Genomic DNA, 72,089 nt, shown 5'->3' with positions numbered 1-72,089 from the left:
TTTACAAAAACTCAATGGGTGACATCAAAGTTTAAAAAAAATAAATTACAAGACTTTACATGAGTTGAAGAATAAGGGGGAAAAAGAAACAGAAGCTGCTCTCCCAAAGAGATTATCACTGTTATATGCTCTCTCCGGTGTTTGACAATGCACAGGGCGAGAGGTTGGACAGTTGGTAGTGCTTCAGCAGCAGGATACCCTCACAACAGCCGACAAGAATATCAAACAGGTTTGATTTTCATCCAACCATACAATTGCTGATCAGGAGGTGGTCGTGAGATGTTAAACGTATAGCTCATTACTCCCTGTATACTTCACGATGCAGGACGTGCAATTAACCTTTAACTCGGTGCAATCCAAAAAAATTCTGATCGTCTGGCACAAGTAGATCATTGTTAGGGTTTAGTACCACTCAAGACAAGAATTAGACCCCAAATGCAAAGTAGCCAAAACACAAGTAGTAAGTGCAAAAACAAGATATTTAATAAGTCCAAAAAAGGTAATTACACAGTAAATCAGAACGTCAAAATGGCAAAGGAGAAAAACTCTAGAAATGCTATAAGTGTCCATGAACAAAGTTAAACAAACAAAAAGACAAAAATCCAGAAATAGGCAGACGAGGTAATAAATGCAACAAAAGGCGACTGTCAAAAAGGTGACAGTGGAATAACTTACAAAATGAAGAATAACCAGTGTAGATTTAAAGGACGCGTGGCAGAGGACTCAGGTATTACATACAATCGACCAGCAACAAGCAGAAATCAAGACGTGGCTTATACAAGTATAACCAACAAATTACATATAGGTGTGAATAACGACCGGAACTAAAGAAGCACGTAAGAACAATCAATGTGTGTCATGATTCACAGGTAGTCAGGGCTCAGCAGGTGGTAGGGAGCAAAATGCAGACACAGGCAGGTGGTGGATTAAGAAAAAGGCTTTATCAATAAATCAGGCAGGGTCTGGTACACAGAATGGCAGTCAGCATTGCAGAGGTACAGGCAGGTGATAAGCAGAGGCGTCGTCAGAAAACAGGCAGGGTTCAATAACACAGCAAACGACGTAACAAGGGTAAAGACAAAATCCTGATCCAGAATACAAGTGGGGTCGAGAAAAACGTGAGAGCAAAAAACTGTGACAAGAGGCCAGGACGAAGATAACAAAATCAATGAGCAAGCAAAGGAAAAGAAAACATGCAGGGCTTAAATACACTGAGTTAATTAGGAGGTGATATGGAGCAGGTGTGGTGTGCAGGCAGGAGGAGGGCGTGGCCTAACAGAGGGGAGAGGCTGTGAGACAAGAGAAGGCTGTGACAGGTGGACAAGGAGGTGACATACAAAACTGGGCGTGGCCAACAGAGCTGAGAAGGTGATTGGCCAGAGAGTGGAATGATCTGAGGACGTGACTGATATCCAAAAGAAACTGGATGTGAAAATATGAGAACAGAGAAAGGAGTGCAGTGACAAGATGGACATGACAAATGATACTAAAATATCCAAGACGGCATAGAGACTAAACATGAACAGAATCAGGTTGGAGAACAAGAAAATCCAAAAGCTAAAACTAGAATAGAACTGACATGAATAATATAACTGAAAACAAATGTGGTAAACTTGACAAACAAACTTAGTGACACAAATAATCAAATGCAATCAAAAACTGTGGATCAAAACTAAATCAGAACTCAATAAGTGGCTGAAGTGTAATGAACAGAAAACAAGCTGTGACAAAAGCAGTAATAAACCAAAATCAAAGACAGTGGTTCAAAGACTAAACTAAACCAGAACGGAACTCAAGATGTGGCTATGGCGTGATGAACAGAAAATAAGCAGCTGTGACAAAAGTGAAATAATCAGACTGTCAAAAAAGCAGACAAAAGGAAAATCAATAAAAAGACTGACAACAAACATGGGTGAGGACCGAGCAGGGGTAAGACCTGACATCACCCTCCCCTCAACGGCCTACACCGAAGGCCGAACAAGGCACCCCCCCAGCCCCCAACAGACAGAGACGACCAAGGGAGGGAAGAGGGGGACCGGAGGAGGGACCGAGCACCCAGACACTCAGGTGAAACCCACCGGATCGGACAGGGACCAAAAGACCAGCTGGAAACAGGTTGAACTGGAATGACCCAAACCAGGGGACCCTGGGGAGAGAGGCATAATGGACGACAGGGGACAGAAAAACGAAAGCAAGGGTGACCAAAAACAGGGTCCGGAGGATGACCACAGGACCCCGCAAAATTCACAGGTGACTTCAATGGCAGATCAGGGGACCCATCAAGTCCCCTGGCACGAACAGGAAGCTGGCCACATGGCTGGCTAGGAACAGCAGGAGAAACAGGACCAGACAAAAACCAAAAAACATTCCCAAACCAAATCCTACCAAACAAAACGGAGAAAAGGTGCAAACTTAAGTGGACTGAAAAACACAACCATCCAACCGATGCCAGAATGGTGTGCAAAAGCGCAAAAAAGAAATGACTAAACCTAAGAGTCCAATAAACCAAAAAACAGAGTAACCAACCCAGCCACAGAGTAGGTAGTGGACTGGGGAGTGGCACCGAGAACAAAAATCCACCAAAACCAAATAGTAATGCGTGAAAAGGCCAAAAAAGAACCGTGCTCCAGAGAAACTGCAAGATTAACAGTCCAGCAACTGACCAGTAAGTGGGGACCGCCTTAAGTGACCAAACAGATCTAACCAAGGAACCACAAATAGAAATGCTATGTGAGCCAAGGAGGACAAAAGGATCAAAGATAAGATGAAACAATGAACAAAGTATTTCAACAAATGAAAACCAAGAATACTTAACCCAACAGAAGCAAAAAGAAGGCCATGATAAACAGAAATGTGAGCAGAAGAGAACCATGAAGAAAAAACTTGATTGATTAATGACACAAAGAATTGAAAAGTTCCTCTGAGTGCATGATAAAGAGAACTGTGAGAGAAGGAACATTTGATCAGAGGACGCAAACCGTGAGAAACACAATGAAAAACACTTGGGGCAGAACCAAAAATAGACAGCTTAACATTGGTTTCAAAGAAGAAATCAAACAAAATCTGAATGAAGGAACAGACATGAGTCAAACCAAAACGCTGTAGGGTAGGGGCTCTAAAAAATACTATGAACCAGGAGCACAAAATCAAAAAACTAATCATTAAATATTTGGTACAGACATAAGTGGACAAAAACTGATTATAAATGGAGACACAACCTTGCTTGTGTGGAGGACACAACAGGAGGTGGTAAAATAAAAGAAGCATTATCAAGAAACAAACCAGAGCATGACTGATAGTTATGCAGGTTGAGTCACCCAAGGTCACCTTCAGGGGCTTTGTTGATGTTTGTGTGCGAGGAAGCAACTCAAGAGGCGTGGCAGGAGGCGTTTCCCACTGCGTGCATACTGAGACGAGCCGAGGTGCGGTGACCTGTACTAGAGGTTTTACTGGTAGTGCTGAGGTTGTGAGGGGTGCTGATGGATCTTGAAAGGGACGCGCTGCTGTCGTCTCCAAAGAGTTTAGCACTGCTGTGCGCTGTGGCCACGCGGACTGTGTTTGAGTGGCAACTGACCTTGCGGTTGTGCTTACAGGTGCTGCTGCAACAGATGTTGCTGACGGTGCCACTCGTGTGTTGACCTCCAAAGTTTCAGATCAATCAATCAATCAATTTTTCTTTTATATAGCGCCAAATCACAACAAACAGTTGCCCCAAGGTGCTTTATATTGTAAGGCAAGGCCATACAATAATTATGTAAAACCCCAACGGTCAAAACGACCCCCTGTGAGCAAGCACTTGGCTACAGTGGGAAGGAAAAACTCCCTTTTAACAGGAAGAAACCTCCAGCAGAACCATGCTCAGGGAGGGGCAGTCTTCTGCTGGGACTGGTTGGGGCTGAGGGAGAGAACCAGGAAAAAGACATGCTGTGGAGGGGAGCAGAGATCGATCACTAATGATTAAATGCAGAGTGGTGCATACAGAGCAAAAAGAGAAAGAAACAGTGCATCATGGGAACCCCCAGCAGTCTACGTCTATAGCAGCATAACTAAGGGATGGTTCTGGGTCACCTGATCCAGCCCTAACTATAAGCTTTAGCAAAAAGGAAAGTTTTAAGCCTAATCTTAAAAGTAGAGAGGGTGTCTGTCTCCCTGATCTGAATTGGGAGCTGGTTCCACAGGAGAGGAGCCTGAAAGCTGAAGGCTCTGCCTCCCATTCTACTCTTACAAACCCTAGGAACTACAAGTAAGCCTGCAGTCTGAGAGCAAAGCGCTCTATTGGGGTGATATGGTACTACGAGGCCCCTAAGATAAGATGGGACCTGATTATTCAAAACCTTATAAGTAAGAAGAAGAATTTTAAATTCTATTCTAGAATTAACAGGAAGCCAATGAAGAGAGGCCAATATGGGTGAGATATGCTCTCTCCTTCTAGTCCCTGTTAGTACTCTAGCTGCAGCATTTTGAATTAACTGAAGGCTTTTTAGGGAACTTTTAGGACAACCTGATAATAATGAATTACTATAGTCCAGCCTAGAGGAAATAAATGCATGAATTAGTTTTTCAGCATCACTCTGAGACAAGACCTTTCTAATTTTAGAGATATTGCGTAAATGCAAAAAAGCAGTCCTACATATTTGTTTAATATGCGCTTTGAATGACATATCCTGATCAAAAATGACTCCAAGATTTCTCACAGTATTACTAGAGGTCAGGGTAATGCCATCCAGAGTAAGGATCTGGTTAGACACCATGTTTCTAAGATTTGTGGGGCCAAGTACAATAACTTCAGTTTTATCTGAGTTTAAAAGCAGGAAATTAGAGGTCATCCATGTCTTTATGTCTGTAAGACAATCCTGCAGTTTAGCTAATTGGTGTGTGTCCTCTGGCTTCATGGATAGATAAAGCTGGGTATCATCTGCGTAACAATGAAAATTTAAGCAATACCGTCTAATAATACTGCCTAAGGGAAGCATGTATAAAGTGAATAAAATTGGTCCTAGCACAGAACATTGTGGAACTCCATAATTAACTTTAGTCTGTGAAGAAGATTCCCCATTTACATGAACAAATTGTAATCTATTAGACAAATATGATTCAAACCACCGCAGCGCAGTGCCTTTAATACCTATGGCATGCTCTAATCTCTGTAATAAAATTTTATGGTCAACAGTATCAAAAGCAGCACTGAGGTCTAACAGAACAAGCACAGAGATGAGTCCACTGTCCGAGGCCATAAGAAGATCATTTGTAACCTTCACTAATGCTGTTTCTGTACTATGATGAATTCTAAAACCTGACTGAAACTCTTCAAATAGACCATTCCTCTGCAGATGATCAGTTAGCTGTTTTACAACTACCCTTTCAATAATTTATGAGAGAAAAGGAAGGTTGGAGATTGGCCTATAATTAGCTAAGATAGCTGGGTCAAGTGATGGCTTTTTAAGTAATGGTTTAATTACTGCCACCTTAAAAGCCTGTGGTACATAGCCAACTAACAAAGATAGATTGATCATATTTAAGATCAAAGCATTAAATAATGGTAGGGCTTCCTTGAGCAGCCTGGTAGGAATGGGGTCTAATAAACATGTTGATGATTTGGATGAAGTAACTAATGAAAATAACTCAGACAGGACAATCAGAGAGAAAGAGTCTAACCAAATACCGGCATCACTGAAAGCAGCCAAAGATAACGATACGTCTTTGGGATGGTTATGAGTAATTTTTTCTCTAATAGTTAAAATTTAGTTAGCAAAGAAAGTCATGAAGTCATTACTAGTTAAAGTTAATGGAATACTCAGCTCAATAGAGCTCTGACTCTTTGTCAGCCTGGCTACAGTGCTGAAAAGAAACCTGGGGTTGTCCTTATTTTCTTTAATTAATGATGAGTAGAAAGATGTCCTAGCTTTACGGAGGGCTTTTTTATAGAGCAACAGACTCTTTTTCCAGGCTAAGTGAAGATCTTCTAAATTAGTGAGACACCATTTCCTCTCCAACTTACGGGTTATCTGCTTTAAGCTACGAGTTTGTGAGTTATACCACGGAGTCAGGCACTTCTGATTTAAAGCTCTCTTTTTCAGAGGAGCTACAGCATCCAAAGTTGTCTTCAATGAGGATGTAAAACTATTGATGAGATACTCTATCTCACTTACAGAGTTTAGGTAGCTACTCTGCACTGTGTTGGTATATGGCATTAGAGAACATAAAGAAGGAATCATATCCTTAAACCTAGTTACAGCGCTTTCTGAAAGACTTCTAGTGTAATGAAACTTATTCCCCACTGCTGGGTAGTCCATCAGAGTAAATGTAAATGTTATTAAGAAATGATCAGACAGAAGGGAGTTTTCAGGGAATACTGTTAAGTCTTCTATTTCCATACCATAAGTCAAAACAAGATCTAAGATATGATTAAAGTGGTGGGTGGACTCATTTACATTTTGAGCAAAGCCAATAGAGTCTAATAATAGATTAAATGCAGTGTTGAGGCTGTCATTCTCAGCATCTGTGTGGATGTTAAAATCGCCCACTATAATTATCTTATCTGAGCTAAGCACTAAGTCAGACAAAAGGTCTGAAAATTCACAGAGAAACTCACAGTAACGACCAGGTGGACGATAGATAATAACAAATAAAACTGGTTTTTGGGACTTCCAATTTGGATGGACAAGACTAAGAGTCAAGCTTTCAAACGAATTAAAGCTCTGTCTGGGTTTTTGATTAATTAATAAGCTGGAATGGAAGACTGCTGCTAATCCTCCGCCTCGGCCCGTGCTACGAGCATTCTGACAGTTAGTGTGACTCGGGGGTGTTGACTCATTTAAACTAACATATTCATCCTGCTGTAACCAGGTTTCTGTAAGGCAGAATAAATCAATATGTTGATCAATTATTATATCATTTACCAACAGGGACTTAGAAGAGAGAGATCTAATGTTTAATAGACCACATTTAACTGTTTTAGTCTGTGGAGCAGTTGAAGGTGCTATATTATTTTTTCTTTTTGAATTTTTATGCTTAAATAGATTTTTGCTGGTTATTGGTGGTCTGGGAGCAGACACCGTCTCTACGGGGATGGGGTAATGAGGGGATGGCAGGGGGAGAGAAGCTGCAGAGAGGTGTGTAAGACTACAACTCTGCTTCCTGGTCCCAACCCTGGATAGTCACGATGCTGGAAGCGCTGCTGAGAGTTGAGGCTGCGGGGATTTCTCTGGTGGTTCCGTTGACGGGCTGGACGATGTGAGCAGCGCAGGCTCAGCTTCAACAGGTGCAGCCGTGGTCTGTGATGTTGAGCGCGCTGAGGCTGCTGCTGACTGCGGTGTACGCGTGGCAGGAGGCGGACATGGAGCCGCTGAAGCCTGTAAAGAGAAGTGCCGGGGGGTCGGGACCGGAGTCTCCTGGAGCTGATGCGACGATGTGTATGGAACAGGTGTCATCGGCTGCAGTGGGGGGGTGTACTTTCCTGATGGCCCTGCGGAGGATGTGACAGCCGCAGGGGATTCAGGCAACATAAAAGCCCCAGTTATGGCAGGCGGAGAGAATATAGTGGCTGCAGGCTTAGACAGGGGCATAGACAGCCTTCGTGGGGCCGGTGTCGGGGCGAATGGTTCTGGAGCCGTACTTGACGACGGAGCGGATTCTTGAGGCTGAAAGCTCTGCTCGGCCGGCTTCTGTGTTGACAAACTCCAAGGAACCACAGCTGGTGCCCGACAAGGCGGGGTCGAAATGACCTGCTGAGGGGACGTGACGGATGTGGCAGAAAGTGTGATCACTCATGGGCTATCAAGACAGGAATCATAAAGTTCGGATTCAAAAAGAAAGTCCATTGGATCCTCGATGTATGGAGGGATCTGACCGCGCTTGAACAGAGCTTTGATGTTCTCCAGGTCTGGATAAGCGGATACGATCTTTTGCTCGTCCCGCAGGATCTGATCTAATAAAGAAAAAATCCAACGCCTGTCCTGCCGATCTGGACTGTCCAAAAATTCATAGTATAAGTCCTGAATCTTAAAAAATACGGTGGCTATGTACTTTAGATCCGTACCTTCTAAATCTGATGAGTCGTCATTATCAAGGTCAACCCATTCATCCTCATCATCGGCGAGCCGGTGGCTGGGTGGCAGGTGTGATTCAGGCTCTCTCACCCAGGCTGGGAGGCTCCCTGCTGCAAATAAGCCATCCAGATCCTCTAGCTCAGGGAAGAACTGGTACAACCAGACACTGGCCTCCACCAAATTCCAGGCTTGATCCAGAAAATCAAATTTTCGCTTCGGAGTGTGGCAGGAGTGAAAGCAGTTAAAGAAAAAATTTATTTCAGAAAAAATGTCCTTAATGAGAGCAATGTCTGGATTCATGACTGGAGGTGAGTCCGCTGCTCCCTGGTACTGGCTTGCTCGTTCTGTCATGATTCACAGGTAGTCAGGGCTCAGCAGGTGGTAGGGAGCAAAATGCAGACACACAGGCAGGTGGTGGATTAAGAAAAAGGCTTTATCAATAAATCAGGCAGGGTCTGGTACACAGAATGGCAGTCAGCGTTGCAGAGGTACAGGCAGGTGATAAGCAGAGGCGTCGTCAGAAAACAGGCAGGGTTCAATAACACAGCAAACGACGTAACAAGGGTAAAGACAAAATCCTGATCCAGAATACAAGTGGGGTCGAGAAAAACGTGAGAGCAAAATACTGTGACAAGAGGCCAGGACGAAGATAACAAAATCAACGAGCAAGCAAAGGAAAAGATAAACATGCAGGGCTTAAATACACTGAGTTAATTAGGAGGTGATATGGAGCAGGTGTGGTGTGCAGGCAGGAGGAGGGCGTGGCCTAACAGAGGGGAGAGGCTGTGAGACAAGAGAAGGCTGTGACAGGTGGACAAGGAGTGTGCACACACAAGACAGTAAAAGCAGACAACCTGAGTGGAACAAAATAAAACCGGAACAAGAATGAAATGATAGAACAGAAATACAAAAACTGCAATGACTGAAAGTAAAATAAATGGAAAGCAGGAGGATCGGCATGAGGAGAGAACAGTCCTCCCTGCAGCTGTCACATAACCCTGCCTCGCTGTCAAGTGTTACCCTGACAATGGGCGTAAACGTGAACCCGGAAACAGAGAGTAAGAACCCAAACGACTAGACCACTCGCTGACACACACCGAGGAGAAGCACACCCACACAGCAGGAGCGCAAGCAATCCCTGCACACACAAGACTCGCACCTACAGAGCAGGAAGGCAGACACGATCACCAGTCATGCTGCTGACAACCGGGACACACATGCTCTCACACAGAGAGACTGGTTCACAACACATAACAGAACTTAAGAAAAACAAAATGCATACTGAAAATACATGACAACCAAAACAAGAGGCATGAACAGAAGAAGCAGAGCGGACAGCAGACGTGAAACAAGAGGCCAAGGTCTATGGCAACACATAAAGCCCTAAATCTCAAACATGGAAGTGAAATTGACAGCAGACACAGGCATGACACACACACACACACACACACACACACACACACACACACACACACACACACACACACACACACACACACACACACACACACACACACACACACACACACACACACACACACACACACACACACACACAGATGACAGGTGTGACAAAAATAAATAAAAATCCCAGAAACAGCAGACAACATGACAATCATGGCAGTGTTCTGTTTATTTTGAAACTGGTTATATCAGAATTACAACTTGGCTTTTTTTTTTAATGCCTTTTTTAACAAATAAAAAAATGGCATATTTTACAAAAGCACATTTATCTGTAAACACCAACACACGACACACCTCACATTAATGTGCTGGTTTACATAGAATGAATGAGTCAAACAATCAGTGTTAGCGGAGGCACATTTTACCCAGAATCCTTTGCCATCTGTCTGTGTTTGTTACAAAACTTCAGAATTAGTGCATTATTCAACATTAAAAGATATATGTTATATTTTATCTTCATACAAGTGACAGAATTGATATTATTGGAGTTATTCTATCAGTATCATTTTTATTCATACACCAAACCATAAGTCAGCACTGCTTTATTTTTCAAGACCTCCGCCTGACGGCAGCGCCGTTACTGAGTAAGAGTTGAGCTTCATTGCTCAGCTCCGCTGCTTCTGTCTGGAATTTATCAGTTAACGGTTATCTGTAGCTTCTGATAAATTTTTGGGTGGTTTATAAAGATTTATAAAAGCTTTATAAAAGATAACGTTTCAGTTATCTGATTTATCTGTTATCAAAGCTATTTTTTGGTTATCTGTGCCCACCACTGCCTGCACCTCATCTGTCTCCAGGCCCTCCTTGACCTCCTCTCCTTTCAGACCCTCCTGCACATTGTCTCCCTCCTTTAACTCCTCTCCCTCCTTCAACTCCTCTTTTCCAGTCCCTCTTTCACCTCCTCTCCCTCCTTCACCTCTTCTCCCTCCAGACCCTCCTGCACCTGCTCTCCCTCTTGTCCCTCCTTCACCTCCTCTCCATCCTGCTCATCATCCCCTTCCATTCCCTCCTTCACCTCCTCTGCCTCCAGATTCTCCTGCACCTGCTGTCCACCTCGCCCCTCCTTCACCTGCTCTCCCTCCATCTGTCCTTCACCTCCCTTCCTCCAGTCCCTCCTGCACTTCATCTGTCTCCAGGGCCTCCTTCACCTCATCTCTCTTCAAACCCTTCTGCATCTTAAACTTTGGTACAAGGACCCACAATTTTCCATATATCGTTCTGAAATTTTTACTGAAGACTTCTTCTGATAGGCAAGAACTGATTCAATATTCAAGGTCATGTATGGTCAAAGGACAAAGTCAGGAAAAATCCCCATCTTTAACACTGAACAAATTTTCAAAAATTCGTAATTGTCAAAAAAGATCAAATTTCTTTCATATTTGGAAGCGTTATGTAGGAGGGTATCCTTTATTGGCTGACACAGTTTGATCCAGATCCGATCCAGATTACAGATTTTGTGGCCATTTAAATTTAACATTGATAACAGGTTAGGAAAACACACTTTGCACCCAGGAACAAAACAAAACAAAGCAAAAAAAAAAAAATTGTTACATAATTAGCCATAACAATTTTGATTTTTTTTTTTAAATAAACAATGGTGCTTTGTGTGTGTGTGTGTGTGTGTGTGTGTGTGTGTGTGTGTGTGTGTGTGTGTGTGGCTCCACAGTGACATTTGTAGTCCACAGTGGAGACACGTTCAACTTAACTTAATGTGTTACAGTAGCAAAAATAACTACAACTACCATCAGGAATAAGCCTCAGACGAGAAAGGACACAAAACACTTACCTTTGTTATTCTTTTTCTTGGACCTAGGCATTTTCGTTCAGAATATAAACTTTAATCCAAAATCAGCGAACACACGACCAGTTTTTACTGTACTGTCTCGTAAAATAAGAATATTCCCGTGTCACCGTACAGAGAATGGAGGCGAAAGTGATCTTGGTGATAAACTGTCGGCGATATGATACATCTTCACTCAAACGTCATCAAGACTGAAGATCTGTTTGCATAGCAATGCCGGTATCCAGGATACACTGACCAATTATGGAAACGCAAAGGTGGAGTCATGGCAACGGCGACCAATGAAAGGAAAGGAACAGCCAGTACATTTTTTGGGACGCATTATTGGAGTTTATTAATTTCGCTATAAATAATTATTCATAGTACAGGTAAATAAATAAATACACGATAGTTAGCAATAAAATTAAATAAAATATCTGCACAGAACACAGATTGCTTTATTCAAGGGAGGAACACTATAAAGTTATGACAGAAATGTGATTTATTTTGATTTAATTCCACAGTGGACCTTAGAAACAAAGTTACAGGATTGCAGATATAAGCACAGCATGACATAAAACTAAAACAAATTCTATCACAAAATCACTTCTTTCTGCTAATTTCATCTTGTTCATTAAATAATGTTATGAGATATTTTTACTGTTGTTGTTTTTATTATTATCACTACTGATTTAATTTATTTGAGCAATAAAATGTGTCAGTTATGTATTTGTGTGAGGAAAATATTAGTCACGTTTTTAAGATAATTATTTCTACCACTAGTCGGCGCTGTTTCACTGCTCATTCTTGGAGACTCATGTTGAGTTATAATAATTCATTCATTTGTGGTTTACCTGTTGATATATTCCGCCCTTTGTGAACAATCTGTCATTATTTTATGGTAACATATTAGCAGCCATAAGCTTTAAGTTACAGTTTATATTTACTGTGAAGTTATATATTAATGAAAAGAAATGGCTAATTGCAGATTTTCTCTTTTTTTTCCAGTTTCACTCTGTGTTCCAAACGATGAGAAGACCGTAATAAAGTCACAAACTACAACAAGGACACGTCTTTCATCACTGAGTCAGAGTTTAGTTCACTGTGTAGTTGAAGCTCCGACGTCTCAGCGAGGACAGAACACAGGTACTTATTTACATCACAATTTTCACCAGTCTGATGGCTGTGGGATAAAAAAGTGTTCTTTAGCCTGGTTGTGCAGGCATACGGCATTCTTTAGCACTTGACAGATGGCAGAAGTCTGAAAAGTTTGAATCCAGGGTTGGTAGGGTTTTTTGTGATGTTTTAATCTCAGTGCAGCAGCAGAGATGGATTTCTTCAAGTGTTGGAAGCTGAGGACCAGAAATCCACTGAGCTGGTTTAACATCAGCAAAAGACAGCATGATGTAGGTTGGCGTGCCTCATAAAACAAAATGTAGAACAACAGGAATATATTGTGTTTTATAGTTAGAAAAAACATTCATGAAGGAACAACAAAAAATCATAATGAAGGTATAGAACAAACAACATTAAAACAAGATCACATTTGAAAAGATGATGCTTTTTGAAGTTCTTACAGTGGTACAGTGATGCTATAATGAGGATAAGGTCAAACAATAAAAGATCATTTTGAATATAGAGTTTAACCCAATTACAAATTCTTAACTGATGTTTCATTCTACAGATCTGTAGGGATTATTTTACAAAGTTTGAGTGCAAAAATGATGAAGGTGGGTTCTCAGTGGGTCTGATGAGTTGTTGTTGTAAGCAGTAAATCTGCTGATCTGAGGTCTATAGGAGAAACATAATATGTTAAGAGCAGTCTAACATTTTTCATAGTCTTTTTAGGGTGTGTTTAGATGAGTCTGGGCTTTTTGGGGTAGTTTTGTGATGAAAATGTGAACTTACAATGTCATCACAATGTTGGATTGTTGTTTATTCTGTTGGCTCTCAAGTGTTGAACAGCAGACAGACTTGTGTATTGCCTGGGTCCAAATGTAGGCCTGTGCAGTAAAATATCTCCTCCAATTTGAACCCATTTCAACCCATTGGTCACAATTGTGACTGAAGAAAAAAAAAAGAGACAATTTCAAGGCTTTAAAAAGTTTACTGAATCAATCATCAGTACATGTAGAGCAAAAATGGAGAAAATGAAGGGTTTGAATGAAGTATGTGCAATATCAAGTGTGCAGTGCAATTTGTCACATGACCAGAGCTGGTTACATTATAGTGTCACAGACAGAATCAAATTGTTACACCAAAGCTCTCAAACAAAACAAAATAAACATATCACCAAGATGAGCAAATTTTCCAGAATTGACACTTTTCTCTGTGCATTCATCAAAATATGAACATGTCTCACTCAAAAATGTTTCTGTGATTTTGTCCCGGCTCAATTCAACACACTCAAATCAAAATCATAAACATACCCCCCAACCTCCACCCCAGTGGACCCAACATGTCAGAATAGTCCAATATTTACACACTTTACAGCACCACCACTGTCTCACCTTCACCCCAATGGACCTTACAGCCTGCATTTTATATATATTGCACACACTCCCCACACACACCTCATCCACCATTCACCACCCAATTGTAACCCCCCCGACCCCAGTGGACCAAACATACTGTCATAGTACAATTTTAATATATTACAAGTAGGTCCACCCAGTTAGGGGTGGGGTGGGGGGTATGTTTAATATTTAGAAGTACTATGTAGAACTGATCAAGGACAAACTATTCAAAACATCTCTGGATGAAATATGTTTAAATACTGAGGACTATACAGAGAAATGTGTCACTTGCCGTGTTAAACAATGATAATACATTATCCCACCGCTCACTGTTGTGATTGACCATAAAAAAAAAACACCTTTTCAAAAAAACAATTGATCATTTTAAAGGGGTACTTGTGGCCCATGATTTACATATTTTCATGTTTGAAAAATTTGTGATTAAATGGGTTCATGATGTGAAGTAATAAGGAGGTGACTGGTGGTAAGATACACTGGGTCACCAGAAACTTTTTCAAAGCATCATTCAGGAAGAAACCAACGGTCTATAAGGGAAATAAGGGATGAGCATGTATAATGTAACCAGTTTGTAACAGTTTATTACTAGATTGTAGAATTCTAATATCAAAAAGAAAAGAAAAACAGACATTTGCATTTACGTGTTGACATGTAATGTAATAACTGCAATATAGAAATGTCTGTTTATACTGTTTATCTCTTTATTCTGATAAACTTGTATCTTATTTAATCTGGGATTGTGCACATATTCAATTTAAGGTGCAGGAACCAGCCAAAAACAAATACAAATACATAAAAAATATAGCTGCAAGCAGCCATGTGGGGGTTGAGCAGAAATGGCAGCGTAGATAAAGTTAATGTTAGTTTGCTCACTACTAGGACAGTAACTTTACTGAAGATGTGATGGTGGGCAGCCACTGATAAATGATTCACCTGTGATAACCAAGTACAGCCTTCTAGTTATTTTGCAGATATATTTACCACTTAGCTTAAAACATTTACCACTTTTAAAACATTTCTTTCTGCTCTGCTGTCAGTCAGTCAGTCCGTCCTGCTCGAGCATCAGATAACGTTTCAAAACAGACTTCTGCTGCTCACCTTAGAGCCAATCAGAGGTCAAAAGGGCAGAACCTTCCCCTACCATCCCGCATTTCGCAAATTGGTGCACGGGAGAATGATGACTCGGTATGCAGTCTTTTAATATTTTAATGTGTAATTAAAGTTGTAGTTTTGCTGATGGTAATGTTGTCTTTTGTTATTCCAGTTTTAACTTGTACCGCTGCCTGCTGTCTGTTTGGTGTTTTGGTTCGAGTTAGTTCGTTCACAGTATTACATCTGTTTCACCGTGACATAGTGTTTGTATGGACGGACTAACTCAGTTTTCTTAATTTTTATCTTTTTTTTTTTTTTTTTTTTGGTTTTTGTCACTTCCCCATTTGTCTGCTACACTATTCAGATTCTGTCCATTTTCGATCTTATTTTCTTGTGGTGTTCTGGTCTGCAGTGTTTTGGGTTAAAGTGAATCTTAATGCATGTTACTGTGGGTTTACGCACCTTTGCGGTGTTTTGCTGTGAATCCATGTTTTAAATGGATGGTTTCTGATTGGTCAGATCAAGACAGTGTTAACTTACCGTGGGCTTCCCTGTTTATGTGAAAAATAAATATTGTTAAACTTTATTCCATTTCTGGTCCATTCTATGAACTACCTGTGGTAACACATAGCATCATGTTCTCTACTTTTTCTACTACAGCAGGCAGAAGAGAGCATATAGTCATAGTTTAACAACTAGCAAACATATCAGTTAAATAGATCTAGTGAATATATATATATATTTTTATACAAACTTAGCAATAAAAATGTTGCTGGTGGTCATGTAATTGATGAGGATGTTTTTCATTAATGCAATATTTCTGTAACCATATGTTATGTAGTCATCATCATCATCATCATGACCTGCTATGAGAACCTTTAGCTTTCTGAGTCTTTTTATACTTAAAATAAGTAAGTCGTTAAAAATGTGTCTGATTTGTTTCTTTGGAAGAGTTTTCTATATGTGTAAATGTGTTGTTTTTTTTTTCTTTTCAAATTAAGGAGCACTTCTTAAATATTTGGCAACACCTTCTGCTGTCAGCCAGGATGAACCTTCGACCTCGATCCTCCATCCCACACGTGGACACCACAGAAAAGGACTTGGAGCCTCAGGATGTGCAACCACCTACCACTGATGCTAAAGAAGACACCTTTTTATTATCCCAAGACACATCAGTTAAGTGTGTGTTGTCTACACCATGAAGTACTCTACAAAATACTGACAAAGATTTTTCAATATTCAGTTTAAATGGTTTAAATATTCAGTTTTAATATTGTGTTTCTGAGTGATCTACCACGAGATGCTATGAATATTTAGAAAATGCAGTATTTGTTGCCTTTTTTATACATGAGAAATGACAGGAGCATCAGAATCCCAGACAGGTGCTCCACCAGAGGATGAACCACTTCACCAGAGGATGAACCACTTTCTACTGACCCAGCCGACTGACGGCTTTTAGTCCTCACAGACAGAATGAGAACACAACTGGTTTGCAGAGGACCAAGCAAGGTACCATCTGACTTTGTTTTTTCCAGGACTGAGGATGATGGAAGAAGTTGCCACCACCACAATTTTAAGAAGAAATTAGTTAGTGAAGAAAACATTTCAAGTTCACAGCTGACAGTGGCAGCAGGTGAAAAAAAAAATCTTGGTGGGGCTTGTGTGCCAGTAGGTTTTCCTGCTTAGTCCAGTACAGATATTGAACAGTTTCACAGATAAAGTTAACCATTTACAGCTATATTAGGCCTCATTTATACTTTGGAAAGGAACAGTATCAAATACAATACAACACTCAGGGTGCAACAGTTTGGGGTCACTCTTTTATCCCAGGTTCCCCTCATTTCCCAAAAACTGTGTCCCATAGTTCTTCAGTTTACTCCTGTGGGGTTTTCGTTTCCGCCAAAAACAGCAGCACTTTGATGAATCCAGGGGAGAAAATGCTGTTGTGGCTCGCCCCCGCCCAAGCCATTAAATTTGGCGATGCTGATTGGCCAAATTGGTCATTTCGCTGCACCCTAACCCAAACTTTGAACTGAACTTTGGATTTGTACACTATTTTCATCATCTTTTGAACTTTGTTACTGAACTGCAGCTAAACTTTGATCCTGAAGGAACTAAGTTTGTATTGGTGTATGTCCAGGTGTGCACCTGCACATTCTCACCAGCCCTCTCATCTCCCTTGCAGTCTTCCAGCCCCAGTAGCTCCACACGCTCACTTCACCTGGTCCCAGTCCTGTCAAGTTCTGGTCCTGTTGTCCTGTCGGTCCCTGTCCAGTCAGTCCCTGGTTCTGGTCCAGTTGCCCTGTCTGTCCTGTCTACTGCACATTTCCCCCTTATTCAATCATTATTGAATAATGATTGAATAAATTATTTTGTGTTTACCTCCTGTGTCTGCCTTACTGCTCCTGCACTTGGGTCTAACTCGCAACCCGGTCCCCAACCATGACAGAAGAATCATGACAGCTTCAGAACAAATGTTTACATTCAACCTGCTTAAATCAGTCACAACCTGGGAAAAACAAAATATACTGAAAAATACAAGAACGTTCTCAAGTTTATGAATATTTGTTGGTGTTCAATTAAATCAATTATGAACACAAATCTAAAGATGTGACAATGTGTCTGAAGGAGGTTGTGTTCAAAGCTGAGTGAGTATGAGGGAGAACATTGAGGGAAGCCACCAAGACACTCATGACAACTGAAAGATTGACAAGTGAGGGAAGCCACAAGACACCTCCAAGTTTCAGTGAGTGTGATTGGACAGTCTGCAACAGCTTTTGTCTGCTGCTGCAGCTTGACAGTCGAGTAGAACACAAAGAAATTCTTAAAATGAGGACACATGATCTAAACTTGTATCTTTCACAAGACACCTGAAGGAGGTGAGCTGAGATTTTATTTTATTTTTAAATGTCTCATTTTCTTTGACCAAATCATTTTTATACTTTTTTCTATATTTACAGTAAAAGCAGAAACATCCAAGAGAACCTGGATGCAGACAAAATAAGCAACATTTTTTTTATTACTTTGCCTGTTGTGTTTTTCATCAAATCTGTGTTCAGTCCATCATGTGCACTCTGATCACACCTTCATGCTGAGCACGTGCACAGACGGGCTTATCGAGTTAGCAGAGAAGTAGCATGGGTACTTAGTTGTCTTGGCAATGCTGCATTACTGTAACTGTAAGATTTGTGAGTCTTTCACAGGTGCATCAGTTACCCATGATGCCGTGGGCACGAGCACGCACCAGAACCATGAATGTGTGTTTAGTTTTTGCTGCAGAAAAGGGCTGTAAGTGCAGCAGGAGGACAGAGTGAGTCTTCACTGTCTGCTGTGGAGCAGCACGTTGGCAGCAGACGGGCACAGACCTCAGAGTCTGGCAGCATCCTGAGGATCCTCTCCCAGATCCTGCAGGAAAACCACACACACACCGTCAGGCTTTATTTCCACAAACACACTCACACATGGAAACAGACTGTTCAGACTGTGATGTTGTGGAACAAACTGCACACTTTGACATTGAAGCTGAAAAGGAATTTAAACATTGTGTTGTGATCACGTCCTGGCATCTGAATGTGTTTGGTTTGAGAGGAAGAACTTGTTGCAGCATGTCTGCTGTCCCACAAAAACACAGACAGCGTCCTTTCAGCAGGACTGTGCTGCTCCACTGCTCTTCTTGTGGGTGTGTCAGATTGTTGGTCTTTGTCTTTAACTGGTTTGACGGGTTTGTCCTCTTACTGGAAATCTGTCTCTCAGTCTTTCACTTTGGTTCCTGGGTTTGAGGTGGAGGTTTAGCTGAGAGGCTGTTTTGTTTTTAAATTGTCTTTTGGACTGTTGTCTGGGTTTTTGTCTCTTCTGTTGCTGATAATCAGGTAAATATTTTCTTTTACTTTTAGATGATGTCATAAAGTGTTTGTTTGTAGTTTGTTTCCTCTGTTTGACTGTGGTGGTATTTTGAATTGTTCTTGTGGATACGACATGTTTTCAGGCCGTGCGGCCGGCAGAAGTGGGGTACAGACAAAACCCCCCTACGACAAAACTAACAAAAGCCCCCTAGTAAAAGTCCTTTCTAGGACAAAACCCCCCTGGTTCATATGAAGTTTTACTCAGCAGAGTTTTGGCATGTGTGTTCCTCATAATAGAGGTGAAACATGTTCTTAATTGTCAAATGCCAAAAGCTACATAAAAATATTGCTTTTGTCTTTGTTTTTTCTATACTAAGAATATCTTGTCTTATGTATCTTTGAGGGGGTTTTGTCCTACACCCGGCACAAGTCCACGGTGGAATCACACATTTTTTCCTTCATTTTTGTGCAATTCAACTTCACAATATATTTCATGAGGTAAATGTGTCAAGAATTGGAAAACGACTTTAACTACAGTTAAAGTCACTTCATGTTGTTTTTTGATGGTTTTAAGCAGTAATTCTTTTTCAACAAATGCAGGTGTGTGACCAGCTGTTTTTATGACAAAATTATGACAAGACACACTTTAGGGCCCCTTCACACATAACACAATTGAGGCAGGATGGCACACGAAGGAGGAGTCAAATGGCACTCGTGAGAATTCGGAGCTGCACTCGAACCCATCGTACAGCAGTCGCCACATTCATTCGGGCACAACATATGAACTCTATATTCACGTGCCACCGGAAACTCATTCGAATGGCGGGCATGATGAGGTCACACTGCCATCTTATCATGTTCAGAGCATTTGAACAGCATGTCGTACGCATGTTGGACATATTGTGCCGCAGCAGAGCAGCTGCATGAAACAATCGTCCATGTTGAGCTGTGGCTGAATGACACCATCGAGGCAGCCATCACACCAGCGGCTGAAAGTCGTCGAATGCCGGATGAATGACCATTCGATCCAGTGTCGGCCGGAGTCAGCTGGAGTCCAGGTGCCAGCCACGAATATACAACCCTAACCCTAACCCAACACCACTCGTGGGGCACTTAGAAAAGGCGTGGCTATTCGCGCAGCCAGCACGAAAGTAGAGAGCAGGTAAACCACTTTCGAGTTTGCTGTGCAAATAGCCGCACATTTTCTAAGTGCCACGTGAGTGTGCTGTTACCAAGCAACACAGTGCCGTTCCCCCCCTTCACAACACAGATGACGTGTTGTGATCACTGTCAGCGTGCAGAACTGGATGGCTGTCACGTCCATGATAGTTCAGCTGACAGCTGTGGAACACCACAGTATGTCCCAATCCCACACAACAGAAATGGAAATAAAAACCCAGACCTCCCGTGTGTCACAGCGCCAGCCGACTGGACAGCACGTGACGTGATGTGTGATCGCTGATGATCACGCCCCAGATGTGCCCACCAGGGCAATCAGATGATGCCAGCAGATGCAGGCGCACAAAAGCCGTCAGATTATCACATGCTCATTCACCAAGGCGAGCCATGTTGCACTTGACCACTGTGTCACCGCTATTCAAAGCTGGAGAACAGACATTGTGCTGTGAAGAACAGGACTTCTTCACAACATGCCACCGCCATGCACATGTATCTGTGAGCTCTTTTGACATGGTGAAAAATAAAAATAGCTCACCGGCCCCCTGCGCCTGACGTGACACGTGACCATTCATGTCAGTGCTTTACTGCTCCACATCATAGCACAGGGGTGGCCAAGTTCGGGCCTCGAGATTTACCTTCCTGACACTCTTAGTTGTCTCCCTGCTCCAACACACCTGAATCCAATGAAAGGCTCATTAAAAGTCTGCTAACGAGTCTTTCATTGGATTCAGGAGTGTTGGAGCAGGGAAACGACTGAGTGTCAGGAAGGTGGATCTCGAGGACCGAACTTGGCCACCCCTCTCATAGCAGATTGCTGTGTACACGTGTGCCAGTGACAGTGAGCCCATTCATGTGAGGAGAGGTGGGCGTGTCGTGGGTTGATCATGTATTGATTGACATGGTCACATGCACACAGATGCACTACAACTATGTGTATGTCAGGGGATTGTGTTGACATGAAATCACGTCATGGGATGGATGATATTTGAAATCATACAGGGAGGTTTCTGACCACTGGATCGCCGCAACCACGTCTCAACTCGCACGGCGATGACCATGTAGTCAAAGCTGCACTTGGCCACTGTGTCATTGCTACTCAAAGCTGGAGAACACATATCATGTGATGTAGAATATCATGTCACAAGACACCACTGTGAGGCGCGTGCATCGGTGGGCTGTCCTCACAATGTAATCAATAAAAATGCATATCGGCTTTAGAACGTGGTCACCAGCACTTCAGTACACGCTGGACATGTGGAACCGGTTCATGTGTTCATAATATGAGCGCATGAGGTAATTCATGTAAAAAATAAAAGGAAGAAAAACTCATCATGTCAGTTCATCATTTCCTGATATATGTCTAGAAGGATCATTATTGTATTGTGCTCAGAGGAATTAAATATTATAGAAATTGCAGTGTTTTGTTTTTTCGGGTGTTTTTTTTTCTTTCTAAACAGTAAGAACAGATTCAAGACCAGTAACATGACTGTCTTACATTTAAACAGTACATTCATTGTTCATATAATGTTCTGAATCTGTGCTGACTCATTAATTTTTTGGTTACACACATTTGCTTACACATTCATTTATGTACATATGTCCAGCATCTAATTGCTCCACTACTGTGTTCATGCTCAGAACCATCGCTGCTTGATCGTTCATGCCTGTCTGACCATGTGTCCCTCCCGACAGCAGATGGAATTTTTTGTGGCTCCCCAAATCGTTTTTTTTTTTCCCGACTTTCAGCCAGTTCCTGCTTCTTTCGCCCAACTTCATGTTATGTGCGATGTCTGAGAGGAAAAAAGTAAAGAAGCGTTGACCTTATAAATGCTCAGACAGTCAACAGAGATTCAAGTTGGTCATGTGACACAGAGGAATGCTGGGAAATCCTGTGTGACAGCATGTTGTTGTGTTTGTGTGAAGGTGTGGACTCTACTATGGATCAGTGTGAGGACACAGAGAAGGGACCCCCAAAAACTGGTCTGTGTGGGGACCATGAGATACAGATCAAAGATCAGAGGTGAGACCAGGACCTGAAACTTTAACTGTTAACCAGATCAGAGGTCAGAGGTCACATCACATTACACCGTCATTATTCACACTCAGAGCTTAATGTGTGTGTTCCAGACTACAGGAGGACAGAGCGCAGTTTGATGGACCTGAACCTGAACCCAGCTGTGTGTCCATGAAGAGTGACCGGTCCATGATATGTCTTCCTTATTTCAAAGGACAACAACCCTCTGCTGGAAAGAAGTGAACTCTGACTAAAGTGTTTCTGTATTGATGTTGTTACTGTTTATCATCTGAATTTTTGTTAATTAATCAATGAGTAAACTGAATCTGGCCTGAAAATGCACAGCTTGATTAAAATTCCAGACTGTAACAGAAATGGAGGAAGGTGGCTGTGATGGACCTGGGGGGTCTTCCATCTAAGTACCCCCCCCCCCCCCCCCATCGCTGGGGAGAAGCTCCAGCATTTTGCCTTTTTTAAATACCAATGCTGAAACTTCAACTTTACATCTCATCTGAAAATTACAAAATAAGGCTTTGCCGACACGGAAATGGAGACGATCAGTTGTCATTTTTGCAAAGTGTTCTGTAACACTTGTACAGTACGTTTGTGTATTTTTCAAAACAAACTGTGCTGTGTCTTCGTCCATTGTCTGCTCTCCACCACACAGACAAAGTGACAGGACGTGCACTTTAACTGAAACAACTTTCAAATATTCAAAACAAATGTCTTCATTCGGAATTGATCAGTTTTGATCTGTTTGTCAACAGAGGACCCAGCAGATTTATCAGTGTGGCTTTTGGAGAAATGGTGCACTCCACAGACCAGTTTATCACAGGCTGTATGCATGTGCACGTGCAGCTCGCTCACTGACCGAGGATTTTGCTCTCTGTCGGTGCTTATAGTCTATGAAAGCTCCACAAAAATAATAATTATAAAAATAATTTCCTTCCTGAAAACAGAGCGGAAACACCTTTACTTACTTGTTTTTTATATATACATATATTTTACTTGTGGTTTGGTTGTACAAATGACTTCCTAACACTCAAACTTTTACTTATAAATGAGTATTATTTCAGCAATGTAACAGTACTTGTACTTAAGTTTTCAGAACTCTTTCTACCTCTGCTCAGAGCTTTGTGTGTGTTCCAGACCACAGCAGGACACAGCGCCCTCTGCTGGACCTGAACCTGAACCTGAACCCAGCTTGGTGTCTCTGAAGAGTGACAGGTCTATGGGACGTCTCATTGATTTCAAAGGACAACAAGCATCTGCTGGACAGAAGTGAGCTCTTACTGACACTAAAATCTGACTGTGTTCATGTTTTCTCAACATTATTCATCCTCTGAATTTTAGCATAAATAGTTTTCTTGAAGTAATTATGTAACACACACACACACACACACACACACACACACACACACACACACACACACACACACACACACACACACACACTCACTGGTCCATGAAGCTCGACTGTACAATAAACAAACACAGGAATCTGTGCACACAGTTTTATAAACTGTGTTAAGTTTACTTCCACCTGAGCCTCGGGGGCCTCCGTACAAATCTGAGACCAAAAGTACTTTGACCAGACACAAAGGAGAGATGGTTTCCACTGGAGGTTTAAAGGGTGGTTCAGAATGATCTGATCCTGACCAGCACATCACAGATATAGTTGGAGAGTCGGCGCTCTGTGCACAAATTTTGTATCACCTCTCTTCACTTCATAGTGGAGGAGAGCGGAGAAGGATTTTCTTTCACCAAAACAGATCAAATCTAGGCTTGTATCTCAGATGTACATTATTGCAATTTGTAACTAACCTTCCAAGTCTTCTTGTTAAGAAAATCCTCCTTTATTCATTTTCATCATGAAGCAGTATAACTGGTGATACAAAATGAAAAGTTTGCACTGTGCACACTTTCTCTAATCACAGCCACTTAAGCCGAGAGCTTCTTCTGGGTTGTCTGGGTGTCTTGGTGGCTTTCCTCACTCTTCTCCTTCTTACACAGTCACTCAGTTTTTGATGTGAGCTCTGTAATATCTGCTTTTTGGGGAAGCAATTATAGCTTTTGCTTCTCAGACTAGTATGATGAAAATTTTCTGAATGGGTCAGGGGTCTGCAACCTTTACTGTCAAAAGAGCCATTTTTGTCCTGTCTTAAAATAAAACGAATGAATAAAGACAACACAGCTTACAACCCCAATTCCAATGAAGTTGGGACGTTCTGTAAAATGTGTCAGAACTGGTGGTGGCTTGACTCATGAAACGGGAGGAGACGATTGCAGACCCACAGGCAGGGTTGGCTTAGATTGATAAAAAGCTTTATCTGAAGACCAGGCATAGGATTCGGTACACAGGTAGTCAAACTTACTGACAGAGGTATCAGACATGGTGCAGGCTGGGTCAGGGACCAGAAACAAGCAAAGTTCATACAAACGGTGTCGAGGAGTAGTACAGGCAAAACAGAGGCAGAGTCAAAAAAATAGGCTGAGTACAGGGCAACGGTGAGGTGGAGGTCGGAGTTCACAAGCAAGGGCAAAAACACTGAAGAGCAAACAGGATAAAAACAAAAGGCATAAAGTGAACAGAGTCAACTATCTGGCAGTGAGCTGTGGAACTTAGGGTTTTAAAGAGGAGCAAACTAATCAGGTTGATGTGAAGCAGGTGTGTAGAAGTTTCTGGAAAGAGGTGTGGTTAAGTGAACCAAGATGAGGGAAGAAAGGCAAGACAGTGCGGGAGGGCAAAACAAAGCAGTGCAAAGCAAGAGAAGTGAGTGACAGAAAAACTAACTGAGAACCATGACATGCTCAAAAAATGAATGTGAGCAAAACAAAAGGGACAAGTCAAAAAGGAGAAACAAGAAAACTAACGATTAAAACTAAAACTACAATGGAACTGTTGCAGACTGGTACAGAAAAGTGAATACAATAAAAATGGCAAAACAAACTATTGGCTGAACAGAAAACAAATTCAAATTTAAAATTTAGAAATTTATATAGCGCCAATTCACGATGAGATCGTCTCAAGGCACTTCACACAACATAATAAAAACAGAAAAAAAAACTGAATTAAAAATTTAAAAACACAATAAAAAGACAAAACCATAAAAGAATACAAGAATAAAAACGCATCATAACACTAATGATAAAACAAGGAAAACAAATGAGTCTTTAAATGTGATTTAAAAGTCTCCATTGTATCCAACTGCCATATGTGTGCTGGGAGATCATTCCACAGAGCTGGGGCATGGTAGGAGAAAGCTCTGTGACCGGCAGACTTTTTATTCACCCTGGGAACACATAAAAGTGCCGGCACCCTGAGAACGCAGGGCCCGAGCTGGTACATAGGGGCTTACCAGGTCAGCCAGATAGGAAGGTGCAAGTCCATGAACAATCTTATAAACCAATAACAGTACCTTAAAATCTGATCTTGCAGTGACTGGGAGCCAGTGTAGGGATGCCAAATTGGGAATAATATGGTCAAATTTTCTGCTAGGTGTCAAAAGTCTGGCAGCAGTATTTTGAACCAGTTGAAGACCCCTAATCCTGGACTGCGGTAAACCAGAAAATAGAGGATTAAAATAGTCCAGTCTGGAAGAGACAAATGCATGAATCAAAGTCTCAGCATCAGCTATAGACAGGATGGGACGAATCTTCGCTATATTTTGCAAATGGAAGAAAGCAGTCCTCATGTCTCTAAAGTAGAGGTCAAAAGACAACATAGGATCAAAAATTATCCCAAGATTCCTCACTTTATCCATATAATGTATAACACATGAATCTAAGATAAACAGTAGCTGATCAAATTGATGCCAATACCTCGCTTTATCAAGAACCATCACTTCAGTATTATCAGAATTTAAAAGTAGGAAGTTACTGGACATCCAACTTCTCACTGATGCAAGGCAATCTTCCAAAGATTTTATGTGAATGAGTAACAGTTTGTCTTCAACTGGAGACAAACTGTGCTTCCACTCTCAGTTGAGAAATTCCTAAGTCATCTGGAGACCTTCAGATAAGTTTAGAGTCATCCCCCAATGGTTCAACACTGTTTTGCAGAGAAAAACTAAACTGTAATTCAAAGTTCTTCAAAGGGGAGCCCTTGCCTTTCTATCAGTGAATTTTCGGTCACTATGAATTACATGACATTATAATGGCTTCACGTCAGAATCTGAAATTGCCCAGCCCCGAAGAACCCACTTTTATGGTCTCACACTAAGGCCAGAATATCTCAAGACTGTAAAACTTTCCCCACGACAAGACGTGGTCATAAACTTTGTCTTGACAATCAGCTTTTATCTTTAGGTTTAAAGCAAAAGGAAAGACCTTTGGTTTGAAATAAAAATTAGATCAGTATTTCTTTCATTTATATCTAAAGACTTATAATGTTTGTTTGTATTGATTATTCAAAATGCTTTGCATGTATTCATTCCATTTATTGACATGTGTTTGTGCCACTGATGTTGTTTAAGTGTGATTCTGCCCCATCATCAATATGTTGATGAAGTATTCTGCCTTAACCAAGTGGAGTGTTTAGGTGCCTATTAATAATGTGTGTCAATTTGTGTGTCTGAGAACAAACAGTATTTCAAATTAATTAATGTGTTTCAATAGTTGAATAATTTCTGTCTGCCCTCTTTTGAAGACATGAAGCTTTCTGTAAAGTTACACACCCTAAATGAGCGGAGTTTGATGACGTAAGTCCGCTTTAAAAAGTTAGGACAGAGCCCCTTATTTTTTATAACTCCAAATCAGAAAATTTGGATGATATGAAATATGTGGTGGGGTGGGTGGAGACCCAATAATGATCCTGACATTTACTTTGACTTCTATCTTCTTTTTGTGATAGTGGGTGAAATGGTCGATCTATCCTAACAGTCGTCAATACATTATGTATTCAGACAAAGGAATGAAAAAAAATCAGACGTCTGAAGCAGCTGTAGGATCCATAAAACCCGGACCGGATTTATCCCCGCTGTGAGCTCTCAAAAAACAATCAGATGCCTTCATGTCTAGTTCTTCCTGCTTGCGTTACCAGGCTCAACGCCACCTCTGTCCCTCCCTCCTGCGCATGTGCACACTCATCTCGTTTCACAAAGAAGTTCACTTTGTTACAATGGCATAGGGAATACAACCAAAACTACCACCTCCACCAGATTGTGCCACGTCAGATTAATCATTTTCTCTGCAAATTGCCCATTGAAAATGACTGTAATCACTTCCTGAATCACAGAGGAAAGCTCCAGGTTCTGCCGTTCGTGCCTAACAAGCTGCAGAATGCATTTTGAACCATCTAAAAAGGTAATTATTTGTCATGTTTACATTGTCATGGCTTGATAAAACAGTTGTGTGTTCTTTTGTTCTTGTGTGCAGCTGTTAAAATATGTTTATAACAGAATTAACTCCTTGTTATAATGTTCAGACGAGCTGCACTCTGATGTGATCCGCTGACGTCACCACTCGCTCTGTTCACTTCTTTACTCCACTTGACGAGCTGAAATGTTCAAAAAAAATTTCACGCATAAATTTCATGCTATGTAACACGATCTAATCGCCAACACAATGTGCAGCTCATAATGTTTAACATTCCACACCAAATGGAACAGTTTGGACCACACAGTAACCAGAAATATGATTTAATAAACCTCCAAGCCAAGGTTGGTCTGTTAGTTTGGTGGTTCAGACTAGAAGAGAGGGGTGTGTCCAGGCTTCTGTTGTCACACACAGAATCACCCACAATCCTCTCCTTTATTCATTAATGAGTTCATTGTGATGTAGCCACAGTCAACCCTGCAGCTGCTGCCAACACTGTGACGTCCAGAATTGGGCTTCATATCAACTGTTCAGGGTCTAAACAGAAAACCTGCAGGCTTTGTCGAACGTATCTCACACTGTTCAGTCAAATGTCTCTTGGACAGTGGGTGGACAGTCTTCTCCAGAAGACATCAAGTTCTGCAAAATCATAGTTTTGAAGAAATTTCTCAGGGCTCACAGAAATTTAGAGCTCGATGGTGCCAGACATCAGGGGCAGGAGGCTTCCATCCAAGTACACCCACCCCCAGGTTGTCGGGGAGAAGGTCCAAGATTTTGCCTTTTTTAAATACCAATACTGTATCTTCAACTTTACATCTTATCTGAAAATTACAAAATAAGGCCTTGTCCACATGGAAATGGGTACAATCAATTTTGTCATTTTCACAAAGTGTTCTGTAACACTTGTTCAGTGTGTTTGTGTATTTTTCAAAACAAACCGTGCTGTGTCTTCATCCACTGGCTGCTCTCCTCCTCACAGACAAAGTGAAAGGACGTGCACTTTAACTGAAACAACTTTCAACTCTTCAAAAAAATGCCTTCATTCGGAATCGATCAGCGTTTTGATCTGTTTGTCAACAGAGGACCCAGCAGATTTATCAGTGTGGCTTTTGCAGAAATGCTGCACTCCACAGACCAGTTTTTCACAGGATGTATGCATGTGCACGTGCAGCCCGCCCGCTGACTGAGGATTTTGCAGACCGCCGGCACTTATGGTCCAGGAAAGCTCCAAAAATATAATAATAATAATAATAATAATAATAATAATATACTTGTTTTTTTATATATAAATATATTTTACTACTAGTTTGGTTGTACATGGGACATTGAACTTCAACAGGAATCAAAGCACGAAGCAAAATGAACTGTAAAAATTAAACAGTAAATTCAAATAATAAAATGTACACAAAAAGAATGCACAAAAATACCAAATTAAAGAGCTGATGAGAAATAAATGCTGTGACTTTAGGTTTTACTCTTCAAGAGTCACATTTAACAGGTGTAACTTATACTCCAGTCTTTATTTTCTACACAGATCACTGATTTTATTTCACTGGTTATTTATCATTAATTAAATATCAAGTGCAAAACAGTAATTCGTACTCTGAGTACGTATTTTTCAGAGAAATGTCAAACCAGATAAGTCACAGGACCTCTCAAAGTAGTAAGAAAACCATGACTTAATACAATACAGTAGTTTATGAGAAGAGTACTTTCAACTAAAGTACTTTTTAGCACTCAAACTTTTACTTGTAAATGAGTATTATTTCAGCAATGTAACATACTTGTACTTAAGTTTCCAGAACTCTTTCTACCTCTGCTCAGAGCTTTGTGTGTGTTCCAGACCACAGCAGAACACAGCGCCCTCTGCTGGACCTGAATCTGAACCCAGCTTGGTGTCTCTGAAGAGTGACAGGTCTATGGGATGTCCTGAGGATTTCAAAGGACAACGAGCGTCTGCTGGACAGAAGTGAGCTCTTACTGACACTAAAATCTGACTGTGTTCATGTTTTCAACATGATTCATCCTCTGAATTTTAGCATAAATATTTTTCTGTAATTAATAATGTAACACACACACACACACACACACACACACACACACTGCATCATGAAGCTTGACTGTGCAATAAACAAACACAGGAATCTGTGCACACAGTTTACAAAAGTGTGTTCAAAGGTTATAAATTTCAGAAACACAGTTAATCCACTATTATTACATTTACTTCCACCTGAGCCTTGGGGTGGTGGTTTGTGGGCTAAGTACAAATCTGAGACCAAAAAACTTTGACCAGACACAAAGGAGCAACCTGCTCAGCGCGCCGCTCTCACTGGAGCGACAACATACAGAATGTGTCTCTTGGTCATCAAAACATTCCAATCATATATTTCTGAACTCTTCAGCATCAAACTCCATCGTGGTGAAGTTGCTCATAAACCTTAAGTTTCTTAAATATTTATTACGGCCACTCTTAAAACTTCAGTTATCTTGATAATTTTTAGAATTGATTTAGATGAGATTATCTCACAGGAATTTATCACAATTATCTGGGAACTTTTTTTGCACAGGAATTCAGCTTCCATATTGGCTACGGGCACAAACGAACACAGAATATACAGAACCTGTGCAGTAGTTCGGCCAAACTACAGTGTCCACTTTTAGCCTGCCATAAGCTAAGCGAGTGGCGCTCGTGAGACTGTGACAAAGGAGAGATGGTTTCCACTGGAGGTTTAAAGGGTGGTTCAGAATGATCTGATCCTGACCAGCACATCACAAATATAGTTGGAGAGTCGGCGCTCTGTGCACATCAGCAAACATGGTCCCTGAAGATGTTCCCTTCTCAAGGAGCCATGTTGTTGTTGTCACATGTTGTGGTCAACACCTGTGACAGTATATGCTGATGGTTACGACACACTGTTACCAGCAAGATCCAACATCTGATCTGAGAACAGAACAACCTCTGATACTGACTCACAGATTGTCCTGTTTAATAATAATTATGAACAACCTGCTCAGATCGTTGTCTGTGTGTGTGTGTGTGTGTGTGTGTGTGTGTGTGTGTGTGTGTGTGTGTGTGTGTGTGTGTGTGTGTGTGTGTGTGTGTGTGTGTGCATATGAACAACTGCAAAGGTGGAGGGCCAAGTGTGTAAATGCACATTTGAGAGAGACAGAATGGGTGATCATTCATTACCTGAGGCCATCAAATATGGTCACTGGGAAGATTTTGCATCTGTCTGTCTGTGTGTCTGTGCTCATCATAAGTCCAGTCCTGTTACTACCAGAGTCTTTAAATTCACAGGGAACATTCTTGGGACACAGACCTTGGACAAGTTCAAAGATGGTTAAGTGACGTATTTTAAGAGGCTAAAAAGTCACATTCTATTCTGTTTTTTTTGTTTGTTTGTTTGTTTGTTTGTTTTTAAGTGGCAGGGGTGAAATCAGTCACAGTAGAGCGGCTCTGTGACATCTGGTCTCCCTTCATTTATGTGCTTATATAATAATAATAATAATAATAATGACTTGGATTTGTGATGCACTTTTCAAGACACCCAAAGCACTTTACAAGTTGCGTTATTCATTCACTCACACAGACACACATTGGTGGTGGTAAGATACTAATGTAGACACAGCTGTCCTGGAGCAAAGTGACAGAAGCATGGATGCCATTCTGTGCCTACAGCCCCTCTGACCACCACCTCATTCATGCACAGGCAAGGTGGGTTAAGTGTCTTGCCCAAGGACACAACAGCAGATTTTTGTCTGGTTGGGAGCCGGATTTGAACCACCAACCCTTCAGTCATAATAGGCCTTTCACACCGCACGCTTTGGAAGCAGCAGAGGCGTCACAAATTGGTCTAAAGAGCATTATTTTTAATGAGACATGTCACTTTTTAGAGATGCAGAAGTGTCACATCAAAAACTGAGCTAAAGTGACGCTTCTGCTGGGAGCGCGCATTGCCACTTGTCGACAGGCTGCCACGGCAGCTCAGTTCAACCCAATCCAACTTTTGCCGCTCTGAGCTGTGACGTAGCTTCGCACTGTCCAACAGAAACAAGGCGTCAGGCCAAAACATGGAAGACTGCAGTGCAGAAACCACTGATCTGTCTAACACAAGATCAGTGCAGAAACCACTGATCTGTCTAACACAAGATCAGAGCAGAAACCATTGATCTGTATAACACAAGATCAGTGGTAGAAACCACTGATCTGTATAACACAAGATCAGTGCGGAAATGTGTCACAGGACTGCTCTTTTATACAGAGCAGTTTTCTGAAGAAAATCCTTGCAATTTTTTTTTTTTACCTCAAAATTTATTTCTGATTACTGTAAAAAAGTTTTGAACACTTGTAATTAAAATAGTAAAAAAAATTCTTTAGAAACTTTTCTTCATCTGTTAATTAAAGCCATAACTTTCCTGTGATTTCTTCTTTAACATAAGGAGCCTTGGACATTTATTTTTAGACAAATAAAATAACATAGAAATGTGTACATTTTTTTTAAGTCTGATAGATTATTCCTATCTCATTTCAACCAGAAAAACAGACATTGTAAATAAAAACAAATGTTTATTATAAATGCAACAGGAGATAATTTAACAATGACTGCAGTGTGATTGTTAATGTGACATAAACCTCATGATATTTTTTTTAATTTTGTCATTTCAACATTTAATTATGTCCTCGTTGACTATGTGATTGCTTTGAATGTTGCAATCAGGACAGAGCAATTTCTAAAATATGAATTTGACTATTCTCATGATTGTGAATGTTTTTAAATTATGCACAATCAGGGCGGGGCTTCTTCTACCTGTGCAAATGTCTTCTGACTTAACTTTGGACTTCACAGACATGTTTAATGATTCATTCATTTAATGTTAAAATATAAAATGAAACAGCAGATGTTGGTTTGCTGGACTCTCAGGACATTTAACCAAAGTCTCCTCTGTAGCTTCGACCTCTGGTGAAGTTTTTAAAGACACTTTATCTCCGGCTACACTAAAATACGAAATAGAAGAAATGGGTGAAATGAAGCCTAATAATCACGAAATGGGGTAAAACATAATGAAATGGAGCGGACTGACTCCAAATATGATTAAAAATGGTTCATTAATTACTTTTATTTAATTATTTTTAAGCAAAATTGAGTTAAATGGGGACTGATAATAACGAAACGAGGGTAAAACGTAACAAAATGGAGCAGACTGACTCCAAATATGATTCAATTAATTACTTTTATTTAATTATTTTTTAAGCAAAATGGGATTGATGATAAGGAAATGGCAGTTAAACGTAGCGAAATGGAGCAGACTGACCCACTGACTGCAGTTTGATCTCTTGAACTCCAGATGGTGCACCTGCCCCGACTACATGTACTGAGCACATCTAACAAAAACTAAATCGAATCGAGGATCCTCTGCTCTCAAGCCCAACACTTTAACCACTGGACTATCACCTCCCCCATTTTTCTGTTATATTTTCAAACATAAAAAAGAAAAAAAAAAGCTGAATAAATTTCTCTCTCTCTCTTGGTCTATATACTGTCTGTGTCCTTATGTTAATTGTCATTGTGTTCAGTTCTGTGTTCCTGTGTGTTAGTCGTGTGGTTTCCCTGTTTCTGCACTCGTTTGCATCCTTGAGTTCCACTTTAGTTTTCTGCCATTTCTAATTTGTTTTTTGTAATTGGTTTTGTTTCTCCTTTTAGTTTGAGATTCAAGATTCAAGATTCAAAGAATTTATTGTTGTCATATGCACAAAGGAACATGTTCCCTGCACAATGAAATGTGTCTACTGCATTTAACCCATCCTAATTGCCAGTTAGGAGCAGAGGTCGCCTTTAGGTGCCCGGGGACCAGCTCCAGATGTATATCCCTGCCTTAGGTCAACAGCAGGGCTGAGCAAACCTTGACCGACCTCATGACAACAGACGGCACACTCATAACACACAACACACATAAGCCGGCCTGGTACATGAACACATATAAAAAACATACACAAGGTAAAACTTGGGAAAGAAAAACCTTCATAGCTGCTGCGTTGAATCATGCAGCAGCAATGCAGAAAAAAACCCATCAGCACAATGAACAATGATCACACACAACAACAAGACCAGAGACGATGACCAAGATTTGTAAGAGTCCAGTTATCAGACAGAACACTCCGGAGGCAGCCTTTAGGCGCCATCAACGGCCTTGTCCGTCCATTCTGGAGGGAGGAGGGGCCCAGCCCTGAACAGTCCACTGTCCACAGTCAGCGTCAGAGCTGGAGAAGCTGAGGGCAGGGAAGACCAGGGAGTGAGGCATAAGTGTTGTTCTTCTTCCAGGAGGTTTTTATCACAGCGGCCTTGAAGTGCAGCTGTGTTTGGGAAACTGAATAAATATCCAGATTAGCAGACGCCTGAATGATTCCACAGTCTGAGACAGTGTGGCTTTCAATACATCTGAATTAGGAGAGGAGATGTGGTCATTACTGACGATCAAAGTGGTTTTCCAGTGCAGCCATTCTTCCCGAGATAGTTTCCAACGTGCGGTTAACACCCGCCGACTGAGCTGACACTGCCCTTCAAATCGAATCAATCATGTGGGGCAGCCTGGACGGGCCAATTATTGCCGCTTCCACCTTCTTAATTTTCCGGTAAACCAGCGCTATGCCCGCTCCACACAGCAGGAACCCGGTCACCACCGTGCCAAATATATACACATCTTCGACGTCCTCCACAGACAGCGTGTAAAGGCACATGATCTGCCATTTCCTCCAACTGTCCATCACATAACCCATCACATGTGTCCCGGCGGGACAGGTCGGGTCCTCCGCTCACGAGTGTCTTGTAGAAAAAAATAGTGTCAATTGCGTTCAGAGACCACTTAACAGATCCATTTTTGCCATTTCCAGAAGAGCAAAGCTGGCAGCCTCACAGACAACACGCCACAGAAGCAGGAAAGATAAGGAGGGAGGGAGAAGAGAATTACTAGATTATTATTAGATTATTATTATTAGAATTATTAGATGTTCTTCTCACACCCACGGCTCTTTTTGAGGTTTGTATCACTTTGTGTTTGTCAGTTTCTGTGTGTTTTTGTAGGTGTGTATTGTTTCCTGGTCTCCCCTACACCTGTTACATTTCACACCTGTTGTTTGTCTGTTTATTTGTGTTACATTAAGTGCTGCACTGTTCTGCTTTGAGTTTGACAAATGATTATTTGTCACCTCTCATTCCCAGTTTGTTGTTTGTTTCTTGACACCTCTGTGAGTTTTTCTGTTGTTTGACGTCTCTGTGTTCATTGTCCTTTGTTTTACCATCGATTTCTATTTACTCACTAGATGGAGGTCCGGGGCGATGCGCTCATTCTCTGGCTGTTTGACAGAGCGCCACCATCTTGGTTTGCATCTGACAACCTAAACATGAATAGAAATCAATGTTTTTAAGAGAGTTTCAGGATAAATCTGCATTTTCTGTGCTGTTACATTTATTCAAATTCAGTCCCACATTTCTACAGACAATTTATATAAACAGACTTGATTGAATTTGTTGGTTCCAGTCCAGATAGAAAATAATACCATCAGTTTGTCAAACACACTATGTCTGTCACGACACCAGAAACTAGTCTGATCCTTAATTAATTTCATTATGAAGTTAAAGATGGGAAATAATCAGGGATGAAAGTAAGAGCTTCACACACATCATTTTAAAGATATTAATATTAAAGACTGCTCTTAACCCACCTGTGGCGCCGCTTTTATGGAGACCTTCTCCGCAAAAATATTAAATAATATAAAAAAATGAAACAGCCACGACAGCCAGGATGAAAATAAGATTATTTAATCTGGACCAAGATGAAAGAAATCTGAAAACATTAGATTGGACTATCATAGAGAAATAAATCTCATTTGTGTATATTCTTATATTAGTAGAATATACAATGTCAAAGTGATTGTCATGTGACCCACCAATTTGAGAGAAAAAGCATTTTCATTCCATGAATTTTCTCTAACAGAATATCTCAGGATGGAAAACCTGATGTGAAGAAAAAAATCTGAGGCTGATTAAAAGGGATAAATTGAAAGTGAGACTTCTAATTGAATCACAAAACGAATAGTGAGATATTTATCACGACAAACCATTCAGTAAAACTGAAGTCACTACTTTACAGAATACAGATCAACACAAAAAATAAATCATTTTCTAACCTTTTTCAGCAATTTCAGTAATTTTCTCACATAATTGATATTACATATAATACACACTTATGAAAGCTCACTCCTCAATTTATTTTTATTTATTTAATGATAATAATAATAATAATAATACTTTCCATTTATAGGCACCTTTCAAAGAGGCTGAGAAAAGATGATGATATGAGGGTGCGTCCAGGTGTGTGTGTGTGTGTGTGTGTGTGTGTGTGAAGAAGTTCGATGAGGTGCGGCAAGGTTGTGGAGGGCCTTGAAGGTTAGAAGGATGATTTGATAGTCAATGCGGTGAGGAATCAGAAGCCAGTGAAGTTGTTGAAGAACGGGGGTGATGTGGTGAATAAATGGTGTTCCTGTGATTATCTGAGCTGCTGCATTCTGAACCAGTTGGAGCTCATGAAGAAGCTTTTGGGGGAGACCAAAGAGGAGAGAGTGGCAATAGTCCAGGTGGCAGATGACCAAAGAGTGAACCAGGATGGCAGTGCTGACAGAAGTGAGTGACGAGCGTAGACGATTAATGTTTTGGAGATGGAAATATGCAGACGGGGTGATGTTATTGATGTGGGTTTGAAATGACAAAGTACCATTGATGAAATTGAGTATTATGTTTCCAAAATATATTACAGAGGCGGAGTAGAAAAGGATGGGACCAAGGACAGAGCCTTGGTGAACACCAGAGGAGAGGGGAGATGGCTGTGATGTGAATGTTTTTAACTGAATATACTGAGTGTGGCCAGAGAGATAAGATGAAAACCAGTCTAAAGGTGCATTTACACATAACCAAGACGCGTTACGAATGTCATTTTTCTGTCATTCGTGACACATTCCTGACATTCTTAATGTGACTTAACGCATCTGAATAGGTTTCTTAGTAGTGCGTGTTGGTGCGTGATATTCTTGATATTCGAGGAGCATGTTTTTGCCTGTCAAAAAATCTTCTACGAATGTCACACACCACCCCCATTTCGTCTCACGTCGTGGAGGTCGCAACTGAGCGTATTGATCCGTCTTGATGAGTATTGATCCTTAACAGAACGTGACAACGTTCGTAGTGGTTCCTGTGATGGTTCTTGGAGCCCAAACTATCAAGCATTATTACGAAATGACACGGAAACTGTCAAGTTTTGACACGACTTGTAACGCGGTGTCACATTTCACTGTGCGCCACAAAGAATCAGTTTTCTGTCACGTGCGCACAATTAAACTCGGCTCCAAGTGTCGTTCCACAGTTCCTGCTGAAGCTCCTCATGACACTCCTGCAGTAACTGATGAGCGGGAGAACGAGTCTGAGCAACCAGAGGAGCGACAGGAGACTCAGGTGCAGCCAGACATCTCTGCACCTCCTCCAGTCCGGCGGAGGAAGAAGCGCGCGCACAATTAAACCCCGCTGCACCGCAATCAGTTTGATTGCTGACACCAAGTCGGCTAAAAGTCTCATTTCAGTGCTCTTCAGCGCGCTCCTGCAGGTCTTCCACCTGCTGCATGTGCCTGATGTTTGGGAAAATGCGCGAGACGAGCTGCATGAAGCCACACATCTGACTCTGTCCGTCTCCTCCTCTCTGCGCCACTCCATGGCACAGAGCCCAACTACACATGCAGTCACAAAGTTCTTCTGAAAAACTGGAGCGATCTGAATTCGGTTGGATGAATATGGGTGTGTGTGTGGAGACAATTCACCTCGTTCACAACGTGACAGAACTTAACGACGCGCTGTTACGCGCAATAGCCTGCAACAACGCGGAACACTATTCTTGACCGTGCGTAATGGTTCCTGATAATTCTCCAGCAACACATGCCATTAATCGTAACGTGTGGTAACAGGTTCCAGCAGTTCCTGAGGACACCTGACGTCTCTGCCCCGAATAATCACATTCATGATCAGCGGCCAAGAATGTGCACTTCGTGGCATTCGTGACTTGTCGTTATGTGTAAACGCAGCATTAAGGAGTGCATGATAAACCAAGAGCTGCCAGTCTATGAAGGAGGATAGAATGAGAAATGACCTATTTAACCTTTAGTTAACCAGATGACAATCATTTGTCAGCTTGTTGCTGTACCCAAATGCTGCAGAAGAAAAGCATTTTCAGATCACTTTGTCCCAGGTTTAAGTCAGCGCATCATCATATTTCTATTTAATCTAATGGCTGATGATGTAGAATAACTCTAAGCAAGATGGCAGCTGCTGGCAACAGCTCACAGGCTGCATCCACCATCTAGCGGATTAAATAGAAATCAACGGTTTTACCCCAGTTGTTTACCTGTTTTTTGGTTTGTGTTACATGTTAACTCCTGTTGTTGCCTTTGAACTCCCTCTGTTTGTTTGGACTGGACTCCTGTGTTTTGATCAAATAAATCACCTTTGTTCTCCATTTACATCCTGTGCAGTTTCTGTCTGTGTCCCAACAAGATGTCATTCCTATTGAGAAGCCAGCCCTCCATGCAACTGTGCATGTGCACCCATGCACAGTTCTCTCTACCCAGACTTTCACACCTCCCCCGTCCACACTTCCCCCCGTCGGGTTAACGGTCCCTCTCTTTATCGTGTTGAACTCCTCGAACCGAGCGACCAAGGAATGAAAATACAAGAGCAATATGTGTCTTTTCAACTTTTAAAACTTAAAATTTGCATGTGCACGCTATATTTTTAGCGCAACATTGTCAGGACGCACAACTCAACCACTCAACTCGACAGAACATTCACACGTGGAGTTAAACTACCCCACTGAAGGAAACACACATTTTTGTGTCATTCTATTGTCATTACATGAAAACATAAACAGCGATAAGTGTCTTTCTAATTTTAAAATTTCACATTTGTGTGTGCATGCTGTATTTAGAGCACAATATTGTCGGGACGCGGAACTGGCAATTTATGCGTTGGGACACATAAATCGACAAACCCGCACATCTGGACAGAACACCTGCATGTCTGGGTTCAGTCTGTAACTGAGCACCACAGAGGTTAATATGAGTACTAGAGTCTGCAGTCACACTGAGAAGTGTCCCGGTGAGGAGGCGTGGTCACCATTTTACATCAGGGCAACTCAGGCGGCAGCGCACACTGACGCTCAGAGAGTCTCATCAAGAAACAGGTGCAAAATGCTGGAAAGCTGCACATGTTGGTAAAGCCACAAACGGAGGAAGAAGGGAGACATTTCCTTCTATAATTAATTTTTGATATTCTTGTTACTTTTTCCATGATTTCTGGGCAATAAACTGGTGTAAAACATCATGCCTGAGTATGAAATCTGAGAATTTAAACCACCTTGAATGGAATTGAATTCAAAGCTGAAATTATTCAGTACTATACAAAAATGGATTTAATTAATGTGGACCATGTGGAATTAATTAATGTACTCTTTGTGCCCGTCTGGATTGTGTGGAAGATTTACGTCACGTGGTGGAGAACTTTTTGGAATCCTGTCAAAGTTAATAATTTATTTTAGATCAATATGTGTGTGTATATATAGTAATGGATTGATGAGTTGAGCAGGACGTCTCAGCTCAGCTGAGCTGCTGATTTATTTCAGCTGGAACAGATCGGATCCGTGTAGCTTTCAACACTAATATTTGGGAATGTGTGTGTCAGAGCAAGTTTAATACTTTACTTACATAATTTAATGTAAAATTATTTTACTGGTTGGATATCAGGTCAGAATGATATTTTAACATTTATTTTGCGAGCTTTTTTCCGTGTGTGTTCACTTGTGTATCCACATTGAAAAAGCAGTAACATCCGGGCACTTCATCAATATTTTGCCCGGTTAGGAGGCATCATGTCGCTGTCCATGAAGGGACATTCATGTTTATATGGGATTAAAATTGTCTCATTAATATTTGTAAATGTACACAGGGTGATCTACAAATAATCATTGATTTGCAAATGTGTTCAGATATCCACAAATGCAAATTTCATATTTGTAACTTGTAAATTGTTTTTTGCAAATAATGTTGTATTGGAAATATAAAACTTAATTTGTAAAAAAAAATAAATAAATAAATAAATACATTTGTAAAACTGGAAATTGTATTTGTGAATTGAGTTTCAGCATTTGTGGATCACCGGTTACACGCATTCATCGCTTTCCTCTGCGACGTAATTTTGAGACATTCTTTTCGCGATTTTAACCCCATGTTTAATAGGCCGCATTAGAAGTACTGATTGGAGTCCTCATATTATCCTCTATTCTGAGCACCTAACCCTAACTCTCTCTCTTTTGCACGTGTAAGTAGCCAATCACCCATTTCTATTGTCAATTTGAATTCAGCATGTCAAAATAAAAAAAAAAATATATATATCAATGTAAACCGTACTGCTATGAGTATTAGTTTCATGAAAATCTTAATGATACCATCCTGAGTACAAACATGAGAAACACAGTTGATTAATCTGTATTTTCAAGCTAAAAGCACAAAGCAAAAGCTTTTAATTTTGCCATGTTGATGGAGGAGCGCTCACTATTTTTGGCACGGTGGGCCGTCCTGCCAAGCCTGTGGAAGGGAATTGTTGCCTGGAAAATTCATTCATCTTTTCCAACAATAAATCCAGAAAGTCAGTGTTTTGGTCCTGTGTGGACGGACAATCAGTGCACCTGTTTGACTCTCAGTGGGATCAGCAGGACCAAGAAGACAACCATAAAAACCACTTTGAGTGTTCTGAATAATGATGCAGGTTGATGTGAACTTGAAGCTGTTTGTGTTCAGACATAATGTGAGTAAACTGTTTCTGATTGGTCCACAGAGTGAAGCAGCAGAGCTCAGAGGTTCTCAGGGTTCCATCTGCTCAGCAGCATCAAACACACCTGAACCACAAGTTTCTGGTCTGTTGACTTCAATCAGATATTATCATTGGACAGTTTGTTCATAATGTCTTCATGCTGCAGAAATAAACAGTTTGATGATGTTTATTCTCTCATTTATATTCTTGAGTACATCATTCATGGGTTTACTGTTGTTGAAAGTGATGATTTGAATTATTTGTGCTTGATTTTGATAAATTCTGATGTTGTTCTTTCATAAAAATGATTTAAAGGATTTCACTTTTCAGTCTGTTTTTAACTGAAATGGATAATAGGAACAAAATCGAGAGAAACTCACAGAATAAAACATAGTATGATGTGGAGACAAAATCCACACTTGTAAAAAAGTGATGAGTTTCTTCGTCCATGTTTATATTCTGCTGCAGAATTTCGAGGAGAACATGTTGATGTTTGTTAAAAATGAGCTGAAGAGCATCCAGAAGGTTCTCCTGACAGATGATGCAGAATACTTGGAGAGTCAGAGTGAGGATGAGGAGCAGAGGAGCAGCAGACTGGTTTTCTTGAACCTCACAGTGACCTTGATGAGGACAATGAATTATGATGAGCTGGCTGACTGTCTGCTGAGCAGTAAGAGGACTTCTGTCCACATTTAACACAGACACTAAATAACACGTGATGTTTGTCCATTTGAAATATATTCATGTGTGAATTCTATCAGGAAAACAGGAAGTGATGTCATCATTCAGTAACTGATCTGTGCTGTTTGTTCTTTCAGGAACTCGTGCTGAAGTTTGTCCTCGTAAATTCAAATCTAAGATGAAGCAGAAGTTTGAGCGTGTGTTTGAGGGGATCTCTAAAGCAGGAAAGACGACTCTTCTGAAGGAGATCTACACAGAGCTCTACATCACAGAGGGCGGGGCTTCAGAGGTCAACGAGGAACATGAGGTCAGACAGATTGAAGCAGCATCCAGGAAAACAGACACACAACAAAGAACAATCACATGTGAAGACATCTTTAAAGTCTCAGCTGACACACAGCCACCAATCAGAACAGTGCTGACAAAGGGCGTGGCCGGCATCGGGAAAACAGTCTTAACACAGAAGTTGACTCTGGACTGGGCTGAAGGACGAACCAACCAGGACATCCACTTCAAATTTCCATTCACTTTCAGAGAGCTGAATGTGCTGAAAGAGAAGAAGTTCAGCTTGGTGGAACTTGTTCATCACTTCTTTCCTGAAATCAAAGAAGCAGGAATCTGCAGCTTCCAACACTTCCAGGTCTTGATCATCTTGGATGGTCTGGATGAGTGTCGCCTCCCGCTGGACTTCCACAGCAATGTCATCCTGACTGATGTCACGGAGTCGAGTTCAGTGGATGTTCTGCTGACAAACCTCATCAGGAGGAACCTGTTTCCCTCTGCTCGCCTCTGGATCACCACACGACCTGCAGCAGCCAATCAGATCCCTCCTGAGTGTGAGGTCAGAGGCTTCACTGACCCTCAGAAGGAGGACTACTTCAGGAAGAGGTTCAGAGATGAGGAGCAGTCCAGAAGAATCATCTCCCACATGAAGACATCACGAAGCCTCCACATCATGTGTCACATCCCAGTCTTCTGCTGGATCACTGCTACAGTTCTGGAGGACGTATTGGACTCCAGAGACACACCAGAGCTGCCAGAGACCCTGACTGAGATGTACATCTACTTCCTGGTGGTTCAGTCCAAAGTGAAGAAGGTCAAGTATGATGGAGGAGCTGAGACAGATCCACTGTGGAATCCAGAGAACAGGAAAATGATTGTGTCTCTGGGAAAACTGGCTTTTGAGCAGCTGCAGAAAGGGAACCTGATCTTCTATGAAGAGGACCTGACAGAGTGTGGCATCAATATCAGAGCAGCCTCAGTGTACTCAGGAGTCTTCACACAGATCTTTAAAGAGGAGAGAGGACTCTACCAGGACAAGGTCTTCTGCTTCATCCATCTGAGTGTTCAGGAGTTTCTGGCTGCTCTTTATGTCCATCTGACCTTCAACCAGTCTGGAGTCAATCTGCTGTCAAAAGAACAAACAATATCCTGGTGGACTAAAATATTTAAATCTGAACTAACACGTCTCCATCAGAGTGCTGTGGACGAGGCCTTAAAGAGTCCAAATGGACACCTGGACTTGTTCTTGCGCTTCCTTCTGGGTCTTTCCCTGCAGAACAATCAGACTCTCCTACGAGGCCTGATGACACAGACAGACAGAATCTCAGAGACCAATCAGAAAACAGTCGAGTACATCAAGAAGAAGCTCAATGAGAATCTGTCTGCAGAGAGAAGCATCAACCTGATCCACTGTCTGAATGAACTGAAGGATCGTTCTCTAGTGGATCAGATCCAACAGTTCCTGAGCTCAGGACGTCTCTCTGTAGAACGTCTGTCTCCTTCTCATTTATCAGCTCTGATCTTCATCTTACTGTCATCAGATCAACATCTGGATGTGTTTGACCTGAAGAAATACTCTGCTTCACATGAGGCTCTTCTGATGCTGCTGCCAGTGATCAAAGCATCTAAAAAAGCTTTGTAAGGACAGAGACACTTTGATATTTGAACACTAACTTAATTTATAATATGAAACTCTTTCTTGTTTTTAATCGTCTCTGCAGGTTGTCTGACTGTAATCTGTCAGAGAGAAGCTGTGAAGTTCTGTCTTCAGTTCTCAGCTCTCAGTCCTCCAGTCTGACAGAACTGGACCTGAGTAACAACCAGCTGCAGGATTCAGGAGTGAAGCTGCTGTCTGCTGGACTGGAGAGTCCACACTGTCACCTGGACACTCTCAGGTCAGGATTTAGTTTCTGCTTCAAATGTTTCAAAATGTTTCTCTGAATTCTAAACTGTTTCATCAGATTCAGTTTCACATCAACACTCAGATATGTCGTCTGAACCTGAACTAAAGGATTTCAGTCTCTGTTGGAAACATGTCAGGGTGGTGCAGCGGGTATCACATGCTCACAGCAATAAGGTCTTAGGTTCAATTACCATTAAAGTTCAGGTCCATTCTGTGTGGAGTTTACATGTTCTCTCCGTGTCTGTGAGTTTATTCCTGACATTAAAATTATGTTCATTAGTTTCTGGCTCCTCCCACTACCCTTGAACAAGGTAGTGTCTGTAGACCTGTCCTGAGTCTTCTCTGTGGCTCATTTTCTTCCTCAGATCACTCCCTCCACCTTCTCAACACCCTCTCCTCACTGGTCAGCACTTTAACATCTACAAACTTTATTACTTACCTACTGTACATCCTTTCCAGTTCTGTGTCCAATCAGAACAAGTTCTTTTCTCTTTCTTCATCCACAATTCAGTGTCCTTTCTTTAGTTTTTCTCTTTTCACTTTACACCACCTCCTCCTGTCAACTTTCTTCTCCTCTCCAATTATCTCAATGCCAACCTCTTTTTCTCCTTATACTTTCCTGAACACCTTCATTCCTCCTCCCAGTCTCCTCATCTACTCTCCATTGTCCAGATGTTACATCCAGCACCTTCCTGTCTGTCTCCCTCACCACATCTGCAGTAATTTTCCAGTTGTTTCAGCTCTCTCTTTCTCTTTCTGCAAACTCATCCTACAAACCCCCACTCCATGTCCTGTCACCACCTTACAGTCTCTTTTAGTTTGAATCTCCTACATAGAATGTCGTCCACATTCCTCCTTGATATCATATCGACCCAGAACTTCCTCATCACTCTGTTCTGTATCGTTCCATTGAAGTCTGCTCCAATCACCACTCTTCTGCTTAGATTCTCCCTCTACCTCCTCATTGAACTCACTCCAGAAATCTTATTCCTCCATCTCACTCCCTGCTGTTCTATTCTGGAATGTCAGATCTCGTTTAACAGCTCCTGATGTATATTTGTAAAGTTCTGTGGTCCCTCAGATGCTGCTCCTGTTTTTTGTGTGTCTGCTGTTTTCCTTGAATTTTCCTGTGAAGTTCTTCAGGCTTCAACATGTGATTGTATTTTCTGTTTAAGTTGTTTGATTCCAATCACCAAAGTCCTTTTATACATGGGTGATTCTTTAACCACGGGCACTATTGGCCTTGTAAATGTAATTTCCACCACACCATTGCCTTACAATATAAAGCGCCTTGGGACAACTGTTTGTTGTGATTTGGTGCTATATACATGTGCTCTGATGTCACTGTTTATCTCCATAGAAACTACCCAAACAATCTTTCATACAAACTGTTTAAAGGGACATTACAGTCTTGTGGTGGAAATTACGGCAATAGTGTGGGACAACTACATTTTGTTTAAAAAAATCACAACAGTTGTATGACATTGAATACCCCAATTATGTTTTGATTATTTTACTGATATTTTATTCAGAGATATTTTAAAACATTAGAGAAAACGTTTCTTTACCATTCATTTTTATCATTGAAGATCAAAAGTCTGGGTGTGGGACAAGCACAAAACGGCAATATTTGCATATAATGATGCTGAAAAAAGGTGAAAAAGTCATCATAGACTACTAGAAGAAATTTCTTAACACACTTTCATTGTAAAGATAACTATGAAAGTGTGAAATTTCCCCTTTTTTCTGTTTTTCATACAATATGATCAACGGACATAATAAGTGCCCGTAGTCTAAGAATCACCCACATATTCCAGGCCTTTATGTGGCGCTGTAACGCTCCCACAAAAAATGGACAATAAAACACAGAGCATGAACATAACTGGTTTAAGTAGCTAATCAATGTATCAGAAGAAGCTACACTACAACATGGCACACTGTGGAGGACGTCACAGACTGATTGAATCAAGAATTTTATCCAGTGTGGCTCCGCCTTTGACAGTTCACGCCACGAGTTCTTCTACTCCATCACTTGGTCCATGCTACTTGCTGCTGCATCCCGACTGTCCTGCTCTCGTGGGTTTCCTCCACCCAAACTCAGATTTCATCCTGCACCGGCCGGCGTCTTTCCTTTCCTCTGGCTTTGTTGTACTGAGATCTCAGGCTGCTCCCAAAGTCTACCTGACCTGCTGTAACTGTCCTCACCAGCTCTCTGTGCTTCAGCCTGTTCAACTGCCTCCACATCCTTCCATTTCCTGCCTGTCTTCACCTGGATCCCTGCTGATGAGACTTTGTCATTAGAGTCTCTGTCCAGCATCATCTCTCAAATGGAGTTGTAGCTTTTTCTTCCTCCCATAAATGGTGATGCTGACTCTGTGAGGCAGAACCAACCAGTGTGGCTCTTAACTGGACTCCCAGTAATCGATCAATGTGACTGATGGAAAAACATAACGTGTCTGACACCTTTCCCTTCCTCACAAGTATTGCTCAGGACATAAAGTCCTTCTTGGCTCAGTTGAGGTGGAGCTGGAGCTTTTCTGAAATGATGATGTCATAGCCCCGCCTCTGGAACCTCAGCTGATCATTATGAATGACATGTTGTTAACAGTGTAATTTTTGTCACTAGCAGAAAGCTGAAGAGATGAAGGATGGCTGTGGTTAATGGTGGGACCATAACTAATAAAATAATCACAGAAGAGACTTTCAGTTTTTAAAATGTTTTTCTTTTTTCTTCTTGGTGGAACAAAGTGGCAGCTTCCTCCAGCTTATGGTCCACGAAAGCTCCAAAACGTGGAATGGCATGGAAAAAAAAAATAATTATCCAGGAAAAAAGAGAGAGAACACCCTAAATTTGAAAATCTGCATGATGGCAAAACACATTGTGCCATTACTTCAGGACTATAGATATATTAAAAAAAGTACTTTTTATCAAGTTATTTGTTTAATTGATAGAACACTCAAAAAATATCTCATAGCAACACCCCTACAACACATCACTCGTAGCCTTTTAATATTTAACAATGTGGTTTAACTGAATAAAAACACTTTGTTTGACTCAGTGTTCCAAAGCTGGTTCATGAATCCTGTCTGAGGTGGAGAACAAACTGAACCTTTGCATGATGACACAAATCTTTTTCTTGTTGATTATTTTCTCTGCAGGTTGTCTGTCTGTAATCTGTCAGAGAGAAGCTGTGAAGTTCTGTCTTCAGTTCTCAGCTCTCAGTCCTCCAGTCTGACAGAACTGGACCTGAGTAACAACCAGCTGCAGGATTCAGGAGTGAAGCTGCTGTCTGCTGGACTGGAGAGTCCACACTGTCACCTGGACACTCTCAGGTCAGGATTTAGTTTCTGCTTCAAATGTTTCTCTGAATTCTAAACTGTTTCATCAGATTCAGATGCGAGTATTTTTTGACTACAGATTTTAACAATGAGTCAGTGCAGCTGGAGTTGGATAAAGGGACGTCTTTCAGACCTCATGCTTTTAAGTGCATTCAGAGTTTCTTCAGTAGTTCAGGTTTACCTAAATTTAACAATGTCTTCTGTTGGTAAAGTACAATCGTTGCAGTACAGCCAATGTACTGCAACGATTGTACTTTGCATTTGTCTGACACGTGTCAGAATAAAACAGGAAGGCGTGTTGTCAGGGCTGGACTGGCATCTGAAAAGGTCCCGGGCACTTTTTTATCACCTGAGGGCCCAGCGCCGTTATATATACGATATATATATATAGGCCTATATATGATGTCTGAAAGCATATGCTAAAGAAGAATGCATGTTTGCATTGCGCAGTTTCAACAATTGAAAATAAGTGCATCAGCCTACATTAAAGAGCCCACATAAAAAAAAATGCTTTTTCACTACTCACAAAAACCTTCTTCTTGGGGGAGATGGGCACAGCGTCAAAATGTTCATTTCATGTTAAAGTGACAAAGAAACACTGCTAGAGATGTCTTTTTATGGTATATACTAATTACAGATAAGACAAATAAGGCCTACGGGGGGGGGGGGGGGGGGGGGGGGGGGGGGGAGAGAGAGAGGCAAAGGAAAGAAAGAGAACAGCAATTTGTGCTCTGAGGGAGACAGAAAGCAGAGGTGAGGTCAGATATGCTAGATTCATTGCATACGGGCGGGCGGGCCTTCGAGAACCAAGGAATTTCACTGGACAAGCCCAATGTGCCTCAGGAGAAGCATCCAATGGGCCACTATGTGTCAATTTTTACCGTTGCAATCAATAAAAACTATAATTATACGAGGGCTATTAGAAAAGTAACCGACCTTATTTTTTTCAAAAACCATATGGATTTGAATCACGTGCGATTACATCAGACATGCTTGAACCCTCGTGGGCATGCAAGAGTTTTTTCACGCCTGTCGGTTACGTCATTCGCCTGTGGGCAGTCTTTGAGTGAGGAGTGGCCCACCCTCTTGTCGTTTTTTCATTGTTTAGGAATGGCTCAGAGACTGCTGCTTTGTTTGATAAATTTTTTTTCAAAAACTGTAAGGCACAACTGAGTGGACACCATTCGATAAATTCAGCTGGTTTTTGGTGAACATTTTAACGGCTGATGAGAGATTTTGGTCTGTTAGTGTCGCTTTAAGGACGGCCCATGGCGCCTGACGGCTATCTGCGCTCCGAGGAGGCGTCGTCTCGCTGTTTCAAGCTGAAAACTTCCACATTTCAGGCTCTGTTCACCCAGGTCGTCGTCAGAGAACAGAGAAGTTTCAGAAGAGGTCGGCATGAGGAGTTTATGCGGACATTCCACTGTTAAAGGACATTTTGTAATGAAAGAACTTGCGGGCAGAGTCGCATGTCGGGCCGGACCCGACCGCGGGGGGTCGCCACAGGAAAAACACCTCAGTTGGAAACCTTAACGGACAAGTTGGAACATGCCCAGCTGTTAAACAATTTCTCAGATACTCACTTGTTGAAAGCCATCAAAAGCCGCCTGAATTTTACAAATGGTTTTCAACACGGAGGTGTTTTTCCTGTCGCGGCCCAGATGGATTTGCGGCATCGTCACGGAACCGACTCAGCAAATTTGCCCGCACGTTCTTTCATTACAAAATCTCTGCATAAACTCCTCATGCCGACCTCTTCTGAAACTGCTCTGTTCTCTCACGACATCCTGGGTGAATTAAGCCTTAAATTAGGATGTTTTCAGCTCGAAACAGGCTGACGACGGCGCCTGGGAGCGCTGCGCGACGTCCCGCTCCTTAAAGCGACAAACACCCCATAATCTCTCATCAGCCGTTAAACCTTTCACTGAAAACCAGCTGAATTTCTCGAATAGTGTCCACTCGGATATCCCTCACAGGTCCTGAAAAAAATTTTGACAAAGCAATGCGCAGCCTCTCCAGCAGCGTCTCAGAAAAAGGATTTCAGCCGAGAGGGCTGGACCACTCCTCACTCAAGGCCTGCCCACAGGCGAATGACGTCACCGACACGTGTGAAATAACTCACGCATGGGCAAGAGGGTTCAAGCATGTCTGGTGTAATCGCACGTCATTCAAATCCATATAGTTTTTTTTTTTTTTTTTTTTAGAAAACTGCCGGTTAGTTTTCTAATAGACCATGTATACATTGACTAAATATGCGGTACAATGAGCTCAACTTTTGTTCATAATCAGCTTCTTATCACTGGTAATGACGCGGCATTCCTCTCACTCATTCTCGCAGACTTCAATAGCGAAGCAAAGAGTGCAGCGAAACAAGACGAGTCATTGGATAAATGCTGGGCTTTGTCCCGCCCATCGATCGCTCAGCGTCTATGTGGCAGTGGGCGGGCCTCGGCTGGCCCGGACACTCAGCTTCTGCATGATGATTGGATGATCTGCCTGAGGCTGAATCACTTTTTGATTGACAGCGAAATGAGCGAATCAGCGATCTTTTGGTGTAAACATCCGTGGGAGCATTTTCATTCTGTTGAGTTGAACCGGAGACTTTCCTAATCCTGTTAGCGGCATTTTCTTTGTTAAAAACGACTAGCGACAAATCGAGCTTCTATTTCTGGTGGGTTTTTTTTGTTTGTAGCTGCTTGTGTCCACCGTCATAAAGCACTCTACCTACACTGCATTGGCTAGTAGCTACTCGCAAGTGTTGAGATGAATTCTAACCTCAATCTCTTCCTGCTGGGTCACATCTCTCTCCGTCTCCTCCTGCTCATTCTGCTCCTCTCGCTCTGACAACCGTCTCATCGTCCTCACTCTCCACCACCTGTGCTCTTGACGCCGGTCCCGACCCGGGCTAGTTTGAAATGAGGGACCGGTGGCCCCACTACACGTCCTGAACCCGAGGTCGAGCTTTGCTGTGTCGTCTTTTAATTTGTTTTCTTTTTTCCTTTCGCTTCTCAGCTCCACTCTTGCTTCTCCATTTTGCGCACAACTCTCCGTTCAACACTCGAGCTCGGACCGAATAGCCAAAACTTTGAGTGATGACTTTGGTCAGGTGGGGGCCTGTAGGGAGGGGCGGGCCTTTGAGAAACAATGAATTTCATTGGACTAGTCCAATGTGCCTCAGGAGAAGTATCCAATGGGCCACTATGTGTCATTTTTTTTACCACGCAATCAATAAAAATTATAATTATATACATATATTATTTAATGACAGATCCGAGGGGACCCAAAATACGCGAGGGCCCGGCGGGATTTGCCTGGTACGCCAGATAGTCCAGCCGTGCGTGTTCTTATGAAGGCAATACTTTATTGCACTGCTGATTTTCTGACACTATTGAAACAACAGAAATCATAACTTGCATTAATTGGTGTTTAGGATTGGTGGGATGAATGGTGTGCACACTACACATGCACCCCACAAAATGAAAATAGTGGGGGCATGATTGGAGGTTATCAGCCATTAAATAATCTATTTGGATTATTCTTTATCCTTTATGAAACAACAGAATGAGTCTGCTTTCAGCTGAACCTTTACAAATCAAATCAAATCAATTTTATTTATATAGCGCCAAATCACAACAAACAGTTGCCCCAAGGCGCTTTATATTATAAGGCAAAGCCATACAATAATTACGGAAAAACCCCAACGGTCAAAACGACCCCCTGTGAGCAAGCACTTGGCGACAGTGGGAAGGAAAAACTCCCTTTTAACAGGAAGAAACCTCCAGCAGAACCAGGCTCAGGGAGGGGCAGTCTTCTGCTGGGACTGGTTGGGGCCGAGGGAGAGAACCAGGAAAAAGACATGCTGTGGAAGACAGCAGAGATCAATCACTAATGATTAAATGCAGAGTGGTGCATACAGAGCAAAAAGAGAAAGAAACACTCAGTGCATCATGGGAACCCCCCAGCAGTCTAAGTCTATAGCAGCATAACTAAGGGATGGTTCAGGGTCACCTGATCCAGCCCTAACTATAAGCTTTAGCAAAAAGGAAAGTTTTAACATGATGATGACTGTGAAGATAAAAGCAGAGATTTTATTTAGCAGCACAAACAAGCACACAGTCATTGAGTTTGTTTTCAGAAGGTGCCAGAACTTGTCACTCTGTTTCTTGTCCTGTGGTGTGTCTCATTTGTCACAGTTCATCTCGTAGCACCTGCAGTGCGCTGTACGCCATCTTGTGGTAGAAAACTGTTTTCAAAGTTGTAAACAGTTGTTATTGCAATAATTTTATTTATTATTTGACATGGAAAAGGTTCTTAATTTGATCAAACAACAGTCATTAAACTTTGGAATGAACAGCATTTTGTACGCACAGGCACTGAAATATTGCTGGATAAAACGACAAGTAAATGTAGAAACAAAGAGTTACATCAGGAATGTGAAAAGTGCTCTTGAATGGTGTGCAGCAGCCGCGAACCAACCACCAATTAATGTTTGATTGAATTGCTCCCAGCACATTACTGTGAACATCAAATACAATTAATTATTTGGTTTGACAGGGAAGATGTTAGGAATGAGAGGTTTTGAACCCCAAATGCAAAGGCAGATCAGTGACAAAAACCCAGGTGATTTATTAAAGTGGATATGACACTTAAAGACAACATAGTCTTATTACATGTAACAAAGGTTATATAATTCGGTCAACCTAAGCGTTTTGGGAAAATGGATGCAGTTCTCCCATTATATATAACATTTGAACGTTCCGCCACTGAAAAATGTGCACGTCCCCTTAACAGCTTCCCGCTGAGCACCAAGCCGAAAATACGTCACAGGCTGTAGACCGTATCAGCTCGCGCGCCTGGCGGCCGTTGTTTACACTTTTTTTTTTTAGGGGCAGAAACTTTGATTAAACACAGCTCTCAGGGACTTGTTTGACCATATGCCTGACCAGTGTGTAGCAGCATATTGCACAAACACAAGGACGAAAAGTTTTAGCCTTTTCAAGTCCAGACAGATTGATCAAAAGCTGCGGTGTTGTGTGATGCACGAAATGTCCGGCTGCCGCTCGCACACACGCATTTGCTCCCGACAGCAGACACTTTCCTCTACCGTCTCCATGTTCTCACTGCTCACAGGAACACATAAAATGTCAACCCCAAATAATATGTTCACAATAATCTTGCAGCATGTAAACACGGCGGCGGCATGTAAACACGACGGCGGCATGTAAACACGACGGCGGCATGTAAACACGGCGGCGGCATGTAAACACGACGGCGGCATGTAAACACGACGGCGGCATGAAAACACGGCGGCGGCATGTAAACACGGCGGCGGCATGTAAACACGACGGCGGCATGTAAACACGGCGGCGGCATGAAAACACGGCGGCGGCATGTAAACACGACGTAATTAGAGTAATTAGAGTGTTATAAACAGCAGCAACAAAAATCAAAGCCTCCCTTACCATTCAATATTCTGCAGCCTTTCAAAATCCATCGGAATTGGCACGTCTCTTGCCTCTGCTTTGGCTCCGCCATGAACACCGTCGGCCTTATTTTCGCTGCCAGAATACTCCTGGTTTGAATGTTCGTCCGAAAGATACGGCTCCAATATGTAGGGTCTAATCACTGCTGCGACATCCTCAGGATCTGGGTCAGAAATAATCCACACTTGAAGAGGAGTCAGAAAAGTTCTTGATCTCGTCACAGTCTGAGGTCCATCTGTTCCTGTTGTTAATCTAACAAAGACGGGACTCTACATTCTGTGACGTCACGGCATCACGTGACCGCTGATGGAACGCTACCAGTGCGCTTTCCAACAAACACACTTTTGAGAAACTGTACAAACTTTATTTCTCAGTGATAATAATTAAAAGCACTTTCAACTTACTATACTGTATGTATATTTTAATATTTATATCAGTTTTACCTAATTTTTTAGGTGTCATATCCACTTTAAAGTGAGAACTAACAAAAGTTTCCAAGTGGAATTAAGAAAACTGTGAGAGAATCAGGATTCAAAAAGGTAAAAGAGAACACAATACTTGTCAGAGGGGAAAATCAGAAAGCGTGAGACACAAGAGATGAAGAGGATGAAGGCGAAGCGGGAGGAGGACAACGGGTGCACAGGGTGGAAAACACACAAGCAAGTGCACAGTACTTCATCCATCCACACACAGGCACAATAGTCACAGAAAGTAAAAAGTGCAACAGGAAGAAAACCAGATAAACAGAGAGGACTCAGAGGAGGAACAGATCTAATCAATACACACGAGGCAGATGACTAGAGGGTGAAATTAAACATGCAACAGACTAGAAAGGAACACGAACATAACAATCCTCAAAAGACCCCCAGTCGGGCGGAACAACTACAGAAACAAACACTTTCAGATTTGACTCAGTGTTCTAAAGGAGTAAGTCCTACATTGGTCCTGAGATCTGTTTGTGTCGGTGCTTATCTCTGGATTCCATAATGTCTAGTGGATAAGAGTCGACAGCTCCCTGTGGACGGGACGTCAGTTACTTCCCCAGCCAGGGCCAGAACCCATTTACAGCTGGGTGGACTGAGACAAAATGGTAAATGGACTGAATTTATATAGTGCTTTTCTATCTGTATCAGACGCTCAAAGCACTTTACAATAATGCCTCACATTCACCCCGATGTCAGAGTGCTGCCATACAAGGCACTAAGTACACACCAGGAGCAACTAGGGGATTAAGGATTTTGCCCAAGGCCCCTTTGTGGGATTTGAACCAGGGATCCCCTGGTCTCAAGCCCAACACTTAACCACTTAACCATCACCTCCCCTTGAAAGATTATGTCTTGTCCAAGGACACAGACAGATAAAGTGAGTGGGACTCAAATGCAGGTTTACATATTGACAGTCCAGCTCCTTATCCACTCAGCTACCTGCTCTACAGTGTTCCACAGCTGGTTTATGAATCCTGTCTGAGGTGGAGAACAAACTGAACCTTTACATGATGACACAAATCTTTTTCTTGTTGATTATTTCTCTGCAGGTTGTCTGTCTGTAATCTGTCAGAGAGAAGCTGTGAAGTTCTGTCTTCAGTTCTCAGTCCTCCAGTCTGACAGAACTGGACCTGAGTAACAACCAGCTGAAGGATTCGGGAGTGAAGCTGCTGTCTGCTGGACTGGAGAGTCCACACTGTCACCTGGACACTCTCAGGTCAGGACTCATCAATGTGTGCAGCAGCTCCATAAATCAGAGTGAAGCTGCAGCTTTGCTCCCTGTCATGTTGTGTGAGTGTTGATGGATATCAGTGTTTGTAACCACAGTAATGAGCTCATCCTGCAGCAGACATCAGTGTGTCTGTGCTGCTGCAAAGTGGGGACGTCCTGACACTGTCCTCACATTGTGTCTGCTGGTTTGTGTGTCTGCAGGCTGTCAGGCTGTCTGATCACACATGAAGGCTGTGCTTCTCTGGCCTCAGCTCTGACCTCCAACCCCTCCCATCTGAGAGAGCTGGACCTGAGCTACAAACATCCAGGAGACTCAGTCAAGCTGCTGTCTGCTGGACTGGAGGATCCACGCTGGACTCTGGACTCTCTCAGGTATGGACTCAGTCTGATGGAGGAGCTCCATGTGGAGACATTTAGTCCCACTGGTTCATGTGGACCTGACACACCAAGCTGACCTCAAACACCTCAAACTGACAAACAGCGACTCAGCAAACTCTCTGTGACGACTCATTGTTACTGTTTCACATCAACACATGACACAGATTACAGTTGATGGATCTAAGGGCGGGGTTTAGGGGGTTTAAATCCCACCCCTGTCCCCCTTGAGCTGCGCCAAAACTTAAATATCTTTGTTTCAACTTGTCAGCCAAAAGTTTAGCCCTTAGCGATCCAGGGTATAATTGGCCGTTTTTGACTACTTTTCAATTTACCATAAAAACTGTTTACTTTGTCTTGTTTAGTGTCATTTTTTCAGCACAACCTCACCTGTGTTACTTTACAGTTTTTTTGTTCATTCTGATGTATTAACACAGTCAACGTAAATTCACACAAAAAATCCTAATTGAAAAAAGTTTTTTTTTTTTTTTTTTTTTACAGAATGCCAATATAAATTGTAAATTTTAAAAATGTACAAAAATAGCAAACAACAAAGTTATATACAACTACTTACAATAAAATGCAGCTAAAATGCATGAAATGCTTCAGGTGTTTTTTATTCAACTATTTGCAAAACAATAAGATCCCACACAAATTATTTGTGCCACTCAAAAACCAATTCCTGTCCAACACAAGACAGAGTGAACACAGTCTGACCCACAAGAGGAGAGTCACTCCTCCTGTTGACCACCTGGAGGTTAATAAAATTATTACAATTACCTGCTACAAATGTCCAAAATACTTGCTTGAACTGCCTGAGAAATCAGGAAAATGCACCTTTAATTTCAAAATGTTCTGGGGTCATGCCCCTGCACCTCCCTTGTTACCCCCCCCCCACCACCACCACCAACATACCGAGCTCTGCCCCTGAACATACATGTGTATATGTTCTGCACATGTTTGAGGAAATCCTTTGTTAGTCGTTCACACATTCTGGTGCAAACACAAACAAGAACAGTTGATCATTTTCACTGTCAGTCTGTTCAGAGTCACATGTTTCAAACAAGAATGGAGACAAAAAGCTTCATTTCTCTGAAGCAGGAGTCACCAACCTGCTCCTGGAGATCACCTGGGGCCTCATGTACAACGACTTGCGTGGATTTCTGACTGAAACATGTCGGACGCCAAAACCCAGAAACTGGTGTAAACACAAAAATATTCAGATGTATCAAAGTGAGCATCCTCATGGATCCAAGCACGTTCCATTAGTACAGCTCACTGAACATGGAATTGAGTGCACATGCAGACGCACCAAACTCTGCCCTGGCCACGCCCCTATTTAAATATGCAAGTCCATGTAAATAGGCCCTGGAGCTGTGATTCACCACACCGTCACCAGCCAAAAAAACTGTGAACTGTGACCTGCCTGTGCTGGAGGCGTTGTACAAAAGTAGACTCTTAAACCGAGCTTTTCAGATCATAAATGATCCTTCTGGCCACCCTGGAAGAGTCATGTTTGAGCTTCTTCCCTCTGGAAGAAGGTACCGCTCCATTAGGTGTAAGACATCTCGTTATGCAAGGAGCTTTTTCCCACAAGCTGTGATCAGCCTGAATAGTGCATTTTAAGCCTGCCTACAGCACCTTATTTTATTTAAAGTATTTGATCTTAACTATTTAACTTGATCTCTGTACCTGTATTTCACAGTGTCAGTGTGTATTTATGTGATTATTCATTCCATGTCTGTCTGTTGTTTTCTTGCGTGTGATGCACTGAGCTTTTTGCACAACCATTTCCTATGTGTTTTTTTTAACTACAAATGGCAATTAAACTAATCTTGAATCTTGAATCTCACACCAGACAACATGAACACAGACAAGAAATTATACTGAGTGTGAGTTACAGATGATGGAAATGACATGAAGACATGCAGCAATAATTTATTTGGAACCCTGATAAACAGAATAATCATAAAACTGGTAAAATGTTAGTGTGTGTGTGTGTGCTCGTGCATGCGTGTGTAAACATTGTCAGCTCAGAACAGCACACACACACACTGAAGTTAAAAAGGTGAAGTGTGTCGCTGCCGACTGTGTGACATTCACAACTTTACACGTGTGTATATTAACAAGTACTGAACACTGGGAGACAACCAGTAAAGCTCTGCTGCTCCAGTCTCACCATCAAGAAAAAAGAAACACATTTATCATAACAATAACATATTTGAATGCTCACACGCCCAAATGTGCCCACAGTTTTTCGTTCAGAACAATTACACAAAAAAACTGTGTGCCAGCTTCTAGTCTGTTCCCACCTCAACCCAATGCATCTGTGCATCACATATGATGTGAACATTGATGAAATGAAAAAGTTTCTCCTTAACAAAAACATATTCATCATGTGATGGCATCTTTATATTAACATATGTGCAGTCAGTTGCTCTGATCACATTCGGGAAACTGGCTCTCACTGCAAATTGTGCTTTAATGTTGGATTGTGATGTACCTGGATGACATTCAGATGATTGTGTTCCACACAGCTGGCATGGCTCAGCTCAAGGTTGACTGGCACACTCCTGACTGATCAGCCAGCTCCCGCTGGAATGTCCCTGTTGCCAGGAAGCCCAGTGTGGTCAGCATCTGTGTGGACACAGACAACCCCTGGCTCCTCGCCGTATTGCGCTCTGGGCCGGCCGCAGTTCTGCACGTAACTCCAGTCTGTCCTTGGTAATCGAAATCAGCTGATGAGCCAATTATTGTCATTTGCCAGTAAATCCTTGTGTTCCCTGAATACACGCTCACGTCTGATTGCTCCATTTATAAGATCCTCTAACAACGTTAACGCAGTGATTGTTGGTGCCATTTTCCACATCACTTTGCTTTTATGTCCACCCACATAATTGCAAACACGTGGGTGTGTTAATTGCTCATCAGTGTGTCTCTGATGTTCACATCACTCTGATGACTTCTTGTTTTCAGCAGTGGAACAGTAGCTGTAGTAGCTGAACACCAGACAGAATTTTTGCGTGACGCACCGCACATTTCCACAGTCATTTCACTTTTGATCCATCTGAATGTTGGCATGGAGACGGACGTACGCAAAGTTTCTGTGTGTACACACACTTTGTCCATGAGGCCCCTGCTGTCCTGCATGTTCTCCATGTGGACCTGCTGCAGCCACAGCTGATTGATTAGCTGATTGATTAGCTGATTAAATCATTATTTTCACAGCCAGTTTTCTTTGTATCAGATGAACACATGAACATTTTTCTGTGCCATCAGCAGTGATTCAACTTAACTCTAAAACAGAGAAAGAAATAAAAAAGTAAAGAGAATTTCAGCTGGTTTGTCAGAAGGCACATGGGAGACCGGAGCCCTGATTTGATCTGTTTTTTTTGTATTTATATTCTTTGTGTTGCTGAATGATTGATGGAAATGAAGTCAGAAAAGATGTTCATGTGTTCATCCTCTGATTTGTCTGAAGAAAACTGGCTGTAAAAGTGATGATTTTCTATAATTTTTTCAGTCTGTCAATGAAAATGTCCAAAGAAATATTTAATGTTTTTATTTGACTGTGAAAACATTTTGTTTTGTTGTTGTTCAGTTTTGTAAAAGATTCTGATGAGTGAAAATTTATTGATTGATATTGATTTATGAACATATTTTAAATTGTGTGGGGAGCCAATAATTCTGATCAGGACCAGAATCAAACCAACACACAGTAAATCAGATAATTCAGATATTTAGTTTATCAATCAGAAATTGATCCTGTTGTTTCTCTGTTTAAAAAAGATAAAACTCCAGTGGATGTTGGATCTTGAACCAGTACTGATCTGTTTTTTTTCTTTGTCCCCAAAATGATAAATGGACATTTTTCAGGATTTGAACATTTCAGTTTTGTGTTCTTATTGTCGCTGTGAGTTCAGAATCCAAGATTGAATTCTAAACAAGTGAAGTTTGAAACTTTTCCCTCCAGAGTCACAGATCACAAAAAGAAAAGTCAAACATGATGAAACCTGGAAATTAGATTTGAAACATTCCACAAAGATTCTGAGACTTTTGGGACTCAGAGACAAAATGAGCGTCACACCAGCGCAGCCGCGTGTTTAACAAAAAGTAACCAGAAAGACGACAAAATATCAACTCTGAGAAAAAGACACACAGAAGATCTTCTGTTCTTTCACACGTTTCCATGGAGACATGGACTGTGGACTGGACGACCCTGATATCATCTGATCCCAAAGAGAGCAGAAGGTGTTCTGTTTTAGTCCCAGAGATCAGAAGAAAATCTGATCTCGTTCGTCTGTGAACTCATGGACGCCGCCATCTTACGAAGGGATCGTTCACCAATACTACCTGCTGATTGGCTGAAATCAATGTGGACGTCATTCATTCTGCAAAGACTGAAAAAAAACAAAACAAAAAAAAAAAACACCAAATTACAAATGTGATTTCATAAGAACAGCAGGAAATTCAATTTGCAAACATGAAAAAATAAATCTAGTGTTTAATAATCTTTGAAACATTTAGTTTTAATTCTGGAGGATTTGGTACGAGGCTCCACAAAATGAGGGGACATGTAATGCCTGCAGCTGATTGGCTGAGCACACCTGACTTAATGATCAGTGGGCGGAGCCTGGAGAGTCAGGTGACCTCCAGGAGCAGGGTTGGTGACCCTGATTTAAAGGATTAAATCCACTTGAACAGATTTTCACCAGAATCTTCAAACTTGAAAAAGCCAAAAGTTGTTGTTTCCTGCTGATCAGCACAGTTAGAGGTGATCAATAATCAATGATCCATTTGGAGCGATGAGTGTGTTAGAAGAGAAGATCTAAAGTGTGTAGATGAGATCAATGTCATGTTGATGTTTCCATGATTAAAGCCCATGTGTTGCTCCGCCCCCTCCTCCTTTCAGGGTGGATCCTGGTGGAGTCCGATGGCTGAGACCAGGTCTGAGGAAGTGTAAGTCTGTTTGTACTTTGATCCATCTGTTTCCATAGAAACCACCCTCTGTGACATCACTCATTCAAGTCCTACTGACAGTGAAGCAGAGTTCAACATGAAGGCGCGTCTGATCCACGTGTGTCACGTGCACGACTTCTCCAAATGAACACGTTGAAAATAAATTCAGTGTTTTCACACTTTGATTTATTTGTGGCAGAAACAAAATCAACACTGACGCCACATGTTGCTTTTTCTTTTTTTAACGAGTTCATATTCAACCACAAAGCTGTGAACAGCACACTGAGAGGCCCCGCCCACTTCCTGTCTGTTGGACCTGACTGTGACTAGCCCCTCCTCTTCTCTCCGTGCACGCTCTGAATCAAAATTGATCAGTCGATAACTGATCAGAGAACTATTGGATCAATAGCTCCTGCTTAGTCATGTCGATCAGTGAACTGATCAATTGATAACTCTGTCTGCATCGAGTTGATCAGTGAACTGATCGATTGATTACTGATCGACTGATAAGTTTGGTTTGTTGTGTTGATCAATAAATTGATCAATTTGATAACTCTGGTTGTATTATGCTGATCGGTGAACTGAACAATCAATAACTGAACTGATCGATCATTAACTCCATCCACGTCATGTTGATCGGTGAACTGATTGATTGATCACTGTGTTGTGTTTTGTTCCATCAGATTTCTGTGAACTCTCTCTGGATCCAAACTCAGCGAACAGAAAACTCAAACTGTCCAACAACAACACAAAGGTGGAACATGTGGACGAGGATCAATCATATCCTGATCATCCAGACAGATTTGACCTTTGCCCTCAGGTCCTGAGTACAACTGGTCTGACTGGTCGCTGTTACTGGGAGGTCGAGTGGAGACGAGACGTTTATATATCAGTGACTTACAGAAGAATCAGAAGGAAAAGAGACAGTTTGGACTTTTGGTTTGGACGTAATGATCAGTCCTGGAGTCTGATCTGCTCTGATGGTTTTTGTTACTCTGTCCGTCACAATAAGAGACACACATTCCTTCTTCTCTCCCCTTCGTCCTCTCACAGAGTCTCAGTGTTTGTGGACTGTCCTGCTGGCACTCTGTCCTTCTATGACGTCTCCTCTGACTCTCTGATCCACATCCACACCTTCTGCTGCACGTTCACTGAACCTCTGTGTGCTGGGTTCAGGTTCAGGTTCTGGCCTGATTCTGGTTCCTCAGTGTCTCTGTGTGGACTGTAGGACAGAGAGTCTCCTCCTGTGGACACAAACACTCGATCACACACGTTTGGACAGTAAACGTCCAGCTGGTTTGATTTTGACGTCTCAGTTGTTGTAAATTCAGCCTGTAAACAAACATGATTTTCACATGATTGACTGTTTGTTTGTTTGTTCAAAGAAACAAACAATAAACAGAGTCCACTTATTGTTGTCTCTGGGACAGTCTGTTCATGATTTACAACTTGAAATCTGTCTCTCCTGATTGTCTTTTTCTGATCAAAGCAGTTTGATGTGTTGATTGTCTGTCTGTCTGTCTGTCTGATCACAAATCATTTGGGCGTCTTCATTGTGGCTCCGCCCACCTGCAGCCATCAGACAGGTGGATCTATGTCCAAGTAAAACAGGTTGAGCTTGTTTTTTGTTTCCTCTTAAATCTGTCATTAATTATTATTTAATTAATCATTAATTAATCCCCAGGTGGCTCCTGGTGTGTCGTGAGCACCTTGACATCGGTGTGTGAATGTGAGGCATAACTGTAAAGCTCTTTGAGAGTCTGATGCAGATGGAAAAGTGTGATATAAATGCAGTCCGTTTACCATTTTTTCATTTATTAAAAATTGTAAAAAGTAAAAATACTCAAACTCATTTGTTTTTGTCCATTTGAGTCTTGAGGAGGAATAAAGTAATTTTTCACAGTCTGAGTTTGTGTTTGGTTCTAAATCTGGTGAGTTTGTCAAAGTGTGAACCAGGAGCTGAATATTATTACACCTCTAATGTTCACACGTCATCTGACACACACAAGACAAACAGGACAACAGACACAAAGACGTCACTTTGTCACGGGGGGCGGAGCCTATCCCAGCAGTCATAGGGTGGTAGGCGGGGTTCACCCTGGACAGGACGCCAGTCTGTCACAAATACTGTCACATTTTCTTTATTTCAACAAAAAGTCTGAATATTTTCCTCTGAATGGAAATTGGTTCAAATCTCTGAGTTATTTGTGGCTCTGTGGCGCCACCTGGAGGACTATTCAGTGTGATTGTGTGTAATAGCTGCTGTGCTCCAGGTGGAGGCGCTGTGGGATGATGGTGTGTGAGGATTTTTGGTAAAAATGTGAAGATAATCAAATCAAACGTCTCACTACACATCAGACAACTTTCTGAGACTGCAGTCAGGGTCAAAGGTTAAATTTCAGAAAATCAAACCAAAAATCAGTTTTTACTGACGGCGACACTTCGAACTGAGCTTCAGCATCAACACAAGTTTCACACAGACACAGATAAGGAGCGCGTCCCCTCTATGGGGGTGAAAACAAAGTCCAGCTGGCAGACCTGAGGTCAAAGGTCAGAAGGAGGTTGTGGTGCAACTGTGTGTTTTCATTTGTATCAAAAATCATAAAAACATTGTGAAACAACCAAAGCTTGAAATTTTGATCCATATATATATATATATATATATATATATATATATATATATATATATATATATGTATATATATATATATATATATATATATATATATATATATATATATATATATATATATATATGTATATATATATATATATGTATATATATATATGTATATGTATATGTTGGCAACACACAGTGCAGCGCTTACATGAGCAAGCGAGTATCTGTCAGCCTGCCAGAAAATGTCTCCCCTATCTTTATAGCTGGTATTACACCCTACCATCAGTTATTTCAAAGTCATTTTTACCTTAGCTCATACCAAATTACTACAGTAAATTTGAGGAAGTTTTGTCTTGATTTACTATAATTGCATAGGGGACACAGATTTTGTCAGCTAGCATCTGTTAGCCTACCAAAAAATGTGTCCCCTATGTTTATAGCTGGTATTAGACCCTAACATCAGTTATTTTAAATTCATATTTACCTTAGCTCATACCCAATTACTATAGTACATTTGAGGAAGTTTTGTCTTTATTTACTATAGTTGCATAGGGGACACATATTGTGGCAGCTAGCGTCTGTCAACCTGATAAAAAATATATCCCCTATCTTTATATCTGGTATTACACCTTAACATTAGCTATTTCAACTTCATAGTACATTTGAGGATGTTTTGTCTTTATTTACTATAGTTGCATAGGGGACACAGATTGTGGCAGCTAGCATCTGTCAGCCTGCTACAAATTGTCTCCCCTATCTTTATAGCTGGTATTACACCCTACCATCAGTTATTTCAAATTCATATACACCTGGACTCATACCTAATTACTACAGTAAATTTGAGGAAGTTTTGTCTTGATTTACTATAATTGCATAGGAGACACAGATTGTGTCAGCTAGCATCTGTCAGCCTACCAAAAAATGTGTCCCCTATCTTTATAGCTGGTATTACACCCTACCATCAGTTATTTCTACTTCATATTTACCTTAGCTCATACCCAATTGCTACAGTAAATTTGCAAACGGTTTGTCTTTATTCACTACAGTTGCATAGGGGACACAGATTATGGCAGGTAGCATCTGTCAGCCTGCCAGAAAATGTATCCCCTATCTTTATAGCTGGTATTACACCCTACCATTAGCTATTTCACCTTCATATTTACTTTAGCTCATACCCAATTACTGCAGTAAATTTGATGACGTTTTGTCTTTATTTACTACAATTTCAGAGGGGACACAGATTGTGGCAGCTAGCATCTGTCAGCCTGCTACAAAATGTGTCCCCTATCTTTATAGCTGGTAGGGGGCGCCACTGCTCCTCATCACCATCCTGATGTTTACTGGTCAAATAATTTGGAGCACAATATCACAATAAAATTTTGATTGAAACACATCTTTTGCATTCTCCAGAAAGTATTATTGTTAAGATGGAATTTTAAGAAGAAAAAAACTGCAAAATATCTTGCACATTTTAATACTCCCACAAATCATTTTGATCGCAAAAAAAAAAAAAAAAAAAAAAATTACACAAACAAATCAAATCAATTTTATTTATATAGTGCCAAATCACAACAAACAGTTGCCCCAAGGTGCTTTATAATGTAAGGCAAAAGCCATACAATAATTACGGAAAAACCCCAACGGTCAAAACGACCCCCTGTGAGCAAGCAAGAGTGGTGCATACAGAGCAAAAAGAGAAAGAAACACTCAGTGCATCATGGGAAGCGCTCTATTGGGGTGATATGGTACTATGAGGTCCCTAAGATAAGATGGGACCTGATTATTCAAAACCTTATAAGTAAGAAGAAGAATTTTAAATTCTATTCTAGAATTAACAGGAAGCCAATGAAGATAAGCCAATATGGGTGAGATATGCTCTCTCCTTCTAGTCCCCGTCAGTACTCTAGCTGCAGCATTTTGAATTAACTGAAGGCTTTTCAGGATTTCACTTTGTTCAAAAACAAAGTGAAATCCTGGAGGGACTAATTAATATCATTTAAAAACTAAGTTTGTGTCACAAACAGTTTAATATCTCATTAATGTACAAATACACCATGATTTTTTTTTTTTAAGTGCATGAAAAATTTGACTTGAACTGTTGCTCAGGACATTTTCCATGTAGAAGGCAGTGATTTGATAGCACAGTGTGGCAGAATGTTCTTTCCATAATATGTGAGTCACAGGTTTAAAACTCAAAGTTTTGATTTTCCACATTGTCACCAAACATGGAATATTATCACTCTAAGTAAAGAAGATCATCAGTCTTGAGTAGATGTTATTTAATGATCACTAGCATTCTGTTTTTATTGTTTTCTGTGCTGTGAGTTTGACTGATGATTTGTCTCCAGGATTTGTGGAATCTCCAGGAGCCAACGCTGGGACCCTTCATCAAGCAGCAGCTTCCCCCAAAGGGAGAGGAGATCAGGTCAAGGTCAAGCATCTTTTGACCCCCAATGAGGTAATATTTATATATTAAGACCAAGGTTTAAAAGTACTTACTGAAAAGGATTTTCAAACTAAAATATCTTAGATTTTAAATAGAATGTGCATTCAGAAAGAGCAGACCTCTGGTGTGTAATGTGGTCACCTGTTATGAACTTCAGAAGCTGATCAGAGGCTTTTTAAACTTCTGTAAGCCGTGATATTTTTGTTGAGGTGTGACCTGTTAATCAGATGTTTGTCACTCCCAAACGGGGATGTTTGTATTTTTTTTTATTTTTTTCAAATGTACAGTTGCTGTTCTTCTGGATTTATCGTTGGGCTGGAACTGGTACTGTTTCTGATGTACTTACTGAGGCGGTGGGTAAGGTCAGACCAAGCAGTGAGCTTCGATGGTCTCAGATGAATCCCGACTGGAAGAATAACATTTTACACGTCCTTGACTGGATACTTGAGGTCGGCTCCAAACACAAGCAAGTTCCCCTTCAACTCCAGATTAAAATGTCACATTTGTTTACAGTCTGATACAAAAACAGTTTGTTCTCTATAGATAGTTTTGGTCTCCATGACAACTGTACAGCGGGGGGTGAATGTTTGACTCACTTCTTAGTTTTAGACATTTTAAGCCATTGGGGGAGCGGTTGCTTTGAGTGACTGTTGCTGAGCTGACTGTGTCCTCTGTAACTCATTGTCTGCTCGATGTGGCTGACAGAGGTGGGCGGATCGATCCTAATATCGATACAAATGCTGGTATTGATACTGAAAGATCCTCGTATAAAAAGATCGATACTCGAGCTTTTTTTCTCTTCTGCACACAGATTCATCAAAGTCTACTCTCTGTATGTAAGAGCAGCTCAGCACTGTGTCACACAACACTGAGCAGCACACCCTCCCCCCTCTGGTCTTTTGTTGTTGCACCATCACGTGGCTCAGCAGTGCCAGCCAACAACCATGCAGGTATTTTGGATCCTTTGGATCTATGAAGCTTAAATATGAAAAAGTATTGGTATCAGTATCGATATCAGTGATACTGGGCCTGTATTTACTTGGTATCGGATCAATACCAAAATTCCCGGTATCGCCCACCTCTAGTGGCTGATCACTGTTGTGGAGGGGCGTGTCTGTTGTTTTGAACAGTTTATTACAAACACCTGGAATAATATGTTTTAATATAATGCATATATTGCATGTTGTCGTGTGGTAAAATGTCTTAACGGATCACCTGAGACGTCCCGACTGCAATACTGTGCTGAATGAAACTTGTACATAATGTTGTTTGCTAACGCCATTAGCGCCTTTAGCAACTATCTGTTGGATTACTTTATTGCTTGATTCCTGAGAAAATAAGCGGCTCATAACTTTTAATGCTGACACCAAACAGAATAGTGAATCAGAGAGTGAACGTCATAAACTTTCACTTTCATGAAAGCAACGGCTGTAAGCTTCAGAATGTGTCCTATGATATAAATTAACATGCAAACTTAGTGTGACGTTGTGCAATGTAAAGTTTGATGGTTTATTCGACTGTGAAGTCATGTTATCAGTCATGTTAATGTAACTGTAGACATGTTTAGTGTTAGCTTTTTGCACGTTCTCATGCATAGTCTAAAAATAGCCTGATGCAACTGCTCAGAACTAAGTTTTTGTATTTTTTTTGTTATAGTTTCATTCTGAGAATAACCCCATACAGTGGGCATCACCTGCAGCTGCTGAGGAGAAGCCTGTGCAGAACTTAGTCCAAAAGGGAACGAGAGTGCAGAGTGTGAGCATCGCCCAGCAGAGGGCAGCACCCAACATTCTGTCCTCCCACCTCACGGAGCAGTCAGACAACATGAGCACACATCCTCCACATGCACCAGTAACAGGATGCACACCTGTCCCAAAGCCACTGAACATCTCACACAGACAACAGAGTCAGCACTCTCCTGCTCATGCCAGCCCCCAACCTATGGTTGATTTTGCCACATTTTTTGCACGCAGTGAATTAGTGACTACTGGCCTCACAAATTTGATGGCTTCGGGCAGACATATAGTGAAGAACTGGACCTTCTCATGAAGGATCCGAGCTGTTCATCTCACAGATCCCAGAGATCCAAGAGCTGCCCTATAACTGTCCTGAGACGGACTACAGGAATGCTATAGCACACCAGAAATAGTGGAAAATGCCTTGTTCAAAAGACTTGATAGCTTCCCTCATCTGCCTACCAGAGACAACACAAAACTGAGAGAATCACAGCTCGCCTCGATGCGTGTGCTGAAATCACTGGAATCTTTTAATATCAAAATAAACATTTATATAATTAAGCGCGCGGTGTCTCAAGGTCGGCATCCAGGCAAATTAACCTTGAGGGGAGGAGTTTCTCGGTGAAAACATTGCCAAACTCAATAAAAATACATGTTATTTGGTCACCTTTCACATTGGTCAGACTTGTCAATAAAGTCGATTTAATGTCCAACAGTTCATTTTAGGTCAGCTTGGTGTATTAATCTCATCGTTCCAGGCAGTGATAGTTGTCAGCTGGCCGTTAGAAACAAGTTAGACAATAAAAAACCAGCTGATTTCAGTAGAAGAGCACACAGCCCGAGCTTGCTTTCACCGAGGGGTCAGTCATGGAAATTTGAATTCTCGCCTTCCGATTGGTTACTTTGCCGAAGTGACCTAGTGCCGACCTTGAAAATAAGTGAGAGTTTGCTTTGGGAAAACTAACAATGCTGATATTTCTTCTTTAATAAAAGTAGCAAAAAAAAGGTGTGGCACGTGGTGCTGTCCGTGGTGCTGAAAGCTGTCACTCACAGAGAGACAAGAAAGGCTCAAACTGTTGTGTGGGCCGCTGAAGAGGAGGTACTGCTGGCCCACCACCACCAGTCGGCGCCCTGCTTGGAGTGCGGGCTTCAAGCATGAGAGGGCGCCGAGACAGACAGTGACAGCTGTCACTCGTTTACACCAGCTGTCACCAATCACCACCATCTCTACAAAAGCCGGATCATTACTCCACCTCCTCGCCGAGAAATCAACTACCGTCGAAGGTAATTCTCTGCAAGTTATATTTTCTGAAGACTAATTATTGTTCTGTGTGCAGCCGGATTCCTGAAGTCAGTAGTAATTGGATTGGCGTGCAGTGAGAGTCTGCGACGTCTTCGCCTCTCACTCCATCCAAAGAGCAACTGTCAGGAGCTGCACGGGTGATTCTGTATCGGAGGTGGAGGTTTTCCCTCCGCGAAGATCTGTAGAAGAAGGATTACTGGGTGTGTGGATACACACTCACCGTAACTGTTTTGTCATCTTCTGCCAGCAGTACCAGGGTCTGCAACCGAAGACGTTGACCACCTGGGGACTCAGGACTTGGCGGCTCCGGTGTTCTTCAGGCCGTTGGTGGTGGAAGCTGTGTGGGTCCCGGCTCTCCGATCGCCAGAGGTCTCCTATCTTCGAGCCTGCCCACACGTCACCTTGTGTACAATTGGCATTATCTGTATCTGTATTTAGTTGTGCGATTCACAACATTAAATTGTTACTCTTTGTCTTATCCATTGTCCGTTCATTTGCACCCCCTGTTGCGGGTCCGTGTTACGACCCTCTCCCAACACAAACAACTAATTTCACACAGTTATTAACATAAAACAGTTTGTGTTTGAGGCACTGTACATTTCTGATGCAATCAGTAAACTTTTTGTCTCTATTTGACCCACCAGAACAGCACACTGCCTCCGAATTTACCTCTTTATGAATTCAAAGTAAACTAAAAGTCCCAAAACAAACAAAAAATGCATAATCTGATAGCAGGAGGTGGTAAAATCACAAGTCAGAATTTCAATAAATCCACTTGGGAAATGATTCACGATATTAATACCAACATTTTGGCATCAAAATTAATCCTACATCTTGAAAACAACCCCCGACCCCTTGAATGTAACAAAGTATGGTCTATTTTCAATTATCTGGCTATTCTGCTATGTGTAAAGTTTGTCCATGCTCTTCAAAAACTTTATAAACACAATTCTTTCACAAAGGTTTTATTTCAGTCACACTGTGTGAATAACTTAGGAGGCCATGCTCTTCAAAAACTTTAAAAATATAAACCATTGTCAAAGGCTAATCAAGTTCAGTTTTAATCGTCTTTTTACAACAATAACGCAACAGTCTGCAAAATCTCTTTTTAATAAACACACACACACAAAAGTGTACTGTGCACCCAAAGTGGGGAATAAAGCCACCAGAAAGGTCAGTGTGCAGGCCACGTCTCTCCCTCCTCACCCTGCACCTCTATCTCACAACACAAACATAAAAATGTGAATGACAAATCTCCAAATTTTAATTTGACAAATTCAGACAGATCCAAACATTCCACATTTTGCATAATAATGAAGCCAATTCTGGTGCCATGAAGTGAATTAAACGCATGTCTTACCTTCAGAAGAGTTGCAGTGGTGAGTGTTGTTACTGAACCTCCTGAGAACAGTGTCCTTCCACTCAGTTGTGGACTTTCTTGTTAAGTTCCTCTCAAACACCAGCTGCACCAACTGGGCCTTTCTCTTGTGGAGCGTTACTCGTCTGTGGTCCAAAAAATGTTCCTCAGAGTGGAGAATGAGTTCTCACACGTGTTTGCTTATGAAATCTCCGCTCTTTCTCCGATGCATATTTCCTGTTACAGAAACCCACACTCACGAAAGCATCCGCTGTATGAGACAGACTGCTGTGGACGATAAACTGCCGGCAACAAAAACAAAATACTGCATTGGCTTCAATGCTGTACTCCAGCCAGTCTCTGTTGTGATACCAAGCAGTGACAAATGAAGGCTTCCTTCTTCTGAAAATGCTGGCAGGTTACTGCTGCTGCTGTAAAACAATTTGGTTGGGCTGGTCGGACCCGAGGTCATCTATTGGTGTTTTTCCGCAGGTAGTACTTTGGCAAACAGGTGCATCCCAGCTGTTAACACAGGGAGGCTGTGATTGATGTTCCTCAGAGGGGTCGGGAATGGGTGCATTTGCTCCCTCTTCAGTAGATAGAGCTGGGGGAGGCCTAGAAGGTGCAGCACCATGTAGCCACTTCCTTATGTCCATTTTCTGACTGCTCGAAATGCTATTTTAATGTGATTGTAGTTTTCGTGGTGCACACTGACTGCATTTTTTTTTAAGTCGTCCTGGCTGTTGAGATGGCAGAACTGATCTTGGATGAACTGGACCACAAGCCAGATGCTGCTAAATATTACTTTGGCATGAAGGTGGTCCTCAGATACATCTCTAGAGACTCAAAGTGCTTCTATGTGTACGTACACAATCACATACGATAGACAACCTCTCCTGAGAAGTGACATTACGTGTCATCGGAACAGAACCCAGCTGACGTAGCCACCAGGTCAGTTGCTGCATCGCAGTTGATGGACACAATGTGTTTCAAGGGACTTGACTTCTTCCACAAGCCCCCAACACCAGACACATGCGAGCACTTTGATTTGGTGGACCCTGAAGTGGATGTGGAAGTCAGACCACAAGTGACTGTTCCAGCTACTCACATTGAGGCCAAGCGACTCACTTCTGAAAGATTCCAACGTTTTTCCACTTGGAACTCCTTTCTGAGAGCCATCTCCTTCCTGATACATTAGGTGTGTTCTCACAAGTCAGGCTCCATCACAGACACGTCACGTCACACATGTACAGGCTGGCATCAGTGTCATGTGCCTCACACTCCTGAAGAACTCGCAGCAGCCAGGAGACTTGTACTGCAGGCTATTCAAAGAGACTCGTTTCCAGATGAATATGCTGCACTTCAAAAAAGAGAGAAATCCCGAATTCAAGTCCCCTCCTAACCTTTGACCCCTACGTCAGTGATGGTCTCCTTTGGGTCGGCAGGCGTCTCAGACATTCCTCCAAGGAATCAGAGGTAAAACACCATCATCCCATCATTGGACTCGTGCAGCTGCAGCTGAAAGCAAAAGGTGGGCTATTCTGTTCACATGTATGTGCACCAGGGGTGTACACACTGAAGTCATTGAGTCTGTGGACACAGCAAGCTGTATAAAAGCACCAAGGAAATTCTTTGCAGTCAGAGGTCCAGAAAAACAGCTCAGGTCAGACAGAGGGACCAACTTCATTGCTGCCACTGCAGAACTTGGTATGAGGCCTTCTGATGAGAAGCTGAACAGCATCCTGAGGTATCTCCACGGCAACGGCTGCACATGGGAGTTCAACCTCAATGTCGGACTCTGTAGTTTTCTCTGGGCCCCTCCCCAATCGGACCGGGAGTGACATGTTTAGCCACATGTTCTCCTTGAATTGCTGGCTGTCTGAGTGGTGTCCAAAAAATGTGGTGGGCTTCATAGATAATTGGCAAAGCTTCTGGGGAAAACCTGGTCTTGTTAGGAGAGACGGCACCCATCCCACTTTGGATGGAGCAGCTCTCATTTCTAGAAATCTGGCCAATTTTCTTAAATCCTCCAAACCGTGACTATCCAGGGTTGGGACCAGGAAGCAGAGTTGTAGTCTTACACACCTCTCTGCAGCTTCTCTCCCCCTGCCATCCCCTCATTACCCAATCCCCGTAGAGACGGTGTCTGCTCCCAGACCACCAATAACCAGCAAAAATCTATTTAAGCATAAAAATTCAAAAAGAAAAAATAATATAGCACCTTCAACTGCACCACAGACTAAAACAGTTAAATGTGGTCTATTAAACATTAGGTCTCTCTCTTCTAAGTCCCTGTTGGTAAATGATATAATAATTGATCAACATATTGATTTATTCTGCCTTACAGAAACCTGGTTACAGCAGGATGAATATGTTAGTTTAAATGAGTCAACACCACCGAGTCACACTAACTGTCAGAATGCTCGTAGCATGGGCCGGGGCGGAGGATTAGCAGCAATCTTCCATTCCAGCTTATTAATTAATCAAAAACCCAGACAGAGCTTTAATTCATTTGAAAGCTTGACTCTTAGTCTTGTCCATCCAAATTGGAAGTCCCAAAAACCAGTTTTATTTGTTATTGTCTATCGTCCACCTGGTCGTTACTGTGAGTTTCTCTGTGAATTTTCAGACCTTTTGTCTGACTTAGTGCTTAGCTTAGATAAGATAATTATAGTGGGCGATTTTAACATCCACACAGATGCTGAGAATGACAGCCTCAACACTGCATTTAATCTATTATTAGACTCTATTGGCTTTGCTCAAAAAGTAAATGAGTCCACCCACCACTTTAATCATATCTTAGATCTTGTTCTGACTTATGGTATGGAAATAGAAGACTTAACAGTATTCCCTGAAAACTCCCTTCTGTCTGATCATTTCTTAATAACATTTACATTTACTCTGATGGACTACCCAGCAGTGGGGAATAAGTTTCATTACACTAGAAGTCTTTCAGAAAGCGCTGTAACTAGGTTTAAGGATATGATTCCTTCTTTATGTTCTCTAATGCCATATACCAACACAGTGCAGAGTAGCTACCTAAACTCTGTAAGTGAGATAGAGTATCTCGTCAATAGTTTTACATCCTCATTGAAGACAACTTTGGATGCTGTAGCTCCTCTGAAAAAGAGAGCTTTAAATCAGAAGTGCCTGACTCCGTGGTATAACTCACAAACTCGTAGCTTAAAGCAGATAACCCGTAAGTTGGAGAGGAAATGGCGTCTCACTAATTTAGAAGATCTTCACTTAGCCTGGAAAAAGAGTCTGTTGCTCTATAAAAAAGCCCTCCGTAAAGCTAGGACATCTTTCTACTCATCACTAATTGAAGAAAATAAGAACAACCCCAGGTTTCTTTTCAGCACTGTAGCCAGGCTGACAAAGAGTCAGAGCTCTATTGAGCTGAGTATTCCATTAACTTTAACTAGTAATGACTTCATGACTTTCTTTGCTAACAAAATTTTAACTATTAGAGAAAAAATTACTCATAACCATCCCAAAGACGTATCGTTGTCTTTAGCTGCTTTCAGTGATGCCGGTGTTTGGTTGGACTCTTTCTCTCCGATTGTTCTGTCTGAGTTGTTTTCATTAGTTACTTCATCCAAACCATCAACATGTTTATTAGACCCCATTCCTACCAGGCTGCTCAAGGAAGCCCTACCATTATTTAATGCTTCAATCTTAAATATGATCAATCTATCTTTGTTAGTTGGCTATGTACC

The 72,089-nt window shown here is 41.6% G+C and overlaps 1 protein-coding gene and 1 long non-coding RNA gene across 5 annotated transcripts; one reads left to right on the top strand and one right to left on the bottom strand.

Annotated features, from left to right (window-relative positions):
- The first annotated feature begins 18,639 nt into the window (after positions 1-18,639).
- Positions 18,640-60,321, top strand: LOC117503797 (NACHT, LRR and PYD domains-containing protein 3-like). 4 transcript variants are annotated; one of them, XM_034163057.1, is made up of 12 exons: positions 18,640-18,787; positions 21,863-21,959; positions 22,067-22,192; positions 23,103-23,234; positions 29,113-29,238; positions 40,196-40,274; positions 40,640-40,841; positions 40,990-42,772; positions 42,856-43,029; positions 53,776-53,946; positions 58,862-58,908; positions 59,592-60,321. In XM_034163057.1, the coding sequence occupies exons 2-12, from the start codon at positions 21,877-21,879 to the stop codon at positions 60,134-60,136; spliced, it is 3,468 nt and encodes a 1,155-aa protein (XP_034018948.1). In that variant the 5' UTR covers positions 18,640-18,787; positions 21,863-21,876; the 3' UTR covers positions 60,137-60,321. The 4 variants fall into 4 exon arrangements, with proteins under 4 accessions (XP_034018948.1, XP_034018950.1, XP_034018949.1 ...); XM_034163059.1 differs by lacking the exon at positions 23,103-23,234; XM_034163058.1 differs by lacking the exon at positions 29,113-29,238.
- On the bottom strand, positions 44,858-48,457 carry LOC117503814. The gene is made up of 3 exons (XR_004558676.1): positions 48,446-48,457; positions 48,087-48,089; positions 44,858-45,204 (listed from the first exon to the last, which is right to left on the bottom strand). It is a non-coding gene; the product is annotated as an uncharacterized LOC117503814 (long non-coding RNA).
- Positions 60,322-72,089: the final 11,768 nt, after the last annotated feature.

This window comes from Thalassophryne amazonica, chromosome 22 (assembly GCF_902500255.1).
Source record: "Thalassophryne amazonica chromosome 22, fThaAma1.1, whole genome shotgun sequence".
NCBI classification, from domain to species: domain Eukaryota; kingdom Metazoa; phylum Chordata; class Actinopteri; order Batrachoidiformes; family Batrachoididae; genus Thalassophryne; species Thalassophryne amazonica.
The sequence above is the reverse complement of the archived record's forward strand: the minus strand, read 5'-3'. Positions and strand labels throughout refer to the sequence as shown.

Excerpts from the sequence above, each read along its gene's own strand:
- LOC117503797 (XM_034163057.1), top strand. The coding sequence starts at position 21,877 with ATGGATCAGTGTGAGGACACAGAGAAGGGACCCCCAAAAACTGGTCTG. Across the intron at positions 29,239-40,195 it reads CGAGCGTCTGCTGGACAGAA|AGTGAAGCAGCAGAGCTCAG; the intron begins GTGAGCTCTTAC and ends ATTGGTCCACAG. Across the intron at positions 53,947-58,861 it reads TGGACTCTGGACTCTCTCAG|GGTGGATCCTGGTGGAGTCC; the intron begins GTATGGACTCAG and ends TCCTCCTTTCAG.